We start from the raw sequence: 72,089 nt of genomic DNA, 5'->3' as shown, positions 1-72,089 counted from the left end.
CTGGAACATAACCCCAAGGATAGCAATTTTTCAACAAGATGGATTCCCATTGTAAACCTACAAAACTTGCTTGGTACATGCCTGGTTGTTTCTATTAGGTTAAGACAGGTCATAATCCAGGGGCATCAGCTAATGTTCTGGCAACATGAATTCAAATCCCACCACAGCAGCTGTTGGAATTTATATTCAATGAATAATCTCTGGAATTGAAAGCTAGACTTGGTGTTATAATGACAGATTGTTGTAAAAAAACACAATCGGCTTGACTAATGGAAAGATCATTTTCCATCTCTTGGTTTGGCCGATTCGTGGTGCCAAATCCACAACAATGAAATCTCTTTTTGGCTTCTAACTGCCCTCTGAAATGGATCAGCAAGTCACTCAGTTTAAGGATAGTTAGGAACTAGCAACAATTAAAGTTAATATAAAGAAAAAGAAAATGAAAACTTACAACAAACTAATAGGTATTAATAAACCAGATTAAAATATGGGAAAGGACCTTCTATGTATTGACTGCAATGTACAGGAGTTTGTGCACAGTGACAATTTGCCTGTAAGAAGTCACCATTTGGAAACACTGCAGTTCTGCATGGTTATGTGAGTTGGAAAAAGGATGGCTTGCAATTGAAAATGGGCAGTATCTAGTTTGCTTCAGACTTTGATCACACCTTGTGGAGATGTTAGTTCAGAATGGGTTTGCTGTAATGGAAAACATGTAGAGTAAGCACCACCCAGGTGAGATAGCATATGAGGGCCTCCAAAAATTGAGCAAAAATATTTTGTTACTATCTGTGATGGTAAGGAAGACAGTCAGAATTGTGGACCACTGTAACTTGAAGGTGGAAGCTGCCCAAAGATGGGAAGAAGGTAGAAAGTGTAACATGGTAGTTGTAGGCAATTGTATAACTAGGGAGACAGATGTCAAGAATCTCATGCAGTTTGGGGGAGGTAAAGGCCTAATGGTATTATTGTTGGTCTATTTGTCTAGAGACCTAGGTAATGTTTCTGGGCACACAGGCTCAAATCCCACCATGGTTGAATTTGAGTTCAATAAAATAAACCTGGAATTAAGAGGCTAATGATGACTGTGAATCCATTATCGATTGTTGAAAAAACCCATCTGGTTTACTAATGTCCTTCAGGGATGAAAATCTTCCATCCTTGCCTGGTCTGTCTACATGTGACTCTACATGTGACAACCATGATATGGTTGACTCTTACCTGCCTCTGAGCAATTAGAAGTGGACAATAAATGCTAGCAATGTCTTCATTCCATGGTTGAGTTTAAAAAATGGTGGCTACCTGGCGACAATTTAAGGAATATGAACATGTTGACACATGAACAGGGGCGAACAGACAGATAGAAACTGTGTATGGATGACAAGTAGCAGGTCTAAGTAAAGATTAGGAGTCAGCATTGACTTGGTGGACCAAAGGACCTGTTCCTGTGCTGCATTGAATTGTATCGCACTGTATTGCATTGTATGTAGAAGTGGCTTGAAAAGATATTGCGAAGGATAGAGGAGGGTGCAGCAGGAACAGTAGACAAAGGTTCTCGTTGAAGATTTCCCCGGAATAGGAGAAAGAGATCTCAAAAGTTATAACCTCTGGATTATTACTCGTGCTGTATGCAGATTGATATGAGGATAAGCGAAGCAGAGAGATGCATAAGAGGCTGAAGGGGAAAGAGGATTTCATTTCATGAGATGCTGGCCCAATGGAATGGGATCTAGCCAAACTGGGCAGTATCAGGGCCTTGCGTTTAAATGGTAGAGTGGTCATAAGGTCTTCAAACTTATTACTTGAGAGGAGTGCTCAGTTGGATTAGATCACATTAATACTAATTCAAAAGCCAATAAAGGGTAAAATTTAAAGTAACAGTTAGAACTGAATGTTAGGCAAACCAAGTAAAGATAAACTTAAATGATTAAACCAGTGGAGAAAAATAAGAAATGTGAGTCAACTATAGCCATTTAGAACAATTGGGGCTCTTGGGGCAACAAAAACTGGTGCTATAATTATATTTAAATGGACAAATATATGAATTAGGAGTAGAAGTATGTCATTAAACCCTCAACCCAAACCTTCCGTTCAATAATATCATAGGCTGATCTGATTCTCAAATCACATTCCCACCTGGCCTTGGGAATCTTTCAGACCTTTGTTTAACAAATGCCATGTGCCTCTGCTTAAAAATATTCAAAAACTCTGCTTCCACACCTTTACAGGAAGAGAGCTCCAAACTTAGAACCCTCTGAAAGTAAATATTTCACTTGATCTCTGTTTAAATCATTAATCCCTGATTTTTAAACAGAAATCCCTAGTTCTAGATTTTTGTGTAAAAGGAAATATCTTTTCCATATCATTTTTTTGCATATTTATTTAGGAGCTTGAGAAATTTATGGCAAACTGTCTCCTGGAATTATTGCAGACCATGTGGTACAGGTGCTCCCAGGGAATTCCAGGATTTTGACCCAACAACAGCGAAGGAGCAGCGTTATATTTCTAAGGCAGGGTGGTGAGTAGCTTGGAGAGAGGCTTGAATGCGGTAGTGCTCCCAATGTATCTGCTGCACTTATCCTTCTAGGTGATGGTAGTTATGGGTTTGGAAGGTGCTGTCAAAGGAGATTTGTGAATCTTGGTGGTGCAACTTGTATGCACTGATGCTATTCAGCATCAGTGTTGGCAGAACTGAATGTTTGTGAATCTGGTGCCAATCAAGCAGACTGCTTTATCCTGGAAAATATCAAATGGTTTGAATACTGTTCAGGCTGAACTCAACCAGGCAGTTGGGGAGTATTCCATCTCATTGCTGACTTACATTTTGAAGATGAATTGGGAATCAGGAGATGAGTTACTCATTGCAGGATTCCCTGCCTCTGACCTGCTCTTATAGCCACGATATTTATTTGACAGGTCCAGTTCTATTTCTAGGAGCAATTTACTGCAAATGCTGAAATCTGTACTGAAAACATCGAATGTTGGAGATCACAGTGGATCAGGCAGCATCCATAGGAAGAGAGCAAGCTAATGTTTCGAGTTCTGAGGAAGGGTCACCAGACCTGAAATGTTAACTCTGATTTTCTTCTTCACAGTTGCTGCCAGACCTGCTGAGCTTTTCCAGCAACTTCTGTTTTTGTTCATAATGTTTCAGGTTTGACTCTGGCGAAGAGTCATCTATTTCTGCTCAATGGTAACATCTAGAATGTTGATGGGGTGGGGTTGGGGAGAGTCACTGATAATTCCACTAAATGTGAAAGGGTCTCAGCTAGAGTCTCTTTTGTTAGATATGGTCAATGCCTAGCACTTGTGTGACACAAATGTTATTTGCCACATGTCAGTCCAAGCCTAGATATTGCCCAGGTCTTGCTGCATTTGGACAGGAACAGCTACAGCATCTGAGGAATCATGAATAGGCCTGAACATTGTGTAACCATCACTGATGATGAAGCAGCTGAAGGTAGTTGGGCCAAGGGCACTATCCGAAGGAACACTTGCAGAGACTTCCTTGAACTGTGATGGCAAACTCCAATCAGTGGAGAATTTATCTCTGGAGTCCCATTGAATATCAGTTTGCTGATACTATGGGCAGTCAAATGCTGTCTTGATGCCAAGGGTAGTCATTCTCACCTTACCTCTGGAAATTATCTGTTTTGTCCATCTTTGGTGAGAGGCTGCCATGAGGTCAGGTGCTGACTGACTCTGGCAAAATGCAAACAGTGTGTCAGTGAATAGATTACTCGAAGCAAATACTGCTTGATAACACCATTGATGGCCCATTTCATTGTTTAACTGATTGGTTACCTGCTGGATTGGATTTGTCCTATTTTCTGTGTACAGATCATACCTGGTCAATTATCCACATTGGCATGCAGATACCACTGCTGTTGCTGTAGTGAGACAGCTTGCCTTGGGGCTAAGCAAGTTTTAGAACACAAGTCTTCAGTACTGTTGTTAGGGTTGATAGCTTTTGCAGTATCTCATGAATAATTCATTCAACAAATCAGCACAGACATGATGGGCTGAATGGCCTTCCATGCTCGAACATTCTAAACTATTATGCTTGAAGTTTTTTTTTGACAGTTATTGGCCAACTATCTATGTTTTATCTAATTATAGTATTCATGATAAATATTACACATATATGACAACAAACATGCTGCACCAACTGATACCCAATATGGCCTTTACACTGAGCTTCCCTGCATTTACTGTGATGATGTGGGATACATAAGCTATTGCTGAACTTTGTGGAAACCACAGGCAGTAAATCCTTCCCAGTGGGCTGTTCTGTAGACTGGGATAGTGTAAAGGCAGACTAAGTAGCCAGCAGGGTGCAGCAGAGAGCTCGCAGGGGTGTGCATGGCAGATATATCGCAACAGATGCCAATACCAGTGGTAACCTTGGAAATGCTATTAGAGCAGGAACTTCAGTCAACAAAATTAGGAACTACTCTGTACCAGAAAGTCCTTGGTTTCTCCAGTGTAAGCATTTTTCTTAAGAGGAAACAGAGCACAAACAGGGTTGTAATGTCTATGATAAATGAAAACACTTTATAACTGCAAATGCCCTTCTCTGTTCTATACAATAGCATCATTTTTGTCTTTAGTATATAAAAAAGAAACACAGATGTGCATATTAATTGTAACAACTGTATAAAGCAAGTACGTACTCAGCATCTTTAGTGACAAAATGATCTCTCTATGTATACTGGTTTTGTTTGGTTACTGTAACTATGGCAGCCATGCTTCTTCTGGGATTACAGAGATCTTGCAGGACATTAGAACGAATGAAGATAAGATTTTAAAGGTAAGCTCACTTTCTACACTCTTTAAGTAACAACTTGCTTCTGCTTAAAATTTACCAAAGTTTATGACAGATTTATTTTTGTGATTAATTTCATTGTTTTGACCCTTGCTCTCCCAGTGCTATAAAGACGGTGGTTGGCAACCGAAACCAGGCTGAATATATTGTCCACAGTCTCTCACTGTTTTAGCCTGATGCCAACTAATGGGAAATGTGCAAAAGCACCTTCCTCCTTCCCTGTTGTGGGGTGTGACTAGTTTTCACTCCACATCACTCCATAGATCTACGGTTCAGACCAGCAACTCTGTCTATGGATACCTCTTAAGCAGGAAACTTGCAGCTTACCACAATGCCACTGCTCTTTGGAAGTCCAATCGAGCTTTTATCTGCTCCAACTGTTTTGTGATGAGGTTTGAGAAGTGGCTTTGATATCTGATGAACTTAAAATCCATTCACTGACTTTTGGAAGAAGTAAATGCACATAAATTTCATTTCTTTCAGGCTTTGCCCAGGAATATGGATATGCCAAAGATAAACCTGGTAAGATATCCAATTTTGCTAGCAGAGATATTAAATATTTACTTGTAACAATATTGAGCTGGATGTTCCAATAGACTTCAGAAATTCAAAATCATGATCAAATGGGGTCTCTGAGGCTGTACCTGATGGCAGTGTGATTAGCAATTGTTCTGAAGCTGGCCTCTTTACTAACTGCTGGAATACTTGCTATCTTTAAGGAGCTCCTCAAGGATCTAGAGCCTCAACAGCCTCACTGGAAGAGGTAAATGTTACTGAGTCATCAGTGCCACCCTCAGTGGCATCGCTTTAAATAAAAAGATCAGAGCAGAATGGACAGTTGCCACTTGGCAACAAGCTTGGGGCACCTAATTGGTGAAATTCTCTGGGTTTCAGACCCTTCCTGCCTGCAGCACCTTCGCTGAGGCATGGTGTGCCTCTGTCTAATTGCAGTTACCTCCCACTGAAAGCCCACTTCCACGCAGCTGGTGGTCTCCACACTTGGTGAGGCACTGTTTCGTCACTGGTAAAGGCAAGGTCAAAGAACTTTTTCACTGAGGCTTTGGCTAAGGTAATTGGTTGCCAAGCTCAGCTTCCAAAAGTGTAGAAATCTGCCTCCCATGTTCCCTGAGAATTTCCTCCTGTAAAAGAAATGTGATGATGAGCCATTGCCCTTCACTTCTCCCTTTCTAAGTTCCTGCCACCATGGATCCAGGAGAATTCATCCCCAACATCCTTATAGTGTAGAAAGCCTTGAAAAGCCTGCATTGATTCCATTTTCATAGGTGTCCTAAGAAGGTTTTTGAGAATGGTGCTTCTCCTTAAACCATTTGAGCATAGAACACTTGCTTTGACTGCAACGTTACAGCTGTAACAGGATGACCAAAGAATGCTATTTTAAAATAATCATCAAAAAGTTAGCAGGAGGAGTAAAAATAATGTTTTCGCATGAGCAATTGGCATGCACTGGCCAAATGGAATGAATGACCTAGCGTTAAAGCAATTTCAAAATAAAATTGGATCAACACTATAGAAAAGGAGATTTTTCGGATGAAACTATTGGGAAAACAGAGCACATTGAACTTTCAAAGAACTAGTGCAAATACAGCTGGCTGTCCATGTGTGCTAACTGATTCAGGGGCATTATGAACCAACCATGGAATGCCGAAGTGAAGTTATTCAAGAGGGAATTAAATTTAAACTTATTAATAAATTTGAAGGCTAATTTGAAGAGGTGAGTTATTGTATGTTAATCCAATATCATAGCTCCTAGAACATTATACCTGTTAGCATTCATGTTCTACAACACTAAGTTCTGACAACACCAATTTACAATCTTCATAGACTTGAAGTAATAAGTTAATAACTGGTTTAGCAATTCATGTGCCACACTGTACAGCCTTGTCCTTTGTCATTCAAAAGGCTCTAAATAAATGCAAGATGTTATTCTGTCTACCTTATATTTATGGGTAACAAAAAAATCATATTGTAGTAATATTATTTGTACATGAAGACCAGCAAAGCAAGCAAGAAACCAAGAACTGGATCAAAAAAGGCCACATTAAGGGGGAGAAGAAGGAATTTTAGAATGTAGAGCTTCGGAGAATAAAGAAGGAGTCACTAACGTTTTGACAGCGACTCAGTGTTGGTGAGGTGGTGTTAACATGGTAATTGTTTCATAATTCATTCGTGGGATATGGGCAACATTGGCTGGGGCAACATTTATTACCCCATCTCCAGTTGCCCTTGAGAAGGTCAAGGTGAGCTGCTTTCTTAAACTGCTGCAGTCCACCTGCTGTGGGTTGACCACAATGCCACTGGAGAGGGAATTCCAGGAGTTTAACCCAGCAACAGTGAAGAAACTGTGATATATTTGCAAGCCAGGATGGGGAGTGGCTTGAAGAAGAACTTGCAAGTAGTGGTCCTCCAGTGTATCCACTGCCTTTGCCCTTCTCGAGGGAAGAGGTTGTGGGTTTGGAAGGTGCTACTTCAGGCTATATCAGGCTGCTGCTTGACCAGTCTGTGAGGCAGCTCTGGACTGCTAATCCAACCTAATTTTCAAGGGACACGGGCTCAAATCTGACCACAGAAGACAGTGAAACCTAAGTTTATAAAAAGCTAGCCTTATGTGGATTGTATAAGTAAGTCAATCATTGTAAAAATCCATCTGATTTGTTAACATCATCCTTACATTATCATTTGTTAAGATCATCTGGCCGACATGTGGCTCCATTTTTATTAAGAATGAGATTATAGAGTACTTGGAAGTGCATGGTAAAATTAGGCTGAGTCAGCATGGCTTCTTCAAAGGGAGGTCATACCTGATTAATCCGTTAGAATTCTTTAAAGAGGTAATGAGCAAGTTAGATGGAGAGCCGGTAAACCCGACAAATTTGGATTTCCAGAAGACCTTTAATAAGGTGCCACGTAGGAGGCTGCTAAATAAGACAAGAGTCCATGATGTAAGGAGTGAGGTACTGACATGGATGTTGGATTGGCTGACTGGCAGAAGGCAGAGAGTGGGGAATAAAAGAGTTTTTTTCAGAATGGCAGCCAGTGACTAGTGGAGATCTGCAGGGGTCAATGTTGGGATCACAACTGTTCAAGTTATACGTTAACGATCTGGGCAAAGGAACCAAGGGCATTGTTGCAAAGTTTGCAGATGACACAAAAAAAGCTAAAGAAGCAGGTAATGCTGAGGAAGTGAGGGGGCTGCAGAAGGACTTGGACAGACTAGGAGAATGAGCAAAGAAGTGACAAATGGAACAAAACGTGGGGAGGTTATGCACTTACGTCAGACGAATAAAGGTATAAACTATTTTCTAAATGGGGAAAGGCTTTGGAAATCAGAAGCATAAAGAGACGTGGGAGTCCTATTTCAGGATTCTATGAAGGTTCAGTTTGTCAATTAGGAAGGCAAATACAACATTACCATTTGTTTCAAGAGGGCTACTCTGGGTTGATGATTTATCCCTTCTCAATATCTATTGTTGCTCTTTTTGCCTTCTGTTCTGCAACAATGTTGATCTCTAATCTCCCCCAACTTCTATCCTTTCCCTAACCTTCTCTCTGATCTGCTTATTCCTCCCAACTTTTTCAATTGCACAAAACCTGTAATATCACTGTCTTCATTTCTGAAGAAGGGATTCAGAATGTTAGCTTAGCTTCTCCCTCTATGGAATGCTAATAGACCTGCTAAGTTTCTCCAGCACTTTGTTTTATTTTAGATCTTTAGCACTTACAGTATTTTGTTTATCATTTGCATTATATCTTGTATGAACCACGAGTGTTGTAATGCTGAAAGTGAGAGTAATTCTGCCTATGAGGCCCAGGGAGGAGAGGCACTGGAGACAAGTGTTTCTGGGGAATGAGAATTAAGAGCATTGCATCAGCCACAAGAACATCAGTTGTGATTTTAATTCGGACAATTTAGATACTTGGATAGGTACAGTGGGGATTGTAGGGAATGTCTTATGTTGTATGAAAGTAGAATCAATTACAACCCTTATTCATTATAAAAGAAGAGATTCTCATCAAACTATGTAAAAAAGAAAGCAAATTTCCACGTTAACAGGACAGCATACTAACACCATCTCTACTTAATTATCTCCATTAGGATAATGGATGTAGGAATGAAATTATTGATAAATTCCATGAAGGGCTGAGGAAATTCAATATAACCTCTGGTAGTCAGGGTGAGCTTCGGGTAGTTATGGAACGCATTCTTTCGAACTTAGAAAGAGAAAAGGCAAACACGGTACGTTTCATTTTCATTTGAGTTTTAGAATTGCCTGTGAAGTTTTGAACGAATACTCGACTAATGGCGATTTTTCAAATATATTTTAGTTGATAAGAGCAGATTGCCAACATCCTGAAGTAGCAAGAGTGACATCAAGAGAGTTCCTGGAAAAGTTCATCAATCTTTTGCAAAGCATTAACAGAAATAGCCGCAGCAGAAGCCACATAAGTGCGAAATAACATCAGGGGTCAAACTGAAAATTATTTGCTTCAGCATGTGATAAATAAATACATAATATATATGTGAGTTTGTGTGCATATTTATGTTTATATAGTATATTATAAATATATATATATATATGTATAGAATCACGCACATTCCAAATAATATAGTCAGTAAGGTATTTGTTTCAAATCAAGACAAATATACACATATTTTCCAAATGATTAGTGAGATTAATTAAATGCATTTTTATCTCTTCTTTACAAAGAAATCTATGAATATTATTGTATTTATTTATTTATTTTGTTTTTATTTTGTCACTGACTTTATTGTGACTCTTGTAGGAAGTCATCAATGGTATATACTGTAAATTTTAATGTGAAAAAGATATTTATGCTGTGCATAGCAATAGATTTTATTATTGTCCATATTTATATCCGAATAAATTATTTTTTGCCTAGCCTCTGTTTTATGTAGCCGTCACTTTGTGGGATGTTGCAAAGACTTTGTTATCATATTTATACAATTGTGTTAGAATTGAAAAGATGGTGTGAAACTGGTAATGTCACTAGATATGTCAGCTGATAAGATGCCAGTAAAATCTAGAAGTGAAATCACAGCTCAGTAATGGCGACCATGAAATTATCATCAATTGTAGTAAAAAGCCATCTGGTTCACTGATGCCCAGAATAGAAGGAGATCTGCCAACCTTGTCCAGTCCAGCCTGTAAGTGACAACAGACTTATCTCAATGTGGTTATCCCTTAACTGCTGTCTGAAGTTGGAATTCCCTCCCTGATGGTGTATTGAGTCTACTTACAGCATTTAGACTGCAACGGTTCAAGAAGGCAGCTCATCATCACCTTCTCAAGGGCTGCTAGGGACGGACAGTAAATGATAGCCAACCATTGATGCCCGCATGCCACGTTAAAAAAAAATGGGTGTAGTAAGCCTCTCAGTTCAAAAGCAGTTGGGAATAATCAAGAAATGCTCATAGCTTTGAAAGATAACCAATTGTGGATTTCCTGGGGCCTATCAGAAGCAAATCATTAGCTTGGCCCAATGGTATTACTTTGACGCTGGATTAAAGGCACAAACCAGATTCTCTGCTTGTAAGTTTAGTCTTCAATAGAGAAAAAACAGAAAATTAAAAAAGTTTGCCTTTATTGAGTGCATTCCATGACCAAGGACATCTCAAAGTGTTGTACAGCCAGTTTTATTTGAAGTGCTGAAATACAGAAAATCTAATTGCTTGAGGTGCCATCTTTTAGATGAGAACTTAAAGGTTATTCAGATGGGTGAAAGTGCTATCTAAATAAGAACAAAGAAATACCTTGGACAACATTCATTCTTCTTTCAGAATTTTGTTGCAGGACCTGGTTTTTCACAAATCAGCAAATGGTGAGAATGACATGATGGATTAAATTAAACACAAAATAGGTTAGATCAGGGTGACAATATAAGAGGCATCTCAAATCTGTTGCATATAGAGCTCGTTGAGTACAATGAGGTACGAGGCAACCATATCTTCAATAAGTATTCACAGCTTGAATAAACTCAGCTTGGAGATGAGAACTGGAATCTAAGATGCAGAAATGGTCGTGCATCAGGGAAAAAGGGAGTTACCCGAGAATTTTGACAGATTAAGGGACTGTATGGTTCTGATCAATGGTCATAGACAGGAGCATGCGATGGCAACTCAGGCACATAAGGGAATCACAGATACAGTAGTGGAGGAGCTTCAGATTTGTCATTGTTCAACATGTATAACATGCTTGCTCCCAGTGTGGATGAGAAGACTGGGGGGGTCAATAGGCAAATGGGCCATAACACTATGATAGAGGAGTCCAATCACTTGAGATTGTGTGAAAACGAATGTAGTAGTAATAATAGAGGACAATATACATACATATATTGGAAATTGATACAATTCACTACAGTTGCAGCTGTAGTGCCATATGGTGTGTTGGTTTTCCCAGGGTCAGGTTTAAAGCCATTTCCTAATGGTTTGGAGAAGAATATGGACAACATGGGAAAGGATCCAATTGTGTCTATGTAGGAACCAATTGCATAGATAAAACCAGGAGGTTTTTCTGGTTGAGCTAGGGAGCTAAGCTAAAACTTAAAAAGTTTTCCAAATTTATCATCTCTGAATTACTGCCTGAGGCAAGCATAAATTTGCATAAATTGAATAAGAAAAGTGATAGACAGATTTTTAAACTAATGAATGGGAGGGAGCATTCTGGTAAAAGTAAATTTAAATCTGAAGAGAAATATTAAAGCAAATTGGGGGAAAATTAAGCTGATTTGAAGGAACAGATTTTAAGGACAGTAACAAAATATTCACAACTTAGGCTGTATAAGGGAAAAATAGCAAAACATTAAAACTGAAGACACTATTTATGAGTACAGGATGCATTTGTGATCAAATAAATGAATTACTATCACAGATAGTGATACAGACTTGATATAGTCACCATTACTGAGGCACGTTTGCAGTTTGGCCAAGGTTGGAATCTAAATATTCAAGTGAACTTGACTTCTAGAAAAGATAACAAAATGGAGAAGGGGATGGATAATAAAAGATGGGACAAAGTAACAGGATGATTCTTAGCCCAGAAAATCAAGACACAACAATAGAATAGATGGAACCAAGTAATAATAAAGAACAAATGAAACTTGTGGCATTAGAACATATATATCCCCGCAGATTTCTGAAATATGCTCAAGATAGATTTTTTTAAACAATATGTTGAGGTACCAAATATGCAATGGGTTATTTCAGCGTAAATATTAAATGATGATACATACAATAATTAGGAATAATTATATGCTAACTATAATTAATTGAATTTAATAACAATAATTAGAATGGCAAATTAGAAATAATTAGTTTTTTTTAGTAAATGACCCAGTGTGGAAGAGTGATCATAAAATGATAGTTTATTCCATATTATGTTTGATAATGGTGTGTTTAAATCTGAAAACTACATTCAGAATTTAAACAAAGTCAATTACAGAGGTATGAAATGTGATTTGGCTGAAGTAGATTGAGATATTAGATTTAAAAATAGATGGGTTGATAAACAACATGGAATTTGTAAATGAATAATTACATTTCACAGTGATGAACATTCATTTCAAGGAAAAGAAAACTCTGCTGGAAAAGGTAAGTAATTATGACTCAATGGAAACATTAAGGATAGAATTACATAATGAGAATATGTCTACAATGTTGCAAGTAAGTACTAAGCCTGAGATTTTAGAAGGTTATAAAAATTAGGAACGATGACTAAAACAAAAAATAGATAAGCAATGAGAAAATAGAATAAGAAAGAGATTAGATTGTGATAGCAGACTAGCGAGAAATATAACCTTTACAAGTGTTAAAAAATGAAGAGGTTCACAAAAATCTTTGCAAATTTTTTTTGTTTCTTTACATAGCAAAAGAAACAAAAATAGTTGATTTTTTTGGAAAGTAGCTCTTAATGAGATGCTAAAGTAGTTATCATCAATAAGCGTACATGTGAATCAAAAAATGTATTATATTTGGATTTTAAGAATACATTTGATATTAAGCATCAGTGTTTGAATATCAGCTACATAATCTGTCTCACTGTTTTATACAATAATGGCACAAGTATAACATATTGAACCCTGCTGATGATAAGAGCTGTTAGGATGATGAAAATGAATCCAGACTTAATATTTGGATTTGAAGGTTCAGTTTAAAGAAAAATGTGGGGAAATATGAAGTCATCCACTTTGGTAAAAAGATTGAAAAAGCATTATCATTCTTAAAAAGTGAGAGACTTTACATGTTGCTATTGAGAGATTTGCACACAACTCACAGGAAGTTAACACATGGGTATAGCAAGCAGTTCAAATGATAAGTAAATCAGCCTTTATCGAAAGGAGATGAAACATGACAAAAAGGAAGTCCTGTAAAATTAAGAAGATCTTTGACGATAATACCTCTCGAGTACTATATGCAGTAACAACCACCCTTCTAAGAGTTTAACCTGAGGGTCATCACACATCAGGTGAGGAGTGAGGTTTGAGAAGGACCTCATCTGCCGTGATCACACACCATATAACTGCTCAGGGTGGGCCTCGAACTCAAAATTTGTACAAGCATTTTTGGACCCCCTTTTAGTTTTAAATGTTTCAATTAAAAATAAACAGCACGACTTTCTGTTTTAGACAAGGTTAGTTATACAACTGATAGTAACATAAGTAAAATGTGATAAGGTTCATAGCTAAGATCAAGATACAAAGATCTAAAGTATGTAAGGATAAAACTTGCGTATAAAGATAAAAATGAGATTTGTTGCAGGCTGACTTGCATGGAGGTTCTTTTTTCAGTGTGAAGGAGTTAAATTGAGGTCAGATTCAGCAGCTGTGATGCCTTTGTTGACATATGCTCTCACAGATGGATTGAGCAGACAGAGTCCTGGGAGTGGCTAGACCATCCTGTGTTGCAATTGTGTGCCACTTAGATTGTGGTTTTTGGTAATCTGGTTCAGACCAGCAGTTCTGGAAACACCTTTCTGTTGTGAAGTGACTGCTAAAAGGTGTTTCCTTCATGTTCTCTACACAAAACGGATGCTCACCCACAGGCTTTTCCACTGTTCAAAGCTTAAATTAGCTGCTACCCAAAACTGCCAAATCATGATTTGTTATTGGGTTAGCCTTCACCTGGTGCACAGGATCATCCACTGTCATTTAGTCAAGGTCATTAACTTGTTAACTGTCTCATAGCTTGGATAGCTTCCATTTCATTAGGTTTTTGTGAGCTATTCACACACCCAGGGAAAACATTGTCGAAGATTTATTTCCTACCCTTGGAAATGTTTTTCAAATTTCAAAAGGCCTCTTGTGGTTTATTCTTAAGGCTGGTCTGCTCCCAGTACCAGCTGAGTCCACTGGTAAAGTCATGTGACTTTTGAAAACCATTTGATGAGATTCACAGGAGCCATCTTAAAGACAGATTAGCTTTCTTTACAAAATGTATATTATAGCTACATACTCATGATGGGCCTAGGTTTGGTGTTTAGAAAAATGAAAGGTAATTTAATTGAATTCTAAAACAGCCCAGACAGGACAGATGATAACAGGTTACTTCCCATCATTTGTCCAGAGATAGGGATCATAGCCTCAGAATAAAAGACCATCCATTTAGGACTGAAATGAGTAGGAACTCTTCATCCAGATGGTTGTGATCGTTGTAATTCTCCACATCAGAGAGGAGATGCTTTAATTCACAAGGTACAAAGGCTTGATGGATAGATTTTTGAGGTATGGAAATAGGATGGAAAAGGGAAATAGGTGTAGTGGTTTAGCCATTGTCTTATCGAATGGTGGATGAGCACAGCAGGCCAAGCAGCATCTTAGGAGCACAAAAGCTGATGTTTCAGGCCTAGACCCTTCATCAGAAAAGGGGGACGGGGAGATGGTTATGAATCTCCCCTCCCCCACTGCATCCCAAAACCAGCCCAGCTCATCCCCACCTCCCTAACCAGTTCTTCCTCTCACCTATCCCCTCCTCCCACTTCAAGCCGCACCTCCATTTCCCACCTTCTAACCTCATCCCGCCCCCTGGACATGCCCGTCTTCCCCAGGCTGACCTCTTCCCTCCCTACCTCCCCACCTATACTCACCTCTACAGTCTCCAACCCCATGCCTTTAACTTGTCTGTCTCCTCTCCACCTATCTTCTCCTCTATCCATCTTCAATCCACCTCCCCCTCTCTCCCTATTTATTTCAGAACCCTCTCCCCATCCCCCTTTTCTGATGAAGGGTCTAGGCCCGAAACATCAGCTTTTGTGCTCCTAAGATGCTGCTTGGCCTGCTGTGTTCATCCAGCTCCATACTTTGTTATCTTGGATTCTCCAGCATCCGCAGTTCCCATTATTTCTGATACAACAATATTTTGCAGATCAGGCAGCTTCTGAGGAATAAATCATGGATAATCTGTCCTTGTAGTGCCAGTTGTTGGTGCAAAGTATCTGAGGTGAAGTAAGATTGGAAACCGTCTCAAGCTGGTTAGTTATGAATCTGAGCACATGACACCACGCTGGATAACAGAAGTGTCACATTGTATTCTGGGTGGCTTTCTAGGGTTTGGAGTACCATGTAAGGATAAGGCACCTTTGGTCCGAATCCAATTGTGTTGTAGCTGACATGAAATTGTTTATTTCTGGCTCTGGGATCATAATTTTGAATATGCATGGGGACAGAAAGCAAGTAACACAAATCCTTTAAAGGGTGCAGTGCTTGAGGAGGTTGTAGAAATAGGGAAAAGGGAGGATATAGATGAATATGAGAACAAGAATGCAAATTTGAAAATTGCTGTCAATTTGTTGTCAATGTAGATCAGCAATCATGAATTGGGTGAAAACATCTCTTGGTACAAATTAGGATATGGACAGCTTTGGTTGAGCACAGAATATGGAAAGCCAACCAGGAGAGTGTTAGAATGTGTCAATATCAAGAAAACAAAGGAATAGATGAATCTCTTAGCCACAGTGACGAGGCTGGATGAAGATGGAATACAGATGTAAGTAATTTGAGTGATGATTGGTTATGTGGTTGGAAGCTTAGCTCACAATCACTCATGGCATCAAAGATTGCAAACAAGGTGATTCAACCTTGAACAGTTGCTAGTTATATCACTAGTTACAGCATTTGCCAATCTTATTAATTACATTAATTGCACTTATGACAATCAATTGATGACTTGGAAAGATACTTTCCCACCAATAGAGTTTTACATGTTCCCCTTTTTCTCTCCATCTGCCAGATTTTTGCTTACTTACTCTATCCATCTATATCCGCATACATGCTCTTTATGCTTTTTCACAATATACTTTCCCACTTAACCTTGTATTATCTGCAAATGTGGCACCCATGTCTTTTTCCTCCTCGTCTAAGCCATTGATATAATTTGTAATAAGCTGAGGCCCCATCACAGAACCATGTGGAACTCCATTCGTCATATTCCATTAATCAGAAAAAAAAACATTCGGCACAAGGTCTGTTTTCTGCCAGACAGCTAAATGTCTATCTCTGTAATATGTTACCCTCTCATCATGTGGTCCTACATTAGGCAATAAACCTTTTATGTGTTATCTTGTTAAATATCTTCTGAAAATCCAAGCACAGTACACTTACAGGCTTTCCTTTGTCCATAAGCACATTCCAATAAGTCAGTTAGGCATGATTTTCCTTTCACAAAACCATGCTACTTCATCATATTTGCTTTGAATTTGTATCGGTGCCCAGCTATAACTTCCTTGATGAAAAATTCTAATGTATACTCCATGGCAGACGTCAAGCTAAGTGGTCTAACAAGGTGTGATGCTGGATGACCACAGCAGGCCAAGCAGCATCAGAGGAGCAGGAAAGCTGACATTTCGGGTCCGGAACCTTCTTCAGAAATGTCCAGTCCGTTTCTGAAGAAGGGTCCAGACCCGAAACGTCAGCTTTCCTGCTCCTCTGATGCTGCTTGGCCTGCTGTGTTCATCCAGCTCTACACCTTTTCATCTCAGATTCTCCAGCATCAGTTCCTACTATCTCTGAAGCTAACTGGTCTGTAGTTTTCTATTTTCTGCCTTGTCCTCTTTCTTGAATACAGGAACTGTACTTACTGATTTTCAGTGCGAAGCCACCTTTGCAGACCCTTCACTTTAGCGAATGAAGCAAATAAAAAGAATCCCTCCATCCCAGGAATTTATGATGAACCTTTGCTGTACTACATCATTGCATACATACGAAAAAAAAAGCCTGTGATCTTATCATTACAGTTCTCTGGTCTGAAATAGCACCATTTATTATGAGTCACTATTTTCTCTCCTTTAACCAATTCGTAACTAAGCTGACAGTGACCTTCAGTGACCTTCAATTTTGTTAACAGGCCTTTAATGTTGCGTATTGCCAACATGGTCTTGTTGACAAAATCTTCTTGGATGGATATAGTCAGGTACTCCCTAGAAGAAAAAAAAACTTCAGTTTACTCTTTTTTAAAAAATTATTCATGGGATGTGGGTGATGCTTGCTGGGCCAGCATTTATTGTCCATCTCTAGTTGCCCTTCTGTATATGGTGCTGAGCTGCCTTTTTGACGTCCTGCTGTCCATTTTGCTGTAAGCTAGATGCACAATGGTGGGAAAAAGGGAGTTCCAGGATTTTGAAGTAGCAATTGTGAAGGTATATATTTCCAAGCCTGGATGGTGAGTGGCTTGGAGGGGAACCTGCAGGTGGTAGTATACCATATATCCTTGTCCTTCTAGATGGTAGTGGTCATGGAGTAGAAGGTACCTTCTTAGGATATTTGGCAAATATCTGCAGTGCATCTTGGAGATAGTACACACTGCTACGACTGAGCACTGGCAGTGGAGGGAACAGATGCATGTGGGTGTGACATCTATCAAGCTGGCTGCTTTGTCTTGGATGGTGTCAAGCATCTTGAGTGTTGTTGGAGCTGCACTCAAGTAGACAAGTGGAGAGTATTCCATCACTCTCCTGACTTGTGCTTTGTAAATGTTGGGCAGGCTTTGGGAAGTCATAATATTAGGTATTCCTAGCCTCTGACCCCTGTCGTATCTCAACTTCAGGACATCTTAAAGTGCTTCCCAGCTAATGAATTACTTTTGAAATGTAATCTTTCTTTACAGTGCAGCAACTAATTTAGCCAATATACTTCAAGGAAGTACTTAATCGATCATGAACCAATCTGCAATGGCTTGAGCCTTTGAAAGACAGAAATGCAAGTCTTCCCTTTTCCCTTTTCATTATCTTTGTTTGTGAATAGTAAAATCACCACTGATTTTGGGAATTGAAAATTGGTTGGGAATGTGGGTTCTGTGACAGAGTAGCCGGTCCAGAATGTCAGTTTTACAACTGGGTAGATGAGTTTCCAGGCTTCTAAACATGATGCAACTAAAAGTAACACGGCATGGACTTTGGAGTTTCTGTTTGTTACAACAGTGCAGCTCCTTTACTAGTTATACTATCTTGAGGGGCAGATAGGATACATGAAAAATATTACAAATCCTAATAATATCAGCTGAAACCAGATGAACTATTGAACACAAAATGGATAACACACTCTGAAAATCTACACTGCAACTTATATTTTGTTTGAAAGAGTAAACCACCTCCATCCTGTTCCCAAATCTGATCACAGTGGAAATTGGAGATCTAAAATAAAAATAGAAAATTCTCAGCTGGTGGAAACAGAAGCAGAGTTAATGTTTCACATTCTCTGATGAAAGGTCACTGATCACCTTTGCCAAAGCTCAAAAGACCTTTTTTTTCTCTTCAGATTTTTTTTTTTCAAATTTCTATTTGAAAATCCCATTCTTATCTGCTTCCACCAGACTCCTAGTTACGTCCCAGACATACCCGCTCAATCCTCATATGGCCATCTTAAAATAATACCTTTGGTTTTCTCACACTTACTATTAATGGGAGCAGGTTTCTCTAACCACTGTGCCTAGGCACCTCGTGATTTTGGACTCCTCTCTGAAATCTTTCTTTCAACCTTCTCTTCAGTAGTGAGAACAATGCCAGTTCATCCAATCTATCCATGTGACTGAATCCCTCATCTCTGGAAGTATTCTTGTGAATCTTTCCTACCTCTCTGAACCCTCTAAAGCCTTCCTAAAGTAAGAGGCCCAGGATTGGACACAATTTGCCAATTGAAGCCACAACAGCTTTTTTATAAATATTCAGGTGGGCCAAGGGGAAGATAGGCTTTTGTATCCAACGACATAAGGGGATCAGGGATCCATTTATAGACTGCAAAGATGAACCGGGGTAAGCATAATAATATAGATTCCTCTACAAGAGTATTATTGGATAACATGGTGTACGGATGCTCGACGTTTATACTCCCAGCACTGTGCTAGAGTAGATAGGAAACTCAATAATGTTTTGCTGGTTCAGAAAACAATCTAGAAACAGTTCAGACATTTTGATAAAGTATCAAGTGTCAGACAGAAAACCATTCTCATATGAAAGTAATATTTTAGAAAGTATTCTTTTTCTTTCATACACGATATAAAAGGAACTGGATCACGTTGACATCTTTATTGAGGTAAACCCAAGCAAATAGTGCCAGCATTTATCAAATAACTTTTTGATGTTCATCTTGTGACACTTTATACAAGAGCTTCCTTTCTGAAGAGCAGGAATCAAAGCTCACTTTTCTTGTCAGCATAGAACTTAGCATTTACTTTCTTTATCATATTAGTATTTATAAACTAACAAGAAAAGTAAAGTACGTTTACTTCAAATTGGAAATTTCCTTCAACAGAGTCTGACACCCACAGCAATGACTGCTGTCAGCCACATTTTCAAAAAAGCTAAAGTCCTTTTTCTCCAGAATGTGATAAAAGCAATTGTAGTAAATAAGTAACAACATATGCGGCTTCTAAATAACCACTGAGACATGGCTTGAACCATTTACAAAGCCATAATTGGAAGATTTGACCAATTCCAAACCTGATACAGCTTTAGCATTTTGAATGAGGAAATTGCTCATTCTCTCAATAAGATAGTTCTCCTCAATTGTATAGAAACATAGATATATAGAAGATAGTAGCAGCAGGAGGCCATTCGGCCTTTTGAGCCTGCTCTGCCATTCTTCACTATCATGGCTGATCATCCAACTCAATAACCTAATCCTGCTTTCTCCCCAGAACCTTTGATGCCATTCTTCCCAAGATCTATTATTTAGTTGCCTCTTGAATAAATTCAATGTTTTGGCATCAACAACTTCCCGTGGGAATGAATTCCGCAGCTCATCACTTGGGTGAAGAAATGTCTCCTCATTTCTGTTGTAAATTCCCTACCCTGAATCCTCATACTGTGATCCCTGGTTCAGGACACACCCGCCATTGGGAACATCCTCTGTACCCATGCATTAGCACACAAGAGTTTTCCACTTTCAAAGCACTGCCAAACACATTCACCATCCCTCCTGTTCTGATCTTACCAAAGTTGAAAGTTTAAGAAAAGTTGTCAACATGAGAATTCTTTGATGAATATTTGGAGTGGGAGAAAGGCGTAACAACTAACATTTACTCAGATAAAGAAACATAATCCCAGGAATTAAAGCTCAACCTCACTTGATTCACTTGCCAGTTTTGTTCACCTTGTGAAATTTGTGAGGTAGATGTTAAATTTATTGCATGTCAAAAGCAATTCAAAATGACCTCATTAATATCTCCTGAGGATAGTAATTGCTGCTATAAATATCTGTCTGCTTACATTAACTTAAACCCAACTTGATTGCTAGGTTACACATCTGAGCACACTTTTATTAAAATCAGAACTTGAAGCCAGTTGCAGTCATGATGTGAAAGTGACTTTTTTAAATTACCCACTCCTACGCAACACACTTTCAACCTATCCATTTTGAAGGTGGTTAACATTTTCTTGATGCGTTGGATTAATGTGGGATTTCAGTTGAGCCTGTGGAGATAAGCATTTAATATTAACTTGAATAAGGGAGTGGATTAAACTTTCCATTCTTGGAACTGAATATGTTTCACAATTCACAGTAAGTTTGTAATGGTTTGGAATGTCTCTCCTACCCAGGTGATAGTCACGCAGTGATTTCCTGCCACTGTGTCAAATACATGAGGCATTTAATAATGCTGAATTCTCTTTTTCATTATTCATTCAGAAGTTGTGGAGATTGTTGTCAAATTTATCATTATTTCCACTTCTAATTACCATTGAGAAGGTACAGTAAAATCAACTTCTGGAACCATTGTACTTTGGTAAGAACAGACCCACAGAGTATTGTTTGTTTTCATTCATTTATGGGATGTGGACATCATTGGCTGGGCTCATTCATAGTTGCCCTTGAGAAGTTTGTGGTGAACTGCCTCCTTGAACCACTTTAGTCGATGTGCTATAGGTAGACCATAAAACCACTTGGGAGGTATTTCAGGGTTTTGACCCAGCAGCACTGAAAGAATAGCAATATTTATCCAGTTCATGTTGGGATGATGCTCGGAGGCAGTAGGCAGTGAAGTTCCCATGTATCTGCTGCACTTGTCCTAAGGAACTTTGGAGAATTTCTGCCGTGCATCTTGTAGATGATACATTCTGTTGCTACTGAGTGTCAATGGTGCAGAGAGTGGATGTTTGTGGATATGATACCAATCAAGTGAAGCTGCTTTATCTTGGATGAAGTTAAGCTCCTTGAAGATTATTGGAGCTACGGTCATCCAGGCAAATGCAGCGTATTCCATCTTTTGCCTTTTAGATGTTAGACAGGCTTTGGGGAGTTAGCGAGTGAGTTACTCACTGCAGGATTCCTAATTTCTGGCCTGCTCTTGTAGCCACAGTATTAATATGGGCAGTCCTGTCCACTTTCTGGTCAAGATGAAACTAGTCAAAGATTCACCGATGGTTGTGATATTGAATGTCAAGGGTGATGTTTAGATTCTCACATTTTGGAGATGATCATTATCTGGCTTTTGCTTGGTGTGAATGTTACATGCCACTTGTTGTCAAACCTGGGTATTGACATTTGGACCTGGATTGCTTCAGCATCTGAGGAATTGTAAATGGTTCCGACATTGTGAAATCATCAGCAAATATCCCAACTTTCAACCTTACAATGGAGGGCTGGGCATTCGTGAAGCAGCTAAGGACCATTGGGCTGAGGACACTACCCTGAGTAACTCCTGCAGAGATGCCCTGGAGCTGAGATGACTAACCTCCTACAACCATAGCCATCTTCCTTTGTGCTGGGTATGATTTCAAGCAAAAGAGAATTTTCCCTAGATTCAAATTGAATTAGTTTTTCTGGTGAGTGCTTGATGCCAAGTAAGTTCAAATGTAGCCTTGATGTCAAGGACTATCAGTCTCAAATCTTTTGATCATATTTAAACCAAGGTTGTTCTATGGAGCCACTCTTGGAGATAGACATTGAAGTCTCCCATTCAGACCAGAATAATACAACCATTGTTATAAAAAATGAATACATGAGATGTGGGCATTGTTGGCAGGGTCAGTATTGATAGCTGAACCTTAGTTGAATTTGAGAAGGTGATGGTAAGCTGCCTTCTTGAATTGCTGCTGTTTGTTTTGTGTAGGCCTACAATGCTGTTAGGGAAGGAAAGGCGGAGCTTGCAGGTGTTGGCATTTCCAGGTATCTGTTGCCTTAGTTTAGAGATGGAAGTGGTCATGAGTTTAGAATGTGCTGACTATAGAGCTTTCCATGCCAGAGACATGCCAGCTCCATGATAGCCTGAGGGACAGCAATGGCTGCATCAGCCGAGGTTGATGCCACTGCTTCATATGATAGCACTTCTGTCATCCACAATAAAATCATGGACAGGAAGTATTTTCTTATAGTTGAAGGAAATGTCTGGTGTAAAACATTGATGAGGCATGGTTTGTTTATCTGCTGGTAGTTTTTAAACTTATTATGGTTATTATAGTTGAACTTATTATGGTTGAACAAGTCAGCACGATAGCTGATGAGATCAGCCAATAGCCAGTGTGCTGGGGACGAAATCTGATGAGATGGGCAAATAAAGCAATTACAGGTGCTTCTCCTGGAATAGCAAACCCAGTGTGTCCTTCAGTTAGTTCCTCAGTACAGTCGGTTGGTAGAACAGCTGCGAGATGATCTCAGGCCTATTGAGGCCCTTAAGAGTCTAACTAATTGGCAGTATATGGCCTCAATGCACCTCCATTGCAATCAAACACTGGCCAATGACTGACAGGGTAAATTGGAATGAAGTAGGCCGGAGTTTCATATCAGAAACAAATCCTGAGGTCTTTATTCACGCCGACCAGGTTTCCCAAACTCAGCTAGTCATATTTGCCTGTATTTGACCCATACCCCTCTCAATTTTCCTATTAATGTACCTTTGTAAATGTCTTTTAAATATTGTAACTCTACCTGTATCTATCACTTTCCCAGGCAGGTCATTCCACATACAAACCACATTTTGTGCAAAACAAATTGTTTCTCAGGTCCCTTTTAAATCTTTTTCTTTTAACCATAAAAATACACCCTCTAGTTTTGAACTTCCTCACCCTAGGTTAAAAGACCTTTGGTACTCACCTTATTTATACTCCTCTATAAGGTCACCCCTTGACTTCCAATGTTCCTGTGAAAAAAAATCCCAGAATATCCAGCCTTTCCCTGTAAGTCAAACCCTCCAGTCCTGGAAACATTCTTGTAAATCTTTTCTGCAGCCTCTCCAATTTAATAATATCCTTTCTATCTCAGGGTAACAGAGTATTCTAAAAGTGGCCTCACCAACATCCTACACAACCTCAACAAGATGTCCCAACTCCTATACTCAAAACTCTGACTGATGAAGGCAAGCTGCTCATCACCTGTCTACCTGTGACACAACTTTCAAATAACTTTGTTTCTGAACACCTAGATCTCTCACTGGTACACCACCCACCCCCAAGATTTCACTCCCCATGACTACACCTCCCCCCACTCCCCACACCCTGGCACTCACTCGGATCACTACTCTCTTACCACCCTCACTTACCTCACTCTGGATGCCGTGTGCTATGTAGGCATGCCAGCTGATTATCCCGTGTGAGCAGCTGCTCAAGATACCACCACCTTCTTTATGTGAAGGGAACTATAGGGCCACCATAGTCTAGTGTGGCGAGGGAAACCACTTCCTGATCTAACTAGAGGTGTCTCTTGTCAATAACAAGATATTGTTTCCTGTATGAGATAGCAAGAACTGTGGATGTTGGAGTCAGAGAGATAACACAGTATGGAGCTGAAGGGGCACAGCAGGCCAGGCAGCATCAGAGGAGCAGGAATGTTGACGTTTCGGGTGAGGACCCTTCTTCGTTTTTCTGATGCTGCTTGGCCTACTGGGTTCTTCCACTCCATACTGGGTTATCATTGTTTCCTGTATGTTATCTACTTGTTACAGGGTTCATCAATATGATAGATTATGTTACCTTCAGACATTGAGACTTTGATATTGGGCCTAACTCCTTTGAGATCCTTAGCTATTCTGCTCACAAATCCATATGACATCAACACCATCACTCCATTGTCTATAAGACCCTCCTCAGTATCAAGGCTTCTTACTGCTGTGATCAATATATCTCTGAGATAGGAGGTCCGCGTTTAATTCCCACCTGCTGCAGAGGTGTGCACTGACATCTCTGAACAGGTTGATTCTACAACATATCTCTGACACTGTCGCCAATATTTAATGGTCCCTTTGCCATTCTGGCAGAGCCCACTGATGAGTTCTGGCACTGCTGCTAGCACTGCTCCTATCAGCTGGGACTAAGTCTTACTGAAACTTGGAAGTAAGCCCCCAGACTGTTTCGGCAGACCACAGTGTGTGACTGCCATGGGAAAGGCCTTTGAAATCACCTGGTTGAAATAAAACGATGAAATTCAATCACACAACGCCATTCCCTTCCCTGTAAAACTGCATTATCCCATAAAGTACTGTAACAGGTGACTAACACATTCTCTTGTTGGTAATGATGATAAAATGTGAGGCTGGATGAACACAGCAGGCCAAGCAGCATCTCAGGAGCACAAAAGCTGACGTTTCGGGCCTAGACCCTTCATCAGAGAGGGGGATGGGGAGAGGGAACTTCCCTGGACTGACCTATCCCCTCCCCACCTCCCCACCTACACCCTCTCCACCTATCTTCTTTTCTCTCCATCTTCGGTCCGCCTCCCCCTCTCTCCCTATTTATTCCAGTTCCCTCTCCCCATCCCCCTCTCTGATGAAGGGTCTAGGCCCGAAACGTCAGCTTTTGTGCTCCTGAGATGCTGCTTGGCCTGTTGTGTTCATCCAGCCTCACATTTTATCATCTTGGAATCTCCAGCATCTGCAGTTCCCATTATCTCTTGTTGGTAATGTTACTTTAACAAATGTACATGTTGTGAGCTTTTGTTGTCTTAATTCTGATTTTGAAGATAACATTGCATGTGAAATGTTTGTCTCTGTGTGTGCAATGGTTAATGATTGACTCTTGATAATTCCTGTCTGGCAGCAACCCCACAGTGTTGGAAATGTGCAGCAGTTCATCAGAAGGAGATAGAGAGCTTAATGCTCCGGATGTCACCCCAACCACCCTGTTCAGGCTGGAAAAGACCCTAGCGTAGGACAAATGGCAAAAACAAAACAGGGAAACAGTGCAAGAAGGAAGGAGTCAAGAGTTCAAATTCACATTTACTGGCTTACTGTCACAGAGAAGCAGTTGAATAAATTTGGACACATTGAGAAGAGGCCGCATAATTGAAGCAAAATGTTGCAATGAGGAAGACAAACAGGACGTGTTGGAAACGCTCAGTTTTTCATGAGCATCTGCGCGGAGAGAGAGTTATTGCGAGGGTTTTAACCTAGAAGACACCATGGGTTAGACTCCAGTGGGGAAATTAAATCTGTAAAAGAAAATGTGAGTGTGTCAGGCCATTAGCTCAGACCTCTGGGCTGCTTGTTGGCATCTCATTGAGAAGGACATTTCATATTATATGACAGTCTTTCATTTTGTGGAGCAATTTTTCAACAGCTTTAAGTCCTGAAGCTCCACATTGAAAGCAAAGTGAGAATGTAATGACGATTGCAGGAACTGATTAAAATGCTTGGAAATACAATGAAGCTGCTCAGTATGCAGTTGCTTTCTTTTGTACTAATATAAAGAATTTGTTTGCAGCTCCCAACCGGGGGTTTATTTTAAATATGTTATTCTGAAACACATGAACTTGCTTGTATTGGGGAAAAAAGAATGCCGGAAGTCAGAGACAAAAGGAGAAATTGCTGGGAAAACTCAGCAGATCTGGCAGCATCTGTGGAGAGAAAGTTTCAGGTCCAGTGACCCTTCTTCAGAACTGATCGTGGTTAGGAAGAGGTCAGTATGTATGTTGAATATGTGTGTAGGGAGGGGTGGAGGAGTTAAGAAGTAGGTGGAGATGGAACCCAAAGAGAGAGAAAAACAGCAGGGCAGACAAGGGAATGGTTAAAAATCAGCCTGGGAGCTTTTCCAGCAACTTCTGTTTTTGTTTCTGATTTACAGCATCCCGCAGTTCATTTGGTTTTTATGCCAACTGCTCATTTCAAGGAGCAGCTGGGGACCGGATTGGCATCTCCCAATCCTCAGACCAGAATAGCAGCCAAAATGTTACTAATGCCAATATTGCACATCACTTTGTATCCAAGACTGATGAGAGTCAAGCTGGTTAGGCACTGAGGGTCTGCTGTGCTGTCTACCATGTGGATGTCCTCTGGGGGACAATAGTGCCTGCATAGAAAGAAGAGACAAATTAGTTGTCAAAAATACATTAAGGCTTGTATAGGTTAACAAATGAGTGAGCAATTGTGGTGATGGGAGGCCAGCGTAGCACAGCACATTGGATTGGCTGCCCAATAGTGTCTCCCCATTTCCACATGAACCATTCTTCTCTGGCCAGTTTGAGCACTTTCTCCTCAGAGAGTGAGCATTCTGATGACCACAACTCCACCATAACCATAAAAAAAACCAGAAAGAACTGCGGATACTGTAAATCAGGGCCAAAAACTAAGTTGCTGGAAAAGCTCAGCAGGTCTGGTAGCATCCGTGAAGAAAGAGAAAGGGTCACCGGACCTGAAATGTTAACTCTGATTTTTCCTTCATAGATCGAGCCAGACCTGCTGAATATTTCCAGCAAATTCTGTTTTGTTTTCCCCATAACCATCCCCTGAACTGTCCCCAGTTGTCTGGCCCTCCAGTTCAGTTCCGGGCCAGTTTTTCCTTTGATGAGACAAAGAGGGAGGGGTTGAATATGAGGCAAGTGGACGTGAGAGTGGTTAGTAGTCATGCATGTGCAGGAAATTTAGTTAAAGAGTCAGCAAACAAATAGGAAGTGCAGAGAGCAAACAGTTTGTAGTCTGGAAGGGGCTAACAGGGCTGGGCACTGTAAACACAGTGGTAGATGCAGGTACAGTTACAGCATTTAAAACATATTTGACCAGTACATGAATAGAAAAGGTTTAGAGAGGTATGGGTGAACTGCAGGCAAGTGGGATGGTTTAGTTTGGGAAACTTGGTTGGCATGACAAGTAGGACCTGTTTCTGTGGCCCATGGCTCTATGACTCTGTGACCTGCTTCGTTCCAATTTGGCCTGACCATGTTGGACTGAAGGGTCTATTTCAATTTTGTATGCCTCTATGACTCTCTGAAAGAACTAACTTCCTCTCAACAATCCTATCCACCATCGTCTCCAGTTTGCTTCGCTGAAAGCGGGGAGCTAGCTTTCCTTGCCTCTGCAACATTGTCAAGAGAGAGCAGCATAGCCTGAGCGGTGGCTCCTAACTTAGGCAGCATTTGGAATCTCTGGTTCTCTGATGAAGGATCTATGCCCGAAACGCCAGCTTTTGTGCTCCTGTGATGCTGCTTGGCCTGCTGTGTTCGTCCAGCTTTACACTTTGTTATCTTGGATTCTCCAGCATCTGCAATTCCCATCATCTCTCTCAGCATTTGGAATGTTTGCTGTTGGCTTTTAAATATGGCATCAGAGAAACATAAGCCACAGTGCCTCACTACTGGCGAGCGCATTCTCTCTAATGCCACACTGTTCCCTAACAACTGCAGCCAAGAGTTTTGTCACAGAATTAATGAGGTGAGAAGTGAAAGATTGTATGAGAAAATTTGTGCTGGCTCACAGGAGTTCGGACACCATGAAATTCATGAGCCGCCAGCCTTTAAATAGGAAAATTCAGCCCATTAATTCCACTTTCAGTGGACACTGCCTATCCTGATGTATTTCCAGCAGTTTTTGTTTCAAGTTTCCTGCATCAGCATTAGTTTGCTTCAGCCTCAAGTAAGAATCTCCCCACAGCACAAAATGTAACTCAGCCAGTGGAATGTTGTACCGAAACATATAATGTAGTTTCTGAATTTTACATCCTGTTTCAAAAGAAACACATTATGACACATGGGAAGGAGTTAAAAGCTTTGCAGAAGTTAAAATATTGCTTCTCAGTTTATGCTTGCTATACTAGTGGGGAGGTGAAGGCTTAATAGTATTATTGCCAGACTGTTAATCCACAGATCCCCGTAAATTCTGGGGAACCAGGTTTGAATCCTGCCATGGCAGATGGTGCAGTTTGAAATCAGTAAAAATCTGGCTTAAGATTTTAGTGATGACTGTGAATCCATTGCTGATTATTAGAGGGAAAGAAAACACTCATCTGCTTCACTAACACCTTTAGGGAAGGAAACATGTTTACCTGGCCTACACGTGATTTCAGACCCATAGCAGTGTTGTTGGACTCTTTACAGCCCCCTTGAGATAGGCAATAAATGCTGACCTACCGAGTGATGTCTTCATCCCATGAATAAATAAAAATGTTAACAGCATTTTAGTTTCATTTTTATATGTGTGCAAGGGACACATTATCACAAGACATTATTTGTTTGACACACCAACAGGAAACCATTTCATGACTGCTACAAGGTAGGAGGAATATTCCAAACCACTGCCGTTTTACTCTGAATGAGGTTGATTAACATGATCTGCTTCTAAGAATGACGTATTTACCTCACCATTTTATTCAGTTTATTACCCAAATGTAATGCCCCAGTGCTTTTTTCCAGATAAGGGACATTCCAAAGTGACACAACACAGGGAATAGCTTCAATCCCACAGCAAGGAGTGTGAAGATGCATTAGGTGTTTTGATCCAAGAAGAGGAGATTAGTTAAAATACACCGATTTTACATCCTGACTGCAATCTGGCTTCAACGTGTGGTTTAAATTAGGACAATGACCAAATCATCAAAATTGGCACTTTCGTTGATGCAGTAATAAGTAGTCAGTTCTTGTTGTAACAACAAATATAGGACAAATTAATGAAGTGTTTTTGAATTGAATTTGTCTTACTATAAATTTATTGCCATCAGCAGGGGTTTCCCCTGATTCAGAACTACTTACAAGTGAGATCAAGCCGTGGTTCAGGAGAGTATTCAAAGTTTTGATTTCCGCACTTGATAAAAAAAAATCCTTTATAACAACTGGTTTCTCAATTTCTCTGACACATGCTTTGCAAGTAGCTCATGTAAAATTTTAGCGTATTTGCTCAGTGTTTATGGTTGCCACTACCTAGGCCAGCATTTATTGTCCATCTCTGTCTTCTCCTTAAAAGTGATGGTGGGCTATCTTAATGACTTGTTGTAGGCCATGCGCCGTGTACACAGCCACCATCTTGTCAGATAGGAAGTTTTTAGGATTCTCACTCCACAACAGTGAAGGAAAAGTTTGAAGTCAAAATGGTGTGCGTGTTGGAGCGTAACTTGATTATATTGGTGTTCACATGCAACTGTTGAGCTTTACCTTACCAAAGGAAGAAATTGCAGATTTGGAAGTGCTAATAAAGGAGCCTTGATGAGCTGCTGCAGCCCATTTTGTAGATCATACACACTGTTGCCAATGAATGTAGTGGGTTTTTCTATATATGGACATGGGCGACTTTAGTATCTGAGGGATTGCAAGTGTAATCATCAGTGATTATTCCCACTTCTGACTTTATGATGGAGGGACGTTTGATGGAGTGGCTAAAGATGGTTGGTCAGGGGATACAGTGTTTTGGGAGTGATGTCCTCATTGGCATACAACAGCTACAACCATCCTCCTTTATCTTAGGTACTTCGTGCAAAAACAGTTTTTTTTCTAAATCTTGGAGATCAATTCCTGTCATCTGTTTCAACAGCTCAAAAATTTCTATTCTTACTCCTTTTAGTTCTGATTCTTCTTTCATATTAGAGATAACAAGGTGTAGAGCTGGCTGGACACAGCAGGCCAAGCAGCATCAGAGGAGCAGGAAGGCTGACGTTTCGGGCCTAGACCCTTCTGCTTTTGAACTGTATCTGTATCTATTTCTGGGCAGCCTTGCATTGCTGCTATCATCAAATTCTTTTTTTGTGTTTCTACTGAATGTGCCAAATTAGCTTCAGGACTGAATGGACATTTTCCCAGGATTTTGTTGCAAAACTCCTGACTTCTGTTCCAAAAACGTATTTCTTTCTGAAAACCTTACTCCAGTCAATACTAGAAGTCAATCCATGTTCAGCAGCTTAGTACAGCCTAAAAGTTCAAAGGCACACATTTAATTATAGACTGGGAGACTACTGAATTACAACTGTATGAACAACATATGCAGTGATCAAGCAACAGAATATCTTCAGAAGGAAGCTCTGAAAATTTGCTTGCCATTAGCAAGGGGGTTTCACAAAATAAACATATCTGGTGTTTCCACAGATGCTCAAGAATATTCAGAAAAGATCTGGAAAGTATGTGATGACTAGCTCAAGGTAAGAATTAACTTCAGGGTTAATAGATGTCACTACATACAGACTACAGGGCCAAGTGTCAATTAACCAATTTATTTGAAGATGTCACATTAAAGGGCATGAGATAGTAGGAACTGCAGATGCTGGAGAATCTGAGATAACAAGGTGTACAGCTGGATGAGCACAGCAGGCCAAGCAGCATCAGAGGAGCAGGAAAGCTGACGTTTCGGACCTAGACCCTTTCTGAAGAGAGGTTTAGGTCCGAAACTTCAGCTTTCCTGCTCCTTTGATGCTACTCGGCCTGCTGTGTTCATCCAGCTCTACACCTTGTTATCTTAATTAGAGGGCTTCATGGCTTTCTAACAAAAAAAACTTTCAGAGACGTTTCTTGAATTAGTAACTGCCTCTACACCAATAAAGACCCTTAGAAAGGATCTTCTGAACAAAATGAAAGACCCTACCACAGCTGCATTATTTGCGAATGGACACAGGTGTGGTGGCAGGCCAGCAACAATTACATGCTTCAGTTGCGGTTAACATTATTGCCAAAGTCAGCAAGGTATAACAAACAACTGAGGTTTGTTCCAAAATAAAGTGAATTGATACACTTCAGCAGTTGTAAGACTGTTAAAAAAAGATGCTTGCTCCGAGAGATTATTCAAGATCCTTGAAGAGAGATGTCTAGTGGAACATGGAGTAATTTTTTAAAAAGATGCATTTTTTTTTGTTTGGGTTGCTTTGTAATTTGGCACTTTTTCATTGAAGTGAAGGAAGGGACACTTAGGAGGTTGATCATATAACATGAAACAAAAATATCTATGTGATTAGTTAATGACCTGCTGTATTACATAGTAAGATGCAGAATATGAATAAAAAAATGTTTTTTGTCAATTTTATTTAAGGATTGCTCCCATGTCTTCAAAACAGTTTACTTAAAGAGAGGAGTCTGCTTATACACCAAGTAGTTAAGCAAGCATTTGGAGTTGATAGATTATTTAATTAATTGACTGGGTATACATTAAGGAGCAATAGGTGGAGCTGGTGTGTGGAAGGAACTCTTACACCAAGTCATTAATAAACGCTATCTACAAAGAAAAATGTTTTATTTTCTGCCTCACCAACTGGTTTTGCTCCACATTGTTGTTAATAATGACACAGAGGAGAGGCAATTCTATTGCCAGGTATCACCAGATCCCTGTTTTTCAGTCTCTTTTGTGAGAGAGATGGATGGGTCCTGTACATCCTTCTCGATAGTTTTGTGTTGGAGTATTTGTAGAGCCGACCACACCCAGTTCCTTCCTTTGTGATTTGTGTTCCTTTCTCTGACAAGGTATGCATAAAGACACCGAGTGAAAATGAAGTCTTCCTTGGATGGACAAAGTGATGGTGACTATGAGACAGATACATTATGTTATATAAGAGTAAGCATGCTAACTATGTATTGTGTGTGTGTGAATGTGATGTATAAAGTGTGAGTTTTGAATTATTGCAGTGTTAGATTGTTGTGATAAAATCACTTGCTGGTATTTTCTGGAGGCTCTAAAGAAAAGTCGTACCTGACTGGGAACAGGAACTCTGTTTCTCTCGTCACAGGTGATGCTGGATCTGCTGAGTCTCACCAGCACGTTTTGTGTTTGTTTCAGGCTTCCAGGATTCATGGCATTTGCTTTCATCTTATGCTGATATTTTCTGACAAAATCTATATCTTCCCTCAAGTATGCTGAGCTACCTAACAGAAAGCAGTTCCATGAAACGATTTCACCACAGTAATTTGCTGCCCTCAGGAAATGAATGAGTCTGAAATTTGAGAGAAAAATAAATAGTAGACTAGCACTTGTTGAATTTACAAAACCTTTTCCTTTCTGGTAATCTTGTAAAGAGCCATTTTAAAAGATTGTGCAAGTGCTTTTCTTCCTTTCATATCCGGATGTTCCAAATCACAAGGCCAGAGTTGGAAAAAAAGCTGATTTAGCAAAATGAGCTCTTGCTTCAGGAAGCAAGTGTTTGAAAATCATGCAAAACGGATGCAACTGTTCTGGTTCGGGTTGATAAGTGTACTGGAAAGAACAGATAAAATGTTAACAGGACAATAGAGTTATTAAGATGTTCATTTCCCAATTTTAAATTATAATGGCGTATTGTAGGAATGAGTGACAAATGAATTGCAAATGTTAAGAGACCTCAAAACGGAAATTACAAAACTTTGAGATAACAAGGTGTAGAACTGGATGAACACAGCAGGCCAAGTAACGTCTTACGACTTTTCCTACTCCTCTGATGCTGCTTGGCCTGCTGTGTTCATCCAGCTGTACACCTTGTTATCTCGGATTCTCCAGCATCTGCAGTTCCTATTATCTCTCTGTTACAAAACTTTGTGTGACTTTATTTCCTCATAATTTAAAGGAAAGATATCCAATATTGAATATTCAACTGTTTTATTTTTCTGATTCAATATATTTTAATCAAAACTCCAAAGGATCATACGAGAAATTGATATACCTTGAATAAAGTTCAATGATGCCATTAAATTGCAACAATCAGAATAATATTCATTGCTCATCCAGAAAATATAGTTAGCTTCTTTGAAATGGCTATGCTTAAAGTGAGTTGTAATTGCATAAATTGCTTTCCAGGATAATGTGGTTGTGGCCCATGACAGAATAAATGTGATGGTATCGCTTGACTGTTAAATAAGCCATCTTCACCTGCATTTATCTTCATTCATCTTCAAGGTTCTTTTGAGCACACTTTACAGTTTTACTGTCTCCGAATACACAAATGTTGATTAGACTATTAGAGGATGTTGAGGATATCTCAAAGATCTTCAAGGATCAGTGGGAATCGGTAGACGAGTATACATACTTGCTGCAAATAAGGCTTGTGTCATTGCTACGTGGTGCTCCATTCAGTTAGGACATGCCACATTAACTGTCTGGTTTAGAAACTCCAGAACTGTGCGAAAAATGACCTTTAATGCAAGACTCCACAAATGACCTTGTGGGTGTACAGAGAAAGGAGATTGTGAAACCTGTTGTATTGTTCTTCGAACATTCCACAAAATGCCTCATTACCAGAGCTTTCCAATAGAATCAAGTGGTAATTTGTGGAGTGGTGGGAAGCAACAAACGCGTTCCAAATGGAAAAAGGCATCAAAACAGAACTTAGGAAACTTTGGAAATGAAATATCAAGCAGTTGAGTTGGGTCCGTGTCCACTGAAGCTAATTCGTTGTGGGTACATTTTAAAAAAAAAGTTCTCATGAGATGTAGACATCGTTCACTAGTTCAACAAATGTTTGCACGCGCCTAATTGACTTGCTAGGTCGGTCAAAGGACAGTAATGTGTCTACCGCATTGATGTGGATGTGGCATCATATGAAGGCCCGACCAAGTAAGGATTGTTGATTTCAGGACGTGTTTGCAGTACATGAATGTATCAGGTCGAATTGTATTACAATGGCTCGTGATTACACAGTCAACGATAAGCTAGTTTTTAATTCCAGCTTTTTGAATTGAATTCACTATCTTCCATGTTGGGATTTAAACATATATTCCCTGAGCTTGGTCCTGGGGTTTGGGTTCCTGGTTCAGTAATATTACATCACCCTGCATTAAACATTATTTCCTAACTTCAGAACCAGATATGTCATTAGCCTCATTAAGTTTCCTCCACCAATTGTTAAGATCATGATGTCTTTGTGTTTCTCATCCACCCCAGTCCAGTTCTTGGTTGTTGCTGATTTAGCTAAACCCACCCAGGGTGATAATTTACCCCTCAGCCTTTGTTTGATGAAAAGGAAATATCAATAAGTGATTGTGTTTCTCATTTCTATCCAATGATTTCTGCTGGGCATGAGACAGGAATAGGATCGACCTATAATTTGGCTTTTCATGGTGAAGCAACCTAAATGAAGAACTTCTACTTGAGGGCCTAGCTGTCCTGAAATGAATCAATCTGCTCTCAACATATCCATATCTATACTTGGTGAGAGGAATCAATATCTGGGATCCTTTCTTGCAGTTGCTTGGCATATTTAAAATCACTGCAGCTAGTTCTGATTTTCTTCTCAAATTTAATGTCAAAAACCACTAACACTTTGGCTTTTTCTGTGGTTATAACTGCAAAAATGATTTAAAAAAAACACTCGCTATGTCAAACCAATATTCTTGACAGTCTTCTTCCATTGACCTTGATGTTGTGCTGCTTTGGTTGCACAAGCCTCAATGTTTCCATGTGTTGCCCAAAACATTTTCCCTCATACTCATTAGATGTGTTGGATGATGACCAGTGTACACTTGAGTTTAAAAGAATGAGAGGCAATTTCCCTTTTATTGTAGTACATGCTTTAGGGTTTGACAGGACCGATGAGAAGATGGTGCCTGAGCTGGTTAGAGTCAGGGATCATGAGGCTTAGAGAAAAGATATTTGGGAATCAGAAAGGGAGAACTTTCTTCCATTTTGAAATTTTCAACCAAGAGAATGATAGATGGTCATTCACTAATGATATTTAAAAGAGGGATGAATAGATTTTTGGAGTATTGAGGGAATTACAGGATAAGGGGATCCTACTGGGATGGTGGAGCAGAGGTAGAGGATTGACAATGATCTTATTGAATGGTGGATCAGGCTTGAAGGGCCAGATGATTAGATCCTTCCGCCATTTCTTACGTTCTAATATCAGCAGTCAGTTGTAGTGCAGTGGGTAGACCTTATGGTCCTCTGTTTGAAGGCTGTGAGTTCAAATTCAACTTTGCAAAACAAATACTTCTGCTGCTGTTTCGATGCAGGAATGTGGTTGGTGGCTCTTTGTATTGGACATAATGTAAAGCCAAAATTCTATGTGCGTTCACAGGTGGACATTTAAGGTTCCTACTGTTATGACAAATTTACTGTTCCATTTCCTACAGAACAACAATTACAAAACATCAAAAATACTTCTTTAGCTGCAAAGTGGTCTGGGGTGTCTTCTGATTGTGAATAGTCTGTATAAATCCATGTCGCTTAAAAAATATATTTCATCAATGTTGATAAGAGCTTCGCTTTCACAAATTTGTTGCTGGAATGCCTAAATTAGAACACTGATGATATTTGGATGCATTTATGGACGATATCATTACAAGACAGAACAATGATGCGCATGCACAGAAATGCAACAGTGCAGTGGAACAATCAGTTTTATTCAGTCTTGCTTAAAACTAAAATGTGAAAGTATTTAGAAAGTTTATTGAATATTGTCATACTATATTCAGTTATTTTGTTCAATTCATCTTCTGTATTAACTGCATTCTCAATTTAAGATTTTTTTTTAACTGAAGTTGCTCAAGTTTATAATATTTGCGCAAATAGTGAATAACTCTGGTCTCAGAATTGCTCTTACAGGAATGTCACTTGCCATTTTACCACTGATTTACTACTACCCTGTTTAAATCACCTTTTTTTTGCTTTTGCAGCCATCTTGCTGCAGCTGCTCACCAAGTCTGTTTCCTCAGGTTCAGGCGCCGAAGTCAAATTTAATTTTGTCTGAGCATGACATCACAAGCACAACTGTGCACTCTTATCTGTCCTGTGGGCAATTAGGGAAGGGCAATAAATGCTTGCCTGACTAACAATACCCACATCCTGTGAATGAATGCAATTTATGGAAAAGCCCTGAAAAAGAGCTTGATAATTTCTCTAGAAGAGGATCTTGATGAGTTTTCTGTCTACAAAATAGAAATGTTTCCCCAAAAGCAAATGGTGCAGGGCAGTTGTTGCAGTGATCTGCAGTGCTGGGGGCTCCTGATTGTGGGTCCAGGCATCATTTGTCCATCAGAGAGGTGGGCCCAATGACAATAAGATGGTGCTTGCAGAGTGGTGACTCTGACTTTGGTGGTTCATAGAGTCGTTGAGTCACAGAGATATACAGCACGGAAACAGTCCCTTCGGTCCAACTTGGCCTTGCTCACCACATATCCTATATAAATCTAGAACCATTTGCCAAAATTTTGCGCATGCCCCTCTAAACCATTCCTATTCATATATCCATCCAGATGTATTTTAAATATTGTAATTATCCCAGCCTGAGAGTGTAGAATGTTAAAGCCCAGTCATATGGGAATTGAAACAACCAGATGCAGAGGTGACAAAGTCATGGGTGAGGGTTTCAGCAGTGGATGAGCTGAGGCAGAGGCACCTGATGTTAGAGAAGGAAATAGGTGGTTTTGAATCTAGAGTGAGTGTGTGTTGGAAGATCATTTTGGGGTCAAATATGGCAGTGAGGTTGAAAACCATCTGGTTCAGCCTCAAACAATTTCCAGGTAGAGGGATGAAGCTAGTCACTACAAATGAAGGAATGGTAACTTATGTTTATATTTACCTGTGAGTTTGAGGAGAAACTTGGAAGTGATGATGGTTTAATGCATCTCCTCTTCTGTCTGTCTCAATGAGAGAAGTCGCAGGGTCATCAGAAATTTTGTTGAAGATATGTTGGTGAATGGCTGCAGTACTCTTGTTATATCCAACTATAACCATCCTATTGTTGCCTTGCCTGAATTCAGGTGCTCTGACCTAATTATCTAAGTAAAGCAGTGAATTTTCTTCTCCAAAAGGCTCAGTTGCTGGCTGTCCTAAATTAGTAAATCATTAGTGGAGTTAAATGGTTATTTTATAAATCAGTACATTTTTAAGCAACATAATTTATTCATATCCATTGTATGGGGAGCTGTGGTGAAATGTCTTCCATATTTTCAAGTCTCTTTTTTGAATGCTTTTGGCTGTACAGACTTCAATGTGCTTGCACTTGGGTTTAGAATGTTAAATGTTAGGTTTTTAAAGTGAAGCTGGTGTAGCACTATCAGATACCACTAGAACCAAACATTTGAGTGTTACTGTCTCTGAACTGCTTCTGTAACCTCAATCAATTCTAACCAGCATTCTACCTTACCCTCTGCCTTTTTGCTTTGTGAACAAATACCTCCCTTATATTTGGTGACAGCTGCCTCTCAGATGCCTGATGACTCCTGGGATTGGAAAATCACTGAATTTGGAATAGGAAGCATTTGAAATTTTCTGGTTGCTGCAGATTTATGAGTCAGCTGATGCATGTTAAAATCTTCATACTCCAAGTAAATATTAGCTACTGATTCTGTCGCTGCTTTTAAGTGATGTATCTTTTCATATCATTACACCCTTCTCCTTGGGGTCAAGTTTTCCATTGGTTACTGCTGCTGTAGAAAATTGGCATACAGCAGTGGGAACACTATAACCAAAATGTTTTTTACTTACAGGAAGGTCTGCAAATCTGTTACGAGTATCTCAACAGTGGCTAACGTAAAGCCAGTTTATCATGGACACATCACAGAATTCGGTATCTATATACATGTCGAACAGTACTAGAATATACACGCTGTTCGTCTCCAAATATTTATAGACTAATTGTAAGCAATTTAAGTTTAAATGTCAGACAAGATGATAGAGATAAGTCACGAGATTGACAGAAAAGTGAACAGTCAGCTCCTATATAAAGAGTGCCGTTGGGACTGAAATCTACCAGTGGTTTAATCAGGAAAATATTGTTACCAATCAGATCAATAAAGTCTGCCAGCAATTTTATACATTTTAAAACTATGTCCTCAACTAAATCTTGACAGCTTGACCAGCTTGTGGGGATCACCATTAAGACATGAAGATTTAAGGTATTCAGGGTAATGTATGAATGCAGAAGATACAATATGAAGATCACAAAAGCATAAAGATTTATGGCTCAGACTGAGGTCTTCTGTCCATCCGTCTGGCCTGGCTAGAAAGGGGTATCCAGCAATGTGCCACTTTCCAATCTGCTGATGCTTTATACACTACGCACATGTACAAGTTTCTAAATGCAATAAGGGTTTCTAAACTCTATCACTCTTAAGTAGTGAATTCCTCTAGCAACTATTGAGTAAAACAATTGTTCCTCCTTGCAGACTATTTTACAATTACTTTAAATTGGCACTGACCACTTTGCTAAAGAAAATTGCCAAATCAGTCAACTTAGGCTCTCTAGATCTTTATACACCTCAACTAAGTTCCCCTTCAGTCTCTTCTCCAACAAAAGGAACAGCTTCAGCCTATCCAATCTTTCCTCACCTCTAAGTAATAAATTTGCTGTCTGCTTTCTCTGGGAAAACTCATTCTTTGTGCAGTGTGATGACAGAACAGGAAGGACCTTATTAAGCTGGAGAGGGTTCAGAAGGGATTTACCAGGGAGTTGCCAGGAATGGACGGTTTGAGTTCTAAGGAGAGGCTGGATAGGCTGGGACATTTTTTCACTGCAGAGTAGGAGGTAGAGGGGTGACCTATTGGAGGTTTGTAAAATCATGAGGCATAGAGATAGGTTGAACTGGAGGTGCCTTTTCCCAAGAATTCATTTCAAGACTAGGGGGCACATTTTTCAGAAGAGAGGAGAGAGATTGAAATAAAACATGAGGAGTGAATATTTTACACAGAAGGTGGTTCATGTGTGGAATGAACTTCCTGAGGAAGTTAACACTTTGGGTCCAGTGACCCATCCTCAGAACTCAGAGTTCTGGGGAAGGGTCACCGAACCCGAAACGTTAACTCTGATGCTTTTCTTCACAGTTGCTGCCAGACCTGCTGAGCTCTTCCAGCAACTTCTGTTTATTGTTCCTGATTTACAGCACCCGCAGTTCTTTTGTTTTGTATTCCTGAGGAAGTGGTGGATGTGGGAACAATTACAACTTCAAAACACATTAGCATAAATACATGAATAGGAAAGATTAGGCCGGTGTATTGGTCATCAGCAAACAAGTGGGTCCAGTTTAGTTCAGGATTATCTTTTTGCTGGACTGAAGCGTCTGCTTCTGTGCTGTATTATTCTATCTATCTCTCTACAGCTTGTCGGGTCCACACTTGAGTTTGAAAATAACATGTTTTTATAGTAAAATGTGAGTCTGGATGAACACAGCAGGCCAAACAGAATCTCAGGAGCACAAAAGCTGACGTTTCGGGCCTAGACCCTTCATCAGAGATTCCCTGGCCCCCAACACCTCATCTTCACCATGGACGTCCAGTCCCTATACACCTGCATTCCTCATGCAGATGGCCTCAAGGCCCTCCGCTTCTTCCTGTCCCGCAGGCCCGACCAGTCCCCCTCCACCGACACCCTCATCCGCCTAGTCGAACTCATCCTCACCCTCAACAATTTCTCTTTTGACTCCTCCCACTTCCTACAGACTAAGGGGGTGGCCATGGGCACCCGCATGGGCCCCAGCTATGCCTGCCTCTTTGTAGGTTACGTGGAACAGTCCATCTTCCGCACCTACACAGGCCCCAAACCCCACTTCTTCCTCCGGTACATTGATGACTGTATCAGCGCCGCTTGTTGCTCCCCAGAGGAGCTTGAACAGTTCATCCACTTCACCAACACCTTACACCCCAACCTTCAGTTCACCTGGGCCATCTCCAGCACATCCCTCACCTTCCTGGACCTCTCAGTCTCCATCTCAGGCAACCAGCTTGTAACTGATGTCCATTTCAAGCCCACCGACTCCCACAGCTACCTAGAATACACCTCATCCCACCCACCCTCCTGCAAAAATTCCATCCCCTATTCCCAATTCCTCTGCCTCCGCCGCATCAGCTCCCACGATAAGACATTCCACTCCCGCACATCCCAGATGTCCAAGTTCTTTAAGGACCGCAACTTTCCCCCCACAGTGATCGAGAACGCCCTTGACCGCGTCTCCCACATTTCCCGCAACACATCCCTCACACCCCGCCCCTGCCACAACCACCCAAAGAGGATCCCCTTCGTTCTCACACACCACCCCACCAACTTCCGGATACAACGCATCATCCTCCGACACTTCCGCCATCTACAATCCGACCCCACCACCCAAGACATTTTTCCATCCCCACCCCTGCCTTCTTTTCGGAGAGACCACTCTCTCCGTGACTCCCTTGTTCACTCCACACTGCCCTCCAACCCCACCACACCCGGCACCTTCCCCTGCAACCGCAGGAAATGCTACACTTGCCCCCGCACCTCCTCCCTCACCCCTATCCCAGGCCCCAAGATAACATTCCACATTAAGCAGAGGTTCACCTGCACATCTGCCAATGTGGTATACTGCATCCACTGTACCCGGTGTGGCTTTCTCTACATTGGGGAAACCAAGCAGAGGCTTGGGGACCGCTTTGCAGAACACCTCCGCTCAGTTCGCAACAAACAACTGCACCTCCCAGTCGCAAACCATTTCCACTCCCCCTCCCATTCTTTAGATGACATGTCCATCATGGGCCTCCTGCAGTGCCACAATGATGCCACCCGAAGGTTGCAGGAACAGCAACTCATATTCCGCCTGGGAACCCTGCAGCCTAATGGTACCAATGTGGACTTCACCAGTTTCAAAATCTCCCCTTCCCCCACCGCATCCCAAAACCAGCCCAGTTCGTCCCCTCCCCCCACTGCACCACACAACCAGCCCAGCTCTTCCCCTCCACCCACTGCATCCCAAAACCAGTCCAACCTGTCTCTGCCTCCCTAACCTGTTCTTCCTCTCACCCATCCCTTCCTCCCACCCCAAGCCGCACCCCCATCTACCTACTAACCTCATCGCAACGCCTTGACCTGTCCGTCTTCCCTGGACTGACCTATCACCTCCCTACCTCCCCACCTATACTCTCTCCAAATATCTTCTTTTCTCTCCATCTTCGGTCCGCCTCCCCCTCTCTCCCTATTTATTCCAGAACCCTCACCCCATCCCCCTCTCTGATGAAGGGTCTAGGCCCGAAACGTCAGCTTTTGTGCTCCTGAGATGCTGCTTGGCCTGCTGTGTTCATCCAGCCTCACATTTTATTATCTTGGATTCTCCAGCATCTGCAGTTTCCACTATCTCTGATACGTTTTTATAGTATGTAGCCACTAGATGTCAGATTAGTTACAAGAAAAAGGCTGCCAAATTCTGATCATCCACTACACGGCTATCACATATATTTTGTGCCCAAATTTTTCAGGCAGTTGGGAACAAACCATGCTTGGGCATAGTTTTCAATCAGATTTGTAGTAGACTTGATCTGTGCGACAAAATTTCATTTCAGTATTATTTACAAGGGGCCTGAGAAGATGTGAACAGAGCAAGTTAATGTATGTGCCCTAGATGAAAATGTTGAAGAGTTGTAACTGAGCAGCACAGAGTCTGAATACCTTCCCATTGAGTTCTGTTAAACTAGATGTAAAAGTATACCATAAACTAACCTAATATAATAAAATGTGATAAACAACTGCACCTCCCAGTCGCAAACCATTTCCACTCCCCCTCCCATTCTTTAGATGACATGTCCATCATGGGCCTCCTGCACTGCCACAATGATGCCACCCGAAGGTTGCAGGAACAGCAACTCATATTCCGCTTGGGAACCCTGCAGCCCAATGGTATCAATGTGGACTTCACCAGCTTCAAAATCTCCCCTTCCCCCACCGCATCCCAAAACCAGCCCAGTTCATCCCCTCCCCCCACTGCACCACACAACCAGCCCAGCTCTTCCCCTCCACCCACTGCATCCCAAAACCAGTCCAACCTGTCTCTGCCTCCCTAACCGGTTCTTCCTCTCACCTATCCCTTCCTCCCACCCCAAGCCGCACCTCTGTCTCCTACCTACTAACCTCATCCCACCTCCTTGACCTGTCCATCTTCCCTGGACTGACCTATCCCCTCCCTACCTCCCCACCTATACTCTCCTCTCCACCTATCTTCTTTTCTCTCCATCTTCGGTCCGCCTCCCCCTCTCTCCCTATTTATTCCAGAACCCTCACCCCATCCCCCTCTCTGATGAAGGGTCTAGGCCCGAAACGTCAGCTTTTGTGCTCCTGAGATGCTGCTGGGCCTGCTGTGTTCATCCAGCCTCACATTTTATTATCTTGGATTCTCCAGCATCTGCAGTTCCCATTATCACTCCATAAACTAACCTGGTGACTTTTTACCTCTGCGGAACAGATGTTCATACTTTTCTTTACATTAAAGCTTTTTTTTCACCCTTTGGATTATGTTTAACAGTCAGTGTTTTATCTTTGGAGATAAATCATTAGAAAGTGAGAATAGGCATTTTTTTTATTGCTGGAAGAATTAGAGTTCAGAAGCAGATTGCCTTGCTGTAATTGTACAGAGCCTTGATGTGACCACACCTTGAGCTCTATGTGCAGTTAGATTTCCTTATTTTAGGAAAGATGTTCTGGCCATACAGGGAATGCAGCAAAGGTTTAGCAGACCGATTTCTAGGATAGTGGGTAAGAGGTCTGAGGAAAGGGTGAATTGGTGAGGAATCTATTCATCGGGGTTCGCAAGAATTAGAAGGGAGTCTCGTAGAAACCTGCAAAACAGAGTAAATACAGGAAGGATGCTCCCAATGGCGAGGGAGTCCAGAACCAGTGGTCAAAGTCTAAGCGTAAAAGGTAAGCCATTTGGGACTGAGATGAGGAAAAAATTCTTTACCCAAAGAAGCTTGTGGATTTCACCATCAAAAAAAGAAAGTGGAGGCCAAAACATTGTATGATTTCAAGAACGTGTTGGATATAACACTTGGGACTAAAGGGATTGAACGTTATGGGGGAAATGCAGTAACAGGCTATGGAATTGGATGTATTGGCCACGATCAGAATGAATGTGGAACAGGCTTGAAAGGCCGAATGGCCAATTCCTGCTTCTATTTTCTATGTTTCAATGGAAGTGATCCCCACACTTTCCCCTATAAAACCTTTGTTTTGACACCAAGGACAAAGCAGCCAAATTTATTGGCATCCCATCCGTAACCTTAAACGTTCGCTCCCTTCACTATTGAGACACAGTGGCAATCATGTGTACCATCTATCAGATTCACTGCGGCATCTTACCCAGATTCATTTGTTAGCACCTTCCCGATCCACAATCATTGCCAGTTGGATAAATACTTGAAGGGAATACATTATAGCGCTTTGGGAAAAGGTGAGGTGTTACTTGGGCGGCTCTACCAAAACACCAGCATAGATGTGGCGGGCCTAATGGTCTTTTTCTGTGCTATATCATTCCGTGATATTAACAAATAATACAGTGGAGCATTCAGCAGTACAGCCAAAGTCATCAGCACCAACCAATAGCAACCAGTCACCAACTTGTAAATGCTTTTATCTCCGATATAACCTGCTGGCTTTCATTTGTCTGACCATGATCTGTGAAACACTTTGACACTTGATGCAAAAATAACTGAATAACTCATAAATATGTTCAATATTTCAATATTTTCGGTGACTTTGTTCCCAACTTCTCGAAATCAAGGCCCTTGAGATTTGCCTTTGCCAATCAGCTCCACAATTCAACTACATTTATCTTTACAATTACTTCTTAATAATTTGACTTGTTACATTAATAATTATTTTAAAAATTCTAAAGTTCGTTGACTAAATATATCCTTCACAGAATCATAGGCTTTTTGAATGGTCCAACACAGAACAAGACTGTATTTGCTGGATCTTTCAAAGAGCAATCCAATTAGTCACACTCTGCCAGTCTTTCCTCCCGTCTTTTCAATTCATTTCCTCTCCTGCTAGTTATCCAATTCTCTTTTCCAGAACACATAGCCACTGCTTTTTACGAGATTACTAGTGAGCATGTATCCACCGCTCTGATAGGCAGTGCATTCCAATGCTCAACTACTTATTGATTTAAAAAATGATTTTCCCTTGTATCATTGTTTTGTCAATTGTTTTCAATCTCTGCCTTCTGCTTATTAATCCTTCATTTACTGGAATGAGTGCTGAGCTTCATAGCTCCAAATTAATAGCTGCAGGCACTGCCAGACCTGTGATGTTTTTTCCAGTCGTTGTTTTTGTTTCTGATTTCCAGTATCTGCACTTCTCTTGAAGTTTGTTTTGCTCTCATATTTTCCTGGGCTCTGTATGTTCAGAAATTGAAAAAGCACTCAGAAGCTTGTTACCATATTATTAATTTCCTCTAAGAATTTGAGAAAATAATGTTTGTAAAAGAAGTTTATTTCCTACCTCCATTCAATTTTGCTTGTCATTAAGTTCTATTCCTATGCTTTAACATTTTTGGCTGCCATGTTCTGGAATATCAAGTTAATGAAACATTTTATTGGTTTCAAGACTAGTCATTATGTCGCATGAAGAAAGTTTCACTTACCCTGGTTTTATGTTGAATATTTTCTGCAATTATTGGGTACAAAGTGATTTAAGAAATTATTAGCTTGGCTGTTATTCTGACAAATTTTGGACAAGAGTCTAGGTTAAATACACTAAGAACTTGACTGAATGGCTTCCATAAAGTAATAACATAAGGAATTGCAGGGAAAATAGTTTCATGGTCACATGCTGATAATACCATGCTATAATTGCAAGATTATGAATGATAGAATCTCATAAATAATATTGAATCATTTTCACTGCAACTTGTCAAATAAAACGTTAAGTGATTTCACACAAAATATACCTTTTTTAAATTATCTTGCCATCTAAGACTTGTGAAGATGTAAATCATTTGTTACTTTACCAAAGTTCCCAGTTTCAGGAGAGCTCCTATCATCTATGTAAAATCTTCATTAACTACAACAGATATTATAATGCTCAGTTTTGTGCCGATTCTAAATATATTCGCATTATGCATTGACTCACACTAGGTGCTCATCTGAAAAGATTCAAAAAGATCAGTAAGAACTGCATTTCCACTCAGAGTTGTATTTTCTCCCTGCCATATCAATGACAGAACCAGTAAAAGTTTCTTCTCAGAAAATAACATTTTGTGATGCAGCACATTTGAAACATAATATATGATATATGCAGACTGTTTTGTTCTACTTCAAAAGTTCAAGTATGAAGGAAAACCTTGGAGCCAATCTTTATACACTTACATTTATTTCAGTTACACATCACAAGCATACATATCCTAACAGAACAACCATAGTCTTGGTCTACTTGTGTTTAAAAGGGCACAATTATTTCCCACGATTTGCATATAATTATGTACAAGTATGCATATTTAACATGATTGAGAGGAATAGTTACCTTTGAACCTACAGGTCCTAAACCATCACTGGGGTTTTTCTTGTTGACAAGTATGTTTCAGAATTCGAGACAATAGGAAATAAGAACCTGAATGGGCCATATGACCCATTAAATCTCTTTAATCATACAATAAATTTCATGGCTGGATTTTAACATCAAATCACTTTTGCACCATATCCATACATCTCTTGATAATCTTAGTGCCACTAAATCACTTGATCTCGACTTTGATTATATTCATTAACTGAGCATCTACTGTCCTCTGGGTAGAGAATTTCACTATTGTCTGGTTGAAAAACATTTCCCCTCATCACAGTTCTAAATGGTCTAAAATCGCTCCTTTTCTGCACCACCCTGTTCCATGCTCTGCAGCCAGCAGACATATTCCAAACAACTTATCGACCAAACGAAGGAGGGCTCAGGCAGAAAGGTACAAAGACACAAACAGGAGAATGTCATCCAAATGATTGACACTGTTTCAAACTAGTAACTGAGTCTCCTTGATTGGTCACCTTAAAAGGTATAAAAATAGGGTCTGCTTACAGACTGTCCCCTTGAATCTTCTGGAGGCCTTCTGAGGAGACCAGCATGTCAAGAAGCAGGGACCAGCTCACTGTCCACAGACAGAGAAAAGGAGGGAGGAAGAGTGAAAGCAGCTTCAAAAGTCCCAGAGACAGAGCCAAAGAGAGTGCGACTGCATAAATCTACAAGAGATTCAGGAAGTGTTGTAAACTTTAGGGGGAAAATAGTATTGTTTTGTAGCAAAAGCCATTGTATCTTGTCCCAACTGTATTAGGAAACGTTTTGCATTGATACTGGTTTGATTTTGTACTGATTTGACCACTTCAATATTGTGGAACACTTGGGCAAAATCATTTATAATATTCTGGTTGGAGTTGTCTAACTTGTTTTAAAGAGGACCTAAACAACACATTTCCATCTTCATTAACCTGCGTGATTTAACCTCAGTGAGAAGGTACATATTTTGATACTTTGCACTCTGTAGAAAATAAGTTCTTAAACTTCTCTTCAAATGAATTCTATGGCCTGCTTGCATATGACTTCAACAAGCATGACTTTACTTGAAACAATATTTTAGCAACCCAACAAAACAATGATCGGTGTTGAGTTGGGTAATAGCTTTAAGACTATCGTAATTATAATTTGATTAGAGCCAATTATAAGGAGCCCAAAAGACAGAAACAGTTGAAGGCTTGCAAGCAAAGCTGTATCACCATCATCGTGTCTTCAGGCACTCCAAAAAAACTCATTTCCTGGATGAAATCACTGTCAAAATTCAGGAACTGTATGTCTTTTTGCAGGTAGATTTTGTTCATCTTCCTTAAACTTCGTACGAAAGCATACTTGGCGGCAGTGCTACTGGCCTCCCAGCTACAGACAGTCTGAAAATGTAGGTCAAGGTACGGATTATCCTACAGAAGAGAAAAACAACAATATGCTTGTTAAACATAAATATTTAATATTTCCTTTTCCCATCCTCAACCCAGAGGATGATGAACACTTACAGCGGAATTAAGGTGTGACAATCTAATCATAACATGTAAATAATAGTCACAAAGCAAAGTGATTCCCCTCTCAATCCTTAAATCAGATTTGCTCCCAGCTCTTCTGCTTACAGCTACAGACAAGCTCTCATCACATGGCAGAACAAGAGAAACGTGCCAGGGGTTCTCTCTGGTAAAGAACCTGAAATTATTTGTCACCCTCATTGATGTTTGTCATTCCAGAATAAGAGGTGAAAAGGTGAACAGAAGACAAATTATAATATAGTTACATATTGCTACTGGTGAGACCCTAGGCACCTCTACTAATGGATGATGTTTACTCCCTCCCTCCTAGCTCATAGTGCATGGTAATCTAAGCCAGAAACTCATCAAGCTTACTTTTATCAGGACCCCCTCTCTCTTGGTCCATCCAGTGTCCTCAACCATTGAGGAAAAGAGGAGCAATGTCATGAGAATGATGTCATCTCTACATCCTTATCCAAGCAGTGACATGGTTGCTTAGTGGTTAGCATTGCTGCCTCACAGCACTAAGGACCTGGGTTCAATTCCAGCCTTGGGTGATTGTCTGTGTGGAGTTTGCCTGATCTCACTGTGTCTGTGAAGTTTTCCTCTAGATATTCAAGTGTCCTCCCATAGCCTAAAGATGGGTGGATTGACCGTACTAAATTGCCCATAGTGTCCAGGGGTGTGCAGGCCAGGTGGATTAGCCATTAAATGTGCAGGACCGTAGGGAAGTGGGGGTGGAATTCTTTTCAGAATGTCAGTGTGGACTCAATGGACCAACAGCCTTCATCCACACTGTAGAGATTCAAAAGTAACCCCTTGTCTGAGCATAAACATGTATCATTGTTTACTACTCTATCACTGCATTCATATAACTGGTACTCCTCATGTAACATCAATATGAGTGTACCATCAGCACAAACACTTCAGTGGTTTAAACAGAATGGGCTTTCAATAGGGTCTTAACAAGAATCACCCCAATCTCAAAAAATGGTAGGTACCTCTTTAGTTATAAGCAATCAATAAATGGCAGCTCTTCCTATTTCAGATATTAAAGTTGTATTCCATTTTAAACGTTAATTCAGTATTATAACAAGTCATATTTTACTCTGTTCAAATAATAATTTTGGGAACAGAAAGAGCGGCAGTTGCTCACTGCTGGACAAACGGCCAGAGGATGAAGTATTCAAAAAGAAATTGTTGGAATCATGAAATAAAGGCAGAAAATGCTTGAAGTAGTAAATACAGACAATGCCTGTGGAGACAATAAAGTTAGTGTTTTAGTTCAATGGCCTTTCATTAGCTCCGACTGTATTTGTGGTTCATGATGTTTGAAATATATCTACTGTTCAAAAACAAAACAACAGTGTGAAGATCGCATCTTTTTATTTCCTTTATTTGTAGACTAAAAAAACGAAGATACTACTTTAAACCAAGGAAGATTTGCAAAGAGTGATAATGGGAACTGCAGATGCTGGAGAAGCCAAGATAACAAAGTGTGAAGCTGGATGAACACAGCAGGCCCAGCAGCATCTCAGGAGCACAAAAGCTGGCGTTTTGGGCCTAAACCCTTCTTCGGAAAAGGGGGATGGGGTGAGGGTTCTGGAATAAATAGGGAGAGAGGGGGAGGCGGACCGGAGATGGAGAGAAAAGAAGATAGGTGGAGAGGAGAGTATAGGTGGCCGGGGGAGGGGGGGGGAGGGTAGGGAGGGGATAGGTCAGTCCAGGGAAGATGGACAGGTCAAGGAGGCGGGATGAGGTGGTAGGTAGGAAATGGAGGTGCGGCTTGAGGTGTGAGGAAGGGATGGGTGACAGGAAGAACAGGTTAGGGAAGCAGAGACAGGCTGGGCTGGTTTTGGGATGCAGTGGGGGGAGGGGACGAGCTGGGCTGGTTTTGTGATGCAGTGGGGGGAGGGGAAGAACTGGGCTGGTTTTGGGATGCAGTGGGGGAAGGGGAGATTTTGAATCTTGTGAAGACCACGTTGATACCATTGGGCTGCAGGGTTCCCAGGCGGAATATGAGTTGCTGTTCCTGCAACCTTCGGGTGGCATCATTGTGGCACTGCAGGAGGCCCATGATGGACATGTCATCTAGAGAATGGGAGGGGGAGTGGAAATGGTTCGCGACTGGGAGGTGCAGTTGTTTATTGCGAACCGAGCGGAGGTGTTCTGCAAAGTGGTCCCCAAGCCTCCGCTTGGTTTCCCCAATGTAGAGGAAGCCACACCGGGTGCAATGGATACAGTATACCACATTGGCAGATGTGCAGGTGAACATCTGTTTGATATGGAAGGTCATCCTGGGGCCAGAGATGGGAGTGATGGAGGAGGTGTGGGGGCAAGTGTAGCACTTCCTGCAGTTCCAGGGGAAGTGGCCGGGTGTGGTGGGGTTGGAGAGGAGTGTGGAGCGGACAAGGGAGTCACGGAGAGAGTGGTCTCTCCAGAAGGCAGACAAGGGTGGGGATGGAAAATTGGCTTGGGTGGTGGGGTCGGATTGTAGATGTCGGAAGTGTCGGAGGATGATACGTGTATCCGGAGGTTGGTGGGGTGGTATGTGAGGATGAGGGGGATCCTCTGGGGGCGGTTGTGGCGGGGGCGGGTTGTGAGGGATGTGTTGCGGGAAATGCGGGAGACGAGGTCAAGGGCGTTCTCGACCACTGCGGGGGGAATGTTGCGGTCCTTGAAGAATGTGGACATCTGGGATGTGCGTGAGTGGAATGCCTCATCCTGGGAGCAGATGCGGTGGAGGCGCAGGAATTGGGAATAGGGGATGGAATTTTTGCAGGACGGTGGGTGGAAGGAGGTGTATTCTAGGTAGCTGTGGGAGTCAGTGGACTTGAAATGAACATTGGTTTCTCACTCGTTATCTGAAATGGAGACTGAGAGGTCCAGGAAGGTGAGGGATGTGTTGGAGATGGCCCAGGTGAACTTGAGGCTGGGGTGGAAGGTGTTGGTGAAGTGGATGAACTGTTCGAGCTCCTCTGGGGAGAAAGAGGCGGCGCCAATACCGTCATCAATGTAACGGAGGAAGATGTGGGGTTTGGGGCCTGTGTAGGTGCGGAAGAGGGACTGTTCCACGTAACCTACAAAGGGGCAGGCATAGCTTGGACCCATGCGGGTACCCATGGCCACCCCCTTGGTCTGTAGGAAGTGGGAGGAATCGAAAGAGAAGTTGTTGAGGGTGAGGGGCGAGTTCGGCTAGGCGGATGAGGGTGTCGGTGGAGGGGGATTGGTTGGGCCTGTGGGACAGGAAGAAGCGGAGGGCCTTGAGGCCATCAGCATGAGGAATACAGGTGTATAGGGACTGGACGTCCATGGTGAAAATGAGGTGTTGGGGGCCGGGGAATTGGAAGTCCTGGAGGAGGTGGAGGGTGTGGGTGGTGTCATATACGTAGGTGGGGAGTTCCTGGACCAAAGGGGAGAAAATGGAGTCCAGATAGGTGGAGATGAGTTCGGTGGGTCAGGAACAGGCTGAGACAATGGGTCGACCAGGGCAGGCAGGTTTGTGGATTTTGGGAAGGAGATAGAAACGGGCCGTGTGGGGTTGGGGAACAATGAGGTTGGAAACGTGAACTTCACAAGCTTCAAAATCTCCCCTTCCCCCACTACATCCCAAAACCAGCCCAGCCTGTCTCTGATAACAAAGTGTGGAGCTGGATGAACACAGCAGGCCAAGCAGCATCTCAGGAGCACAAAAGCTGACGTTTCAGGCCTAGACCCTTCATCAGAGAGGAAGATGGGGAGATGGTTCTGGAATAAATAGGGAGAGAGGGGGAGGTGGACCCTCTCCCCATTCCCCTCTCTGACGAAGGGTCTAGGCCCGAAATGTCAGCTTTTGTGCTCCTGAGATGCTGCTTGGCCTGCTGTGTTCATCCAGCTCCACACTTTGTTATCTTGGATTCTCCCGCACCTGCAGTTCCCACTACCCCAGCCTGTCTCTGCTTCCCTAACCTGTTCTTCCTCTCACCCATCCCTTCCTCCCACCTCAAGCCGCACCTCCATTTCCTACCTACTAACCTCATCCCACCTCCTTGACCTGTCCGTCTTCCCTGGACTGACCTATCCCCTCCCTACCTCCCCACCTATACTCTCCTCTCCACCTATCTTCTTTTCTCTTCATCTTCGGTCCGCCTCCCCCTCTCTCCCTATTTATTCCAGTTCCCTCTCCCCATCCCCCTCTCTGATGAAGTGTCTAGGCCCGAAACGTCAGCATTTGTGCTCCTGAGATGCTGCTTGGCCTGCTGTGTTCATCCAGCTCCACACTTTGTTATCCAAGATTTGCAAAGAGGTGGCTGTAGTTTTAAAAATCATGTTTACCAGAGCACATTGCCAGTTGTATAAAATGTTGCACTTTTCCTGAAACAGTGGAGAAGTCAGCACACAGGAGCTGATGGTTTCAGAACTGAGCACTAACTCGGTGTTCACAGTGTTTAGATTGGCTCCTGGCCAGGTGACCACGATTGTGTGGGGCCAGTGCAACTGAGAACTACTGAGTCTGCAAAGACATTACCTTATAAAATCTTCCTCTGTAAACAAAATAAAATACTGCACACATTGTAAAGCTGAATGAAAAGGCTAGAGAAACTCAGCAGCTCAGGAGGCTTCTGTAGATAGACGATCAAAGTAATGTTTGAGTCCAATGGCTGAAGAAGAGTCATTGGACTCAACATTAACTCTGTTTCTCTCTCTGCTGGTGTTGATTGATTGATTTTATTGTCACATCTACCAAAATACACAAAAGCTTTGTGCTCCTAAGATGCTGCTGGGCCTGCTGTGTTCATCCAGCTCCACACTTTGTTATCTCAGGTTACATTGCAGATTACATTACTTGAGGCGAGAGTCCATTCTGATAATGGCCAGAAAGAAGCTGTTCCTGAAACTGTTTGTGCATGTGTTCAGGCTTCCGTACCTTCTGCCTGACGGAAGAGGTTGTAGTAGATCATTATCAGTGTGAAATGGGTCTTTGATGATCTTGGCCACTTTTCTGCAGCAGCAAGGCATGTAAGTAGAGTCCATGGATGGAAGCCCGGCTTCCATAATGGTCTGGGCTGTGCACACCACATTCTGTAGTTTCTTATGGACCTGGGCAAAGCAGTTGCCGTACCAGGCCATTATACACCTAGACAGTATGCTTTCAACAGAGGGAAGAAATGAAATTTTATAGCATTTTCTGTTTTTATTTCAGACCTTTCTCTGTGTGTTCTCTCTCCTGGGTAAAGGTACCACAAAGTTTATAGTAACAGCTAGCTGTCCTCCACTCTCTGACAAACCCCCTGTTGAAATTAGAATAGAATGTGTTAAAAGATAGAGAAAGGCCAAATTCTCACCCAGTAAATGAAAGACAGATTCAATTTGTGAACAATTTCATTTCATCAGCGATGAACTGGAGAGGAATTAAAAGGAAGGGAAAGAAAGCAACTCATTGAATTTTGTGGTCTAGTTTGGTATTGTCGAACTGTTTCCTTTTTTCCCTTTTCCGCCCTTAGTTTTCATGTCATATTTTCATGTGTCTATCCATATGTGAAAGGGTGGAGTTTTAAACATGTATAGTTTAAGTTGTAGAGTTATAAGTTAGCAATTCCTAATTGCCAATGGCGAAAGATAAATTATGCATGAGAAAGTTATTTTCTTGTCAACTACAGAAACTGCTGAACATTTACTGTTAACATGAGTTTGTCAGTTAGGTAAAATGGATGTTTTGACAAAATAGTTTTGTATTTGTCATGACTCCAGTCATAGTAGCACTTGACTTCTGATAGGTTAACCCGTGTGAGGTGGAACAACAGATTTCATTATTAGGATTAGATCAGATTCCCTACAGTGTGGAAACAGGTCCTTTGGCCCAACAAGTCCACACTGCCCCTTCGAGCACCCCACCCAGACCCATCCCTCTATAACCCACACACCCCGAAACACTACGGGAAATTTAGCATGGCTGATCCACCTAGACTACACATCTTTGGACTGTGGGAGGAAACCAGAGCACCCGGAAGAAACCCATGCAGACATGGGGAGAATGTGCAAACTCCGTACAGACAGTCGCCTGAGGCTGGAATCAAACCCAGGTCCCTGGTGCTGTGAGACTGCAGTGCTAAACACTGAGCCACCAAGCCATTATTTATGTGGAACCTGTGCAGCTTTATACAACTTCACGAAACAGTCATAAATCAAGAAGATCATTTTCAGTAATAGAAAGCAAAGTCACTGCCAGATAAAGTACGGATGGTGACAGTGAATTCTGGAAATGCAGTTCATGTAAATCATTAGAAACAGAGAGAGGTTTGGATGATGCAGGAAGAAACTGCCATTTTTGGTGTACAGCAAGCTCCAGGTTAATACCTTTGGCTGGGATTTCATTAATGGAAGCAGGCTGCATTTACAGGAATATGTACCACAAATCAGCATCCAGCATTATAAGGTGACTGGATAATTCCTGTTGACATTGTTTCAGAAAGTGTACAGTGCGTGAAATTGTCCAATTTCAAGTAATGATTCAAGCTGACTTTCCATGGCAGCATGGGGGAAAATGATTGGTTGCTTCTTACCATGTCTTCTCAACTCAGGAAAACACAAAGGATTTCATAGCGCTACCCAAAGAGGTATTTGGAATTTCTCCTGGAATTTCAAGCCAATGTTTTGTCATTCACCAATAAAAGTGATTTTTTGCTCATTCATCTCATTATCGTTTTTATGGGTTCTCGTCATGCAAAAAACATATTCCATGTTTTCCCTACACTATAACAGTTAGAACACCTGAAGATGCTATGGAACTCTTTGAAATGTCCCAAATAGTACCAAGGAAAGGCAAGCTCTTTGTCATCAAAAGGAATATAAAAATGCATGCATTGGAAACAGTTGAGAGAAAAAGATAAAATATTGACCCAGTTGAGCTTACTCAACACAAAAAATACAACTCTGACCCACTCAATAATAGGCAGCTGAAATGACTGTGAGCTGGAGATCATTCTCTTATCAGTCGAAACCCAGTTCTGGTCTGTCCAAAATCCCCTAGTCTGATCTGGATGATTGGAATTCCACAACATTTGCTTCTTTTTGCAAAGGGTATAAAGCCAAAATTGCAAACCCTAATGACTTTTGAAATGCTGGTTTCAGCTTTTGTCGTGTCATCAGTTTTAATGATGCACTAGATTGATACATCTCCAATAGATAAGTAAAGTGTATAAGTACACAGACTAATGATAGAGTATCATTAATGTCATTGTAGTATCTTCCTATCACATCTCCTGTGGTGATGATTTGGTTGCGTGGAGGTCTTCTTAGAAACAGATTAGTCAGCAGTTCAAAAAGTTGTCAGTTAACGGGCAGGATAAACAATATAAAAAATGTGACTGCAAATACAGTGAGTCAGAAATTGAAGGAAAAATCCAGAAAATGCTCCAAGCACTCTACATGCCAGTCAATATTTGAACTAGGCACATCATGCCAAGCAGACATGAAGATGCTGTTAATTTCAAATGACCTCTTCGAAAAAAGACACTGTTGATCTTTAAGATAATAAAATGTGAGGCTGGATGAACACAGCAGGCCAAGCAGCATCTCAGGAGCACAAAAGCTGACGTTTCGGGCCTAGACCCTTCATCAGAGAGCCTCACATTTTATTATCTTGGAATTCTCCAGCATCTGCAGTTCCCATTATCGTTGATCTTTAAGATGGCTACCGCAGGTCAGTTGAGTTTTGGAATTTTAAAATTGCCAGGCTCCTAGAAGCTTCTAAAAGTAGAATACATTGGATTTGCCTATGCATCAATCCTGTGGAATGTCACACATGTCGTTGTGTTACACAGATGCTTCATTTTAACATGTCTTGCAGGAATTAAGCCATGAAAGATTGAGTAAAAATGTATTTATTTCATAGATGACAAAGTGTGGAGCTGGATGAACACAACAGGCCAAGCAGCATCTTAGGAGCACAAAAGCTGACGTTTCAGGCCTAGACCCTTCATTAGAAAAGGAGGATGGGGAGAGGATTCTGAAATAAATAGGGAGAGAGGAGGAGGCAGACCGAAGATGGGTAGAGGAGAAGATGGGTGGAGAGGGGAGTACAGGTGGGAAGGTAAGGAGGGGATAGGTCAGTCCAGGGAGGACGGACAGGTCAAGGGGGTGGGATGAGGTTAGTAGGTAGGAAATGGAGGTGTGGCTTGAGGTGGGAGGAGGGGATAGGTGAGAGGAAGAACAGGTTAGGCAGGCGGGGACGAGCTGGTCTGGTTTTGGGATGTAGCGGGGGGAGGGGAGGTTTCAAAGCTGGTGAAATCCACATTGATACCATTGGGCTGCAGGGTTCCCAAGAGGAATATGTGTTGCTGTTCCTGCAACCTACGGGTGGCATCATTATGGCACTGCAGGAGGCCCAGGCTAGACATGTCGTCTAAGGAATGGGAGGGGGAGTTGAAAATGTTCGCGACTGGGAGGTGTAGTTGTTTATTGCGAACCGAGCATAGGAGTTCTACAAAGCAGTCCCCAAGCCTCTGTTTGGTTTCCCCAATGTAAAGGAAGCCACACTGGGTACAGTGAATACAGTATACCACATTGGCGGATGTGCAGGTGAACATCTGTTTGATGTGGAATGTCATCTTGGGGCCTGGTATGGGGGTGAGGGAGGAGGTGTGGGGGCACTTCCTGCTGTTGCAGGGGAAGGTGCCAGGTGTACTGGGGTTGGAAGGGAGTGTGGAGCGGACAAGGGAGTCGCGGAGAGAGTGGTCTCTCCGGAGGGCAGACAAAAGTGGGATTGGAAAAATGTCTTTAGTGGTGGAGTCGGATTGTAGATGGCAGAAGTGTCGGAGGATGATGTGTTGTATCCGGAGGTTGGTGGGGTGGTATGTGAGGACTAGGGTGAGTTCTCTTTTGGTGGTTATTGTGGGGGCGAGGTGTGAGGGATGAGGTGCAGGAAATGCAGGAGACATGGTCAAGGGCGTTCTCGACCACTGTGGGGGGAAGAGTTGTGGTCCTTGAAGGATGAGGACATCTGGGATGTACGGGAGTGAAATGCCTCATCCTGGGAACAGATGCGGTGGAGGCGAAGGAATTGGGAATAGGGGATGGAATTTTTGCAGGAAGCTGGGTGGGAGGAGGTGTATTCCAGGTAGCTGTGGGAATCGGTGGGCTTGAAATGGACATCAGTTTGTAGGTGGTTGCCTGAGATGGAGACAGAAAGGTCCAGGAAGGTGAGGGATGTGGTTGGGAAGGCTGGAGATGGTCCAGCTGATCTTAAACTTGGGGTGGAAGGCATTGCTGAAGTGGATGAACTGTTCGAGCTCCTCTTGGGAGCATGAGGTGGCGCCGATCCAGTCATCAATGTAACAGAGGAAGAGGTGGGGTTTAGGGCCAGTGTAGGTGTGAAAGAGGGACTGTATTTATTTCATGTTTTGTTTCTTTAAAATAGGTCATTGAAAATTCACTGTGAAAATGGGAAGGCTACCAAAAATCACATTTGATACTGTGTGGAACTGGAGGAACTCAACCGTTCAGGCAGCATCAGAGGAGCGGGAAAGTTGATGTTTTGTGTTGACCGACCTAAAACATCAACTTTCCTGCTCCTCTGATGCTGCCTGACCTGTTGTGTTCCTTCAGGCCCACACTGTATCAACTCTGACTTCCAGCATCTGCAGTTCTTGCTATCTCCTAGTTACCAAAAATCATGTGACTGCTGATAGCTGCTTTGTTTTCTCTGGGCTCAGTTCTTTTGAATGGTAACTGGACGGGGAGCGCTTTGATATTTGGTCTATTGATCTCACTCACTTCTTGGAAATAAAAACTCACTTCTAAAGTTCAGGGTGAAAGCTATATGTTATCCTCAAAGAAAGATTGAAAGAACATCTCAATATTGTATTTCCTTTGCAAGTTCTGGCTGAAGGACCCCAGAGAGAGGGGGAGGCGGACTCCCTAACCTGTTCTTCCTCTCACTGTGCCTCCTAACTGACTTGACTACTCAAGCTACAACTTCAGACCAACACGCTCAGAAACATTCAACGCTTTATTGCTTGGCCGTCAAGAATAACTTTCTAAAATTCACTTATTGGATGTGGGAATTGTAGACTGGACCAGCATTTACTGCCCATCCCTCGGTTCCCTTGAGAAGTTGGTGGTGAGCTGCCTTCTTGAAACACTGCAGTCCATGTGCTGAAGGTATCCTACAATGCCGTTAGGGAGGGAATCTAAGATTTTGCTCAGCGAGACTGAAGGAGATATTTCTAAGTAAGGATGGACAGATGCTGGGAAGGGAAATTGCACCTGGTGTGTTCCTATGTATCTGCTGCCCTTGTTCTTCAAGATTGAAGTGGACATTGATTTGGAAGGTACACCTGTAGACATTACATTAATAACAATGCCAGCGCTGCTTAGAGAACCCACTTGCACTTGGCTTCCACGTATAGAGCTGGATGCTGATTTTATGTGACGGTATAAAAATAGAAATGGAAATGGGAAGAGATGTGAAACAGGCTCATGATTTGCTATCAGAGATAATGGGAACTGCAGATGCTGGAGATTCCAAGATAATAAAGTGTGAAGCTGGATGAGCACAGCAGGCCAAGCAGCATCTCAGGAGCATAAAAGCTGACGTTTCGGCCCTACACCCTTCATCAGAGAGGGGGATGGGGTGAGGGTTCTGGAATAAATAGGGAGAGAGGGGGAGGCGGACTCCCTAACCTGTTCTTCCTCTCACCCATCCCTCCCTCCCACCCCAAGCCGCACCTCCATCTCCTACCTACTAACGTCATCCCACCTCCTTGTCCTGTCTGTCTTCCCTGGACTGACCTATCCCCTCCCCACCTCCCCACCTATACTCTCCTCTCCACCTATCTTCTTTTCTCTCCATCTTCGGTCCGCCTCCCCCTCTCTCCCTATTTACTCCAGAACCCTCTCTCCATCCCCCTCGCTGATGAAGGGTCTAGGCCTGAAACGTCAGCTTTTGTACTCCTGAGATGCTGCTTGGCCTGCTGTGCTCATCCAGCTTCACACTTTATTATCATGATTTGCTATCACTGGTTTTGAACTACTTCACCAAATTGGGATCTGATTCAAAGGTTTTCCATTTGAGAGAAATTCTTGAGGATAGCTTTTAGTCAGCTTGATTGGAAAGAACCAGTTAACCAGCGAATATACTTCTTCCCTGAATTTTACTATATCTTTGTTAAATCCTTGCACAGCTTTCAACATCAAACAGGTAAAGTTGACCGGAAAATTACTTTAGCTGAGCTTTAGCTTTTGTTAAAACTGTGCATTCTATTCAAAAATTAAGTATTGACGAGATCACAATCATTAAGACTCTACAGGTCTTCTTACAGCTGATGACTCTTTGGAACTGCTTCCTCCTTCTAACTGCTACTTAATTGCATCCTTCTACTATGCCATTGATACTCTCTTGCACAAATGGGCTTAGACAGACATCAATATTAAAGTCTAGAGCAGTATTGAACTGTTCGACTGACTTGGAGCAGACATTGTGACTGTGGTCATGTTTTATTATAACTATAAATCATTTTTATAAAGCCATTTTAGAATAGATTAAAACATAGAGTTGGAGTTATTCACTTAGAGTGATAATACAATTAGGTACAACATAAAATGAACTAGCTGTCTTCAGTTGGGTTGCCATTCGTACTGACAGCGAGTGATGTAGGGCAAATTTTCTCTGATTTTATTTTGCATATACTTGCTTTGCAAACACATCTTCATCTAATGCTCTCAAAATATCTTTCTGTCTCTTACTCTCTAACATGTTTATGTAGCTTTCCCTTGAATATACCTATGCTGCTTGACTTATGGTGTCAAATTCCTAAATCTAACTAACCTCTAAAGAAAACAAGTTTCTCTTGAGTTCCTCCTTGGAATTATTAGAGATCTTCAGAATTCTGATCCAACCCATCTTCTACAGGTCTTGCCTGAAAAACACTTTCATAATCACAATGATCTCTAATCAGATAAGTCCCCAGTGTTATCTTTTCAAGAAATTGCTGGAAGAGAGGGGCTTAAAAATACTTTTTTTTGTAAAATGAAATGAAAAATGTAATGTGTGTGTATAAGAATGACTACCATCACCTTCACTTAGGGAGGTGAGGGATGGCCAATAAATGATGGTCAAGACAACAACATCCATATCATGTCAATTATTTAATTTTTGTAAATTGGTGACGCTGGCTAAGGATTAAATGTTGACCCAGACACAAGGGATAACCAAACAGTCCTTCTACAAAGTAATGCCTTGAGATATTTGATTTCCAGCTCAGACAGGGTGTCCATTTAATGACTATATCAGAAACATAGCACTTCTGTCATACAGTAAACCCTCAGCACTGCACTGGACTGCCTGCTCCAGAATGCTTCTCTGTGAGGATGAAAAGGATATGCTCACTAGCTCATAGGAAAGTGACATGACTCCAGTTTGCCCAAGTACAGTATAGAACAAGAGAATTGATTGCACTCAGGTCAGTGTTCACTACTGCGATTGTTATAAGGTCAGCCGGGGGGCATCATAGACTTTGAGTTCCCTGATTGGGGCTGCTACCTTGTCCAAACAGGGAGTCCTGACAGACAGATATAAACATAACTGTCAGTAGTTTTAAATGAAAAACTGAACAAACTGCAGATGGTGAAAATACAAACAAAAGCAAAAAAGCTCAGTAGGCCTGGCAGCATCTACGGAGAGAAATGAGAGTTAATGTTTCAGGCCCAGTGACCATTCCCCAGAACTGTTCGTTAATGTTAACTCTGATTTCTCTTCACACATCCTGCCAGAACTGCAGAGCTTTTCCAGCAATTTCTGATTTTGTGTCAGAGGTTCTGTTCACTCTTAAAGGTAGCTCTGAGGAAGCCAGACGAGTATCAAGTACAATGATGGGTAAATGAAGGGTGGCTTGGTGACAGAGTACTGGTCTCTGTGCAATTGTTTCATTCACCTTTCTGGGAGTTAGTTTCCATTATCCACACAGTTTTAATTCTTGATACTTGCATGAACACCAAGTTGGAATACTGTGCCAAAAGCCAAATGGTTAAATTTGAAAAGAAAACCTGATAGATTAAAAGCAACTCTAAATTTAGATTTCCTGACCTAAGAGGTAATGACTGAAAATGCTCACGGGCACTGTCACTCTCAGACTTTGGATTATGTTCCCCAAATCATCACAGTTCCACACGAGATCCCCCAAATTGATCAGCTCCAGGGTGAGGGTGATGAACTGTCTCCATTCCTTCATTAGCCCTCCCACTCAGTTGATTGCCACAAGGTTAATTTAGAAAGGATTCTGCCCGTAGTGTCCAGGGATGCTTAGGTTAAGTAGGGCAATGGGCTTGGGAGGAATGCTCTTTAGACGGGCAGAGTGGGCCTGTTGGGTGGAATGGCCTGTTTCTACACTGTAGGGATTCTATGACCAATGTTTAAAAGAACAGATATATGGATTAGTGTCTGAATTGTTTGCAGAGTGGTTGTCTATTTACGTCATGCCTATTGCTGTAGAAAGAGCATTGAGATTCTTGGTTTTGTGGCTCTGCAGTACCCTGAAGCTTCAGTCGACCTCTGCTCATCACTCTTCCTATTTGTGGAGATATGAGAAACATGGCAAACATTGGTGCCACGCTTTAGTGGGGCCACCCTCAATAAACTCCTGAAGGCTTCCATGAGAAAAGGGAGTTTTCTGAGGGAAGACAACCTGGACAGGTATGGCTGGGAGGACACTATCAATAGGGGGCTGAAGAGAACCTGGATCCAGAGCTGCAGGAAGATGAATGATCTGCTGTGATCTGCCAGGTAATGTATCACTTTCTACTTAATGCTTCACATTCCTATGAACATGAGTTAACATTTTAAGTTGCCACTGCAGAGGACTTTCATGCTCAAGATTAGTCCCAGGCATCTCCATCAGATGTATCAAGTTCTGTCACTTTATTGTACCAGTTAATGTAGAACAACTGGCACCACAATGGTACTGCCGCTCATACATCGCCCAGAACTCACATTTCAAACATTAAAGGAACTTTAACACTCATCAGCTTGTTTACCACGAGGTTACTGACATTTAATCATAACTAGGAGAATGTATATTGGAATACAGGAACAGGAGTTGGCCATTCAGTCCCTTGAGCTGTTCTATCATTCAATAAGATTATGGCTGATCTATGGCCCAACTCCATATACTTGCCTTTGGCCCACATCCCTCAATACTTCAATAAAAAATTATCTATCTCAGATTTAAAATCAACAACTGATCCAACATCTCTTGCCATTTGTGAAACAGGGCTCCAAACATCTACAAGCCTTTATGTGTAGAAATGCTTCCTAATATCTCTCTTGAATATTCTAGTCCTAATTCTCAGGCTATGTCCCTTAGTTCTAGAACTCAGCAGGAATAGTTTATCTTTATCTATCCTGTCTTAGTATGTTAGTATCTTTAAGACTTCAATCAGATCACCCCTTAACCTTTTAAAGTTAGAGCAAACAGGCTTAATTTGTACAATCACTCCTCATAACTTAACCTTTGAAGTCCATATATCATTCTTGTAAATGTATGTTGCACTCGCTTCAAGGTCCAGATATCCATCCTGTGGTGTTGTATCCAGATTGTCTCAGTATTCTAAGAGATATATAACCAGGATTTTGTGTACTTAGAGCATGACCTCCAGCCCTCGAGATATGAAATCTAACATTCCATTCACTTTCTTGATTCTTTTCCACACTTATTTGTGATATTTTAAAAATCTATGCACCTGGACATCTAATCTCTTTGAATATTCACTGTATTTAACTCCTAAACATTTAGGAAATATTCTTATCTACTCCTTTTTGGTCCAAATGAATAACCTCACACTTGGCTACATTGAATTCCGTCTGCCAAAGTTTTTTCCATCCATTAGTCTATTAATATTGCTTAAGTATCATCTACACAGTCTACAAAGCCAACTAGCAAATTTGGATATATGACTTTCTATACCATTATCTAAGTCATTAATAAACAATATAAATAACTGAGATCCTAACACAGATTCTTGTGGGACGCCACTGGTCATGTCTGCCAATTGGAGTACCTACCAACTATCACTCTAAATTTTGCCACCTACCGCTCAACCAATTTTGTAGCCACACGAGTGATTTTCCCTTGATTCTGTGGGCTTCAATACTAGTTAACAGTCTGTTATGGAATTTTATCAAATGCCTCTAGAAGTCCATATGAACTGACATCCATAGTCATTCCCCTGTACATTACCTTAATCATCTCTTCGGAAAAAATCAGTGAAGTTTGTCAGGCATCACCTACCTGTCATGAATCCAGGCTGGTTGTCCCTAATTAACTGAAAATTTTCAAGGTGTTCAGTCACCCCATCCTTGATTATAGACACTAACAATTTCCCCACCACTGATGTTTAACTAACTGGTCTGTAATTCCATGATTTTCCTCTTTCATCCTTCTTAAAAAGTGGACAAACATGTGCAATTTTCCAATCCTGATGGATGGCTCCTGTATCTAAGGAATTCTGAAAGATTACACTTCTGTTAACACTCTCAGATATAAGCTGTCAGGTCTCAGAGATTTGTCACTCTTTAATTCCATTAATTTCCTCATTACGGGTTTACTTACATTATTCAATCCCTGCTCCTGGCTCACTATTAATTTCCTTTGGACTTGTGGAACGCTATTCTCCTTTTTGCCTGTAAATACTGAAAGAAAGTAATTATTCAATATGTCTGCCATTTCCCCATAGCCATTGACAACGTGCCCACTTTTAGTTAATAAAATGTGAGGCTGGATGAACACAGCAGGCCAAGCAGCATCTCAGGAGCACAAAAGCTGACGTTTCGGGCCTAGACCCTTCATCTGATGAAGGGTCTAGGAACGAAACGTCAGCTTTTGTGCTCCTGAGATGCTGCTTGGCCTGCTGTGTTCATCCAGCCTCACATTTTATTATCTTGGAATTCTCCAGCATCTGCAGTTCCCATTATCTCTGCCCACTTTTAGTGTTTAGTGGGCCAACATTGTTCCTGGTCACCCGCTTCCCCTTTTCTGTAGCTATAAAATTTCTTCTCGCTGATTTTGATGTCTTTGAAAACTTTCTTTTCATAATCCCTTCTGGTAGCTCTTTTAGGTTGCTTTGTGACCCTTTGCTGGTCTTTGCATATATCCTATTTAGTAGGATCTGTGCTGTTTTTTTTTGCATTTTTGAAGCCCTTTCTTTCAGTAGTCCATAGCTGTGTTTTTCTATGAAGTGGACTTCTTTCCTCTCAAGTGTATAAACGGGTTTTTGTATTGTGTTAAATGTTTATTTAAATACCCTCCACTGCTCTTCAGCTGTTTTACCCATTAGCAGATTTCCCCAGTTTACTGTGAACAGCCTTTGACTCAACTTGTTAAAGTCAGTCTTACCTAGATCTAAAACTGATTGATACTTTTTGCCATCAAGCATTACATTGAAATTGATTGTGTTATGAGCATTATTTGATAAATGCAAAATTAGCTTACCACACATGAAACCATAAGAAATATTAGCAGGAGTAGGCCATTTTGCCCCTCAAGCCTCCTCCACCATTCAATAAGAACATGGCCAATCTGACATTCCACTTACCCTGCCCTTACCCATAACCCTTGATTCCCCTACTGATCAAGAATCTATCTATCTCGGCCTAAAATATAGACAAGGACTCTGACCTCACAATTGTCTCTGACAAAGAGATCCAAAGACTTACAACTCTCTGAGAGGAAAGGAAAGGCTCGTTATTGCAATCTTAAATTGGCACCCATTAACCTGAGATGGTGCCTTCTGCTTCTAGACTCTTTCAAGAGCTTGCATGGGACAAGAACACAACCACAGTTCATCCCCTTTTTGAGTTCAGCCCCACTTGTTTACCCTGGTCAGGTATGCAGGCATCAGCTACAGTGAATGTCTCACTGGGTAGTTTTTTTGGCCTGGTCAGGCTTCACCCCTTTCACTGTAAATATTTAACAACAGCGGATAAAACTGCATACAACTGGGACTTTCTCCTGCTGCACATTTTGTCGACTCTGGCTTCCGGCATCTACAGCTCTTAATATCTCCTACAATTGAGACTTTTTATTTTTTGTGAAGGACCCAAGTAAATGAAAAAGCTTGTACTCGTTGGAGTTGGCAGGAAGCAAGCCCACCAGCTATATGACTCATCTATGTATCAGATTTGTGAACACTGGTATTTTCTCTTTTGGCTAAGACGGTTGTATTCGTGCAGGTAAATTCCAGTGGATCAGCATGTTAATGAGAGTACGAGGCTTGTCTAAGGCTACTATTTTAAATGTAAGCAAAGCCACAATGTATGAAAGCTGGGATAATGAAATGTGAGGCTGGATGAACACTGCAGGCCCAGCAGCGTCTCAGGAGCACAAAAGCTGCCGTTTCGGGCCTAGACCCTTCATCAGAGAGGGGGATGGGCTGAGGGTTCTGGAATAAATAGGGAGAGAGGGGGAGGCGGACCGAAGATGGAGAGAAAAGAAGATAGGTGGAGAGGAAAGTATAGGTGGGGAGGTAGGGAGGGGATAGGTCAGTCCAGGGGTCGAGCAGTTTCAAGGCTGAAGAGATTACAAGAGAGTTGCAATGGGAGAGAGATTCCCTGAGGTTGGTCCGGAGGGAGGAGGGGAACTTCTTCAGGTTAGGCATCCCTGGAAGAGGCTTCGCAGTGAGGTTAAAATTGTATCAGTGACAATGGGAACTGCAGATGCTGGAGAATCCAAGATAATGAAATGTGAGGCTGGATGAACACAGAAGTTACCCTCCTCCCTCCGGACCAACCTCAGGGAATCTCTCTCTCATTGCAACTCTCTTGTAATCTCTTCAGTCTTGAAACTGCTCGACCCCTGGACTGACCTATCCCCTCCCTACCTCCCCACCTACACTCTCCTCTCCACCTATCTTCTTTTCTCTCCATCTTCGGTCCGCCTCCCCCTCTCTCCCTATTTATTCCAGAACCCTCACCTCATCCCCCTCTCTGATGAAGGGCCTAGGCCCGAAACATCAGCTTTTGTGCTCCTGAGATGCTGCTGGGCCTGCTGTGTTCATCCAGCCTCACATTTCATTATCTTGGATTCTCCAGCATCTGCAGTTCCCATTATCACTGATACAATGTATGAAAGCTGACCTGGCTAAGTGAACCTGCCACTGAACCACCATGCTGTCTGTTATCTTGCTAAATTTGTCCCAATACATCATTTCCTAATTATATACAGTGAAATCTTTAAATATATTTTCTGCCTTGCTTGCAAGCAAAGTTTTATTTGACCTCAGAGTGATTGCTTATTGAAATATTTCTCGGAAAAAAAAACTGAAAACTCACATATGTTACTGGATTTATCCAGTCCTTGCGGATAAAATGTGCAACTTGTGGAAGTTATTTTTGACAAATCGTATTCTAGTGCCAATAAGAACCCATCTTCTTTAAAATTTGGATATGTCCCATAATCTTTCATAAAATTTGCAATCCCAGTTGAAACTTTCAGGCTGTGATTTTGACAGAAAAAGATTTGGTGCTGTATCAGTTTAAATTTCCACTGGTTCACTAATGACTGATTCAGCAAAGCTTTAGACTGAATTAGTTACCAGAAAGTCATCACACAACCCTTGCATAGGAGTACCTGGATCAACATGCAGAGATTTTAGATCATTGGTCATTTGTGATCTTACGTCTGCATTTTCTTTCACAAAGGAACAAGGTTTGGTAGTTATGATACCTAACATGAATTAGGGTTATGATAACACAATGGTTATGTCACTAGATTAATGATCCAGAAGGCTGATTTATTGGCAGACAACCCCAATATGTAATTAATTAAATAAAACATAGAATAAAATATGAGCATTGGTCACAGCAATGATGAAACAGAGCAGTAAAGGTGGCCTAACAGGTGAAGAAAGCTACTAATAAAGCATACAGTGTCCTTGGCATTATTAATAGGGGCATAGAGTGCAAGAGCAAGGAAGTAATGATGAACAAACATAAAACACTCATTAGACCTCAGCTAGTGTATTGTGTACAGTCATGGGTAGCACATTATAGGAAAGATGTAAATACATTGGAGAGAGTGCAGAAGAAAATTACTAGAGTAGTTCCAAGAATGAGAAACTTCATGAATTGAAAAATTTGGCTGTAACCCTTGGAGAAAAGAAGGCAGACATGAGATTCAATAAAAGTTATCAGAATCATAAGTTGGACATGTATAGTAAATGGGGAGAAGATGATCCCACTGATAAAAGGAGCAAGAATGAGAGGGCATAGCTTTAAACTGATGTGCAAAAGAAACAAGCATGATGTGAGGAAAAAGCTTTTCACTCAGCAGATAGTTCGGGTACGAAATACACTGCCTGGAAGTCTGCTGGAGACATGTCCAATCAAAATATTTCAGATAGCATTGGACGATAACTTTGACAGAAATATGGTGCAAGGGATTGGAAAATAAGCAGGAAATTAACACTAGCTAATAACGCTCATTTGAAGAGCTAGTGCAGCCACAGTGGTACAATTTGCCTCCTTTTGTGCATTAATTTTGTGTAAAATTGCCTGATTGTTTAAATTATCAGATTGATTCACTGGCTTGGAAAAGGAAAGCTTTTGCCCTGATTTTATCTCGTTTGTATGTGATTCCAGACCGAGTGTAATGAGTTGATGCTGAGCTTCCCAATAAGGGGCTGGGGAGCTTCTCAGCAATGTTAAACAAAATGACTCATGAGAACACATTTAATCAACAAGGAATGGGCAACAAATGCCATTCTGTGAATGAATTGACAAGAGTAATGATCCTACATCTCCTACACTCCTCCTTGATGGAAGTTACTGACTTCAAGTGGACAATAATTGAAGTGAACGTTCGGTCAGAAATAAACTCACTCAATGCGTGTAGCAGTAAACTGAAAAATGTGTTGTGTGCAAGACACAAATAGGAACATAACAAAACTTTACTTGTATGAATTAAACTAAGGAGGGGTAACACTTTGGGCCCTTAAAAGAGAAGAATTTATTTCAAGGGTAATGGGAACTGCAGATGCTGGAGAATTCCAAGATAACAAACTGTGAGGCTGGATGAACACAGCAGGCCAAGCAGCATCTCAGGAGCACAAAAGCTGACATTTCGGGCCTAGACCCAGCATCTACAGTTCCCATTATCTCTGATCACTGGCTAGTCCAACATTTATTTCTCATCCCTAATTGCCCAGAGGGCAGTTGAGATTCAAGCACATTGTTGTCAGTTAGAGTCACATGTAGGGCTACCAGGTAAAGAAGGCAGTTTCCTTCCAGATTCTTAATTGAATTCAATTTCCACTGCCTACTATGGCCAGATTCAAACCTAGGTGTCCATAACATTACCTTGGGCGGGCGGGGGGGGGGCGCGGTGGTGGTGGTCTCTGCATTAACAGCCCAGCAATAATACTACTAAGCTGTCACCTCCTCTTGTGTTGATTGGTTGGCAAGAAGATTCTGCTGTTCAAGATTATGGAATGGAGAATACACCAGCTGCACATTAATTCTGATTAATCCTACTATCTCTGACATTAGTTCTGATTGTCAAGTCATTGTCCTGAAGAATGAATCAGAAAATGGCTGTTTCTGTTTTTGTTAAGGCCTTGTGTTTTAATATATACAGTGTCCAGTGCATGCAAGTGCACCTCCATGCAAGCATGACTGATACTGTAATTCAAAGCCCACTTGGCAACAATCAGTACTCTCCTGTCATGCAATGTAAAATATTGTTTCCATTCACATTGATATTCTTCAGAATGTCCTGATAAGGGCAAGACAGAAGATAAGAGTTTTGACAAAATGTGTCTTTTTTTCTGCAATACTCAAGTTCTGCACCACCAAAAAAGTATTAAAAGCAATATCATAATACAGTTGCCACCCAGAATAATATTAGTAGTCTCTCGGAAACAAACAATCCATCTCTTTTTCTTGACTGAAGCGTATCCCAATCAAACACCAGTCATTGGATAAGAATATTGGAATGTCAGGTTATGATATTATTGTTTTAGTCAGCGCACCTAGAGAGCATTAGATGATTAGTTGGGCAGAAATAGTGTACAAGGATTTGAGAAAGTTGAAACAATTAGCAATTCATTATTTCATTTAGAATAAGAGTGCATAGTTTAATTAATGAGTCAAAATGAACAACTAGAACATAGAACAATACAGTGCAGTACAGGCTCGTCGGCCCTCAATGAACCTACACTATTCCATTATCATCCATATGTTTATCCAATGGCCATTTAAATGCACTTAAAGTTGGCGAGTCTACTACTGTTGCAGGCAGGGCATTCCACGCAATGGCAGCAATGTTTTCATTGAAATTAGCATTTCAAATTTAGAGTGATTTTAGATTTATTTTTAGTTGCTAAAATTTGAATTAACAATTTATATATTTTTTCAAAAAATGTTTGGGATATCTGTATGATTCTCTAAAGGAGATTAAGTCTTTTTAAAGATGGTAAAATGGAATCATGTTGCAAGCTATTGTTATAAATTTCTCAGTCAAACTAACCACTGCAATTCTCATAAGGAACTCAAATATATAGCAACACAATCCTGTGCTACAGATTTCTTTCCCTGTTTGAACAACCTCATCATGCTGATATTTAACTGCATGTTTGAATGAACAATCTAATGTTAACTACATTTTATTAATTAATTGCGAATTCCGAATATTTCTCTGAAACTCTTTAACAGCATAATACAAAACTTCCACTTCTGTAAATACAATATGCAACACTTTTATACCAGAGAACATTCAACTGTGATACATTGTTTTTACACTTATTGTATCTGCATTGTGACATACATTCCTCCAGTATTCAATTGTTTCTCACAGACAATGAAGTGTTTATTGCTTCCCTGCGAGAAAACCACTGTAAATGAGATCCACTTAGCATCACTGCAAACAGTTGAGCTACATTCTGAAAGCAAGCAAATTCGTCAAAGTATTTCTTTTTTTAACTTTAGATACGTTTATAACTATGTTAATGTGTCCAATTCACTATGATACATGCATATCTTCATTGTTAATTTGTCTGAATGGTTTTTCCACCAGGTTCAGGTTATCTCTCTTAGTAACAAGATCGGAAAAATGAGAATTAGAATCCTTACTGCAGTCGCATCTCTTCCATCCACCACTGTTAAATCTTCTAGGAACCAGACCGCCTGAGTCAAGTATTTCTCTTTAAGCCCATTAGGTAAGATTTTCAAAAAGGTAATCTGAACATCTTCATCCCTGGTAACTAATTTAGGAACAAAAAGATGCATTGCAGGAAAGGTTATATTATCAAAATCCCTCAAAAATTATATTTTGAGAGAGCTATAATTTAGAGCACAGATAAAACAGTTTACTTAATTACAGAAAAAGAAAGTTTCCCCATCTCATTGACTACCTGTGAGGCACAAGCAGTAATCCTCATTTCCTTCAGATACCTGTATTTGCAGAACATGCATCAGCTTTTCTCCTTTTGGAGTAAAAACGTTCTCCTGCAGCATCGCCTTCCGTACATTTGCCATGCCCGTCTCACATGGAATGAGTTGGCACTCTCGCCTTGCTTCAGTTCAAAAGATTTATTTGGCTTTTTATTGCCATTCAAAGAGTTTGCAATCAGTTCAGGCTGATCGACAGCCATACAGAAAACTGTGTTAGCCTGTGAGGACAAAGGCAAGGAAACAACATGTATTAAACGTTAAAGTGATAGGACCAATTAACAATCCATTAAATTCTCAGCAGTGAAGTCATGAGTCTCTGACTTGTTTTGGTCAGGAGGGCAGTAAGTAACCTAAGATCATGCATCAATTGCCAAAACTGGGATGGGACCTGTGTGAGTAGAGACAGAAACTGAAAATGGGCTGATGCATGGCGAATTACTTTAACCTGAGTCTTGATATGGCCAGTACACTCGGGGGACTGTATCCAGCCCAAATCAATCAAATACATTTTTTTAAGCAGAGCACTTAATGTGGGCACATGGTGTCAATGGTGGAGGAGCAATTAGTTTGAAATAAACTAAATTTCCTGGAATGTAAGTAGATGGCCAACTGCAGTCTCGACTTTTAACTCTGCCCTCAGAGGACTGCAACAGTTAGAATTATGGGCTGTTAACGTGACAGAAAGACATTTTTATATTCAAAGGTAGGTTACTATAGCAACCCTCTTACCTACTGCCAGGCCATTAGTGCTAGATCATAGCTGTGCCATTAAAGTCTGATAAACCAGTTATATCTGACAATTTACAAGTTTGCTGAAAACTGAGTGCATTTTTTTCTGTCACCACTAATAGGCTGAAGACATCGATCCACTGCTAAATCATGACTCATACAATCCATTGCCTTCTTTTTAAAAATAAACATTTACAAATATTCCATCACAAATGAGAAAATTATTATATTTCAAGGTAATATAGCCTACTCTTCTTTCCACAGGTACTCTATACTTGAAGAAATATACTTGGCCACAGACAATAATGCAGATAAAAGAATAGAAAATTGTTCATAAATTTGCATCTTCATCCGAAGTGTACATGGTTAGTCCCTGCATTGCCTTGGAATAGACTGGTAACCAATATCATACTTGATTATCATCACAGAATCATACAAGTGATGAAGAATGAGGTCATTCAGCCCATCATGTGTACACCGACTCCAAATTGCCAAAATATCAATTCAAAATTATAACAAGAATAATGGTTGATTATTTGGTCGCTAAAAAAATGTATTTAAGAAATTTTTTTTACATGCATTCTGCTGCAGAAGGTGTTCTGTTTAGTTTCTTTTATTGGCTAGAGTGATGCAAAGGTCTTTGCAAATAATCAACTTCTGCTCGAAAAATGCCAGGTAGTTTTGTCAGATATTTTCCATGTATCAAATGTGGTTCCCAATGATTTTGGAGCTTTTTTTTAAAATTTAGCCTTCCATTGAAGTGGCATTAGATTTGTCCTATCTGTGTAGATTGCTGGACTGTTAATCCAGACTCCAAAGATGTGTTCTGGGGACCAGAGTTCGAATCCCGCCATGGCAGATGGTGAAATTTGAATTCAGTAAAAATGTGGAATTAAGTATCTAATGTCCATAAATCCATTGTCAATTGTTGGAAAAACCCATTTGGTTCACTAATGTTTTTGAGAAAAGGAAACTGCCATCCTTACCTGGTCTGGCCTACAGGACGATGGTTGACTGTGACTTTTATGAAAAGACTTTTCTCACTTGAAAGAAGGTTGAGAATCAAAGAGCATACTTTTAAATTGTTTCCTAATAGAAGTAAATCAAGGTGCGTTATTAGGATGTGGGACACATTACCTGGAAATGTGGCACAGGTAAGTTCAATTGAGACATTCAAAAGGACATTGTTTCTATTTAATCAGCCAATGTACTGGGTAAGGGGCAGAAGACTGCCACCAAGTTGAAATGTCCAGATAACCAGTGCTAATATGCTGGGTTGATTGGCCTATTTTGCATTCTAACAGTTCTGTGATTGACCAGTTGGTCTACATTCCAATTCTGGTGTGAATCACTAGGAAAATGATCTGACTCTTTATCCCGCTCTTCTTAATTTTTTTTTATTTTGATAGGGTTTTTGTCTCAGAGGGCCGTGTTCAACAACAAGTCCCCACTTCGGTAATCACTATAGCTGCCTGCTATTTTCCCTTCCTGATACAAATTCAGTACATTAATGTTAGTAGGCAAAGGAACATGTTTTTTTAAGGGAAAATAGACATTCTATTTTGCATGGAGTGCTGAACAGAAAATGTTGTTAGCAACCAAAAAGCACTTACTAGATCTCTTTCATTAGGTTCCATATTAATAATTGTGGTTTCACATACCACCCAATAATTGTTCCATTCTGTTGGCTCACTAAACTCCAATAAATCCTAAAATCTTCAAATTGTGTTGGATATTGTTCGTTAACTTAATTTTCAAAAGCGAACATCATTGGCAAATCCGGCATTTCCTATTTA

At 41.0% G+C, this 72,089-nt stretch overlaps 1 long non-coding RNA gene across 1 annotated transcript; it reads left to right on the top strand.

Moving 5' to 3' along the window:
- Positions 1-31,900: 31,900 nt before the first annotated feature.
- LOC125458145 (uncharacterized) lies at positions 31,901-70,666 on the top strand. Its single transcript, XR_007248781.2, has 3 exons — positions 31,901-32,009; positions 69,188-69,329; positions 70,558-70,666. It is a non-coding gene; the product is annotated as an uncharacterized LOC125458145 (long non-coding RNA).
- The last annotated feature ends 1,423 nt before the right edge of the window (positions 70,667-72,089 follow it).

This window comes from Stegostoma tigrinum, chromosome 13 (genome assembly GCF_030684315.1).
Source record: "Stegostoma tigrinum isolate sSteTig4 chromosome 13, sSteTig4.hap1, whole genome shotgun sequence".
Taxonomy (NCBI): domain Eukaryota; kingdom Metazoa; phylum Chordata; class Chondrichthyes; order Orectolobiformes; family Stegostomatidae; genus Stegostoma; species Stegostoma tigrinum.
Note: the sequence above shows the minus strand (reverse complement) of the source record. Positions and strands in the feature narration are given on the sequence as shown.